This window comes from Acomys russatus, chromosome 29 (genome assembly GCF_903995435.1).
Source record: "Acomys russatus chromosome 29, mAcoRus1.1, whole genome shotgun sequence".
Taxonomy (NCBI): Eukaryota; Metazoa; Chordata; class Mammalia; order Rodentia; family Muridae; genus Acomys; species Acomys russatus.
The window spans coordinates 30,976,552-31,037,499 of NC_067165.1; the positions used below are offsets into that span (position 1 = coordinate 30,976,552).

At 53.7% G+C, this 60,948-nt stretch overlaps 1 protein-coding gene across 1 annotated transcript; it reads right to left on the reverse strand.

The window, feature by feature from the left end:
- Nucleotides 1-24,449: 24,449 nt before the first annotated feature.
- Nucleotides 24,450-49,909, reverse strand: Epha8 (EPH receptor A8). Its single transcript, XM_051171974.1, has 17 exons — nt 49,813-49,909; nt 44,836-44,900; nt 38,922-39,585; nt 34,187-34,342; nt 32,574-32,909; nt 30,441-30,565; nt 30,168-30,330; nt 29,157-29,250; nt 28,584-28,651; nt 27,685-27,849; nt 27,332-27,517; nt 27,022-27,083; nt 26,262-26,471; nt 25,832-25,981; nt 25,551-25,741; nt 25,207-25,380; nt 24,450-25,105 (listed from the first exon to the last, which is right to left on the reverse strand). Exons 1-17 carry the CDS (start codon nt 49,901-49,903, stop codon nt 24,991-24,993), a joined length of 3,015 nt encoding a protein of 1,004 aa, XP_051027931.1. The 5' UTR covers nt 49,904-49,909; the 3' UTR covers nt 24,450-24,990.
- Nucleotides 49,910-60,948: the final 11,039 nt, after the last annotated feature.

Sequence of the window (60,948 nt, forward strand, 5' to 3'; positions counted from 1 at the left end):
GAGAGAGAGAGAGAGAGAGAGAGAGAGAGAGAAAGAGAGAGAGAGAGAGAGAAAGTCTCTCTTGTGGTGTTTCCTTAACCCTGGGGTGTGTGGGGGCAGATTCACACTCACCAGCCTACTCCTCCTCCCACCAAGGCTCACTATTCCACAGCCCCAAGCCCCTGAACCTTGGTGGAGACACCTTCCCTTCTCTCACACTCCCCCCCCCCCCTTTAATCCCAGCACTTAGGAGGCAGAGGTGGCAGGTGGATCGCTGTGAGTTCAAGGCCAGCCTTTGGTCTACAGCCAGGGCTACGTAGAGAGAGAGAAAGGCACTGTCTCAAAATACAAACAAACAACAACAGTAGCAGCAACAAAATTGTTCTTTTTCTCTAGGAAGAGTGGAGAAACACAGAAAGAAATGACACTCCTGTCCCCTTCCTTGCCCCGGCTGTAGTAGGGCACCCTGGATGGTGGAAAAGCAGTGGCCAAAATCCAGGAAGGGCCAGGTAAGCCTCTTGGAGAAATCCCAGCTAGAAGTCACCCAGCTGGGCTCTGGGCAGGTGAGTTGTAAAGAGATCAGGAGGATTAGGAGAAAAGGCTTAGAGAAAAGCCTGGCAGCTGGGGAAGCCAGCTGGGAGGTGTCCCTGCGCCTTGGCCGCGGTGTAATTGGGCTGCTCGGGAGCTTGTCTGTCCTGCCAGCAGCTCCCTGTGGGCCTTTGTTCAACAGTCGCCCTGACCTCAGGTCTAATCAACTAGCTCCTTTCCCCAGAGCTGGGGACGTGCCCGGGGTGAATGGGCATTCTGGGCCAAGGCTGGGTTTTGACATTGCCCTTACCACGCAGGAAGCTTCCTCTCACTTGCGCTCTGAAATTTGGGCTAATGAACAGTTGCTTCGGCTGGTGCGCCACCTCCTCCCCCTCCACCCCACCCTCCCCCCCGCAACCCGCCCCCAGCCCTCTGCTGATTGCAAATAAACACCGGGTCGACGCGGGAGAGTAATTAACTCTCCGATGTGGGGAGAAGTAATCAGCCCGGAGTGTGCTGCAGGTGGGAAAAGTGAAGGCTTTTCCTAAGTAGTATGCAAATGAGCCGTAGTATGCAAAGGAGCCCCGGCTGCTCCCGGGAAGGGCTGTCATAGCCCGGAGCCTGGCTGGCACGGGGGTGTGGGGTGTGGTGGATAGCTCCAGGAAAGGTTTATGGGGTGAAATTCATCTCTCAGATTTAGGGTGGGGCTTGGGTAGGGTAAAGGGGGTCAGAGTAAGAGGAGCAGAGTTCGCCCTCAGGGTCCCGGGTTTACCTGCCACCCCCTCTATGAGGTACCTGGCCAGGCAGAGGAGAACGAGGTTCCTGAATTTGCCTCTCCTGTCTCCTCACTGCCTGTGACCTTGACTGTATATCCAGAGCCTTAGTTTTCTCAGCGCACTGGGAGATGCTAACACACGTGGATCAGGCTGTGTTGAGAGGCGGGGAGGGACAGTCTGAGCTTAGCAGGTGTTCAGGACACAGAAGCTTAGTAGGCAGTGTGGGGGTGCACCAAGGACTATGTGTTGCCAAGACAAGGCAGTGCCCCGCTCAGGACTGCCTTCTAGGGTGCTCCAGGGTGGTGATTTGAAAGCCTCTCCCCTCCTCACAGGGCCAAGCCTAGAGTTCACACCTACTATATGGAGGGAGGTTGTGGGTATACACAGAAGGAGGCACTGATTCTCCAGTTGGCTCAAGTGTAGAGTTACCCCTGACAGTGAGTGCACGTCTTCTTAAAATCCTGTGCCCTTATCTGTGCAGAAAGGAGAGCTATCTATAGGGGAGTTAGAAGTGACTCAGAGTTTGTTGGCTAGCCTAAGTTTTGTTCCAGCACCCCTGGAGTTCCATCCTTGTTCATGGGTGCGTAGGGCACAGGGCCAGGGCAGTTTCCTCGGGTAATGGAAATATTTGACATCCGAGATAGTGTGTCAGTCACAAGGGTGTATACATTTGTCAATGTTCATGAAGTGTGGGGCATTAAGTTACATATGCTTATAAATCTTTCTGCCATAGAACGTTTTTCAAATCAAATAAAAGTGGGGCAGGAGACATAGCAGTGTTTGCCTAATGAACACAAAGCTTTGGGTTTCGTGCTTGGCACCCATATAAACCAGAAACAGTTGGGAGGCACCTGTTGTCTCAGCACTCAGCAGGTGGGAGCTGGGGTGTCAGAGGCTCAAAGGCTCTCCTCTGCTCCAGGGTTAGAGGCCAGCCTGGAATATGTGTTTCCAGACAGAGCACTAGCTTTGTGATAATGGTGTGTCCAGCGTGGCCATCCAGCTTCTGCTTGCATGTGTGCTGTGATGGGACTCTCACCGCCTGTGGAGACCATCAATGTGTTTGACCGTGGAGCTGGGATTTGAACTTAGATCGGCTCAAGTCCAGAGTCCAAGGCCTTGACCTGTGTTCTACAGACTCTCCCAGAATTGTGTTTTCCTGGAAGTATCCATGAGTTAGAAGTGAGAGGGGCCGTGTGAAGTATTGTCAACTGTGGGCTGGAGACCTCCAGATGTCCTGCCCTGTCTTTTGTGTCTGGCAGCGTGGCAGGTTTGCATATCCTGGATCATCCCTGCATCACGGGAGCAAAGTGACGTCAAAGATACAAACTCCCCAGCATGCTCTTTATCTACTGGTGCTGCTGAGAACCCAGGATCCTGGGGACCTGGCTCGCTGCATGTGTTTTGATGACTCACTAGGACCCAGATGGGTTTTGCAGATGTGATGAAGAAATCACCATGGTTAAACCTTTGAGGTGCTGTTCTTAGCGCCTGTGACTCAGTTTACCCTGACTGATAAGGTGGTGGAGGGGTGGTGTCCTCATGATCTTAATCTCCATCCACCCTTCCATCCACCCATCCTTTTTTTTACTTTCAGGCCATATTCTCAAAGAACCTGCAGGGGGCACTGTCCCTTCCCGGTGCCTGTTGCGCTGTCCAGGGTCCTGACACGACTTACCCCATTTCCCTGCTACCTAGCTGTCTGTGCCTTACAAATTTCCAAATAAATGACTGCTACCTCTCTAAAGGGTTTAGACTCCCCTGAGAGAGTCAGAGCCGGAATGGTTATTGGAATCAGAAGACTGTGGCCACCAGTGACTCAATTGGCATCACCCTAGGCCAGGCATTTTGGGGGGCTTGCTCAGGAAGGAGGATGGAAGTCGCAGCAGAACCCCCTTCTTGCGACTCACAGATTCAGGCTTTCAGAGCTCTGCTTCTCATCCCCTTCCACGGCTGGAGAGCTTCATCAAGAGATGGCTATAGTTAGCATGTCTTAGAGAAGGGCGGGATGCAAGCTCTTCCTCCAGGACAAACCTAGCTTGTTGCTAGCCACTCCCACTAGTGCAATGTCTTAGAGGTGTGACCTGATCCCTAACCCACCCACAGACAGATTTGAATGAGTGACCACCTGAGGGGTGTCAGTGTCCCTATTATGGGAAGCACTTGCCATTTTGCCATGTTTCCAGCTTTTGAATCAATTCTCTCTCTCTCTCTCTCTCTCTCTCTCTCTCTCTCTCTCTCTCTCTCTCTCTCCCTCTCCCCCTCTCCCCCTCTCCTTCTCTCTCATCTCTCTCCCTCTCCCCCTCTCCTTCTCTCTCATCTCTCTGTGTGCGCATTAATGCAACAGCAGGCATGTGGAGGTCAGAGGACACCCTTGGGTGTCTAGTCTCACCTTCTACCTTGTTTGAGACAAGATATCTTTTTTTATTCCTTTTCTGTACATTGGTATTTTGCCTGAATTTCTGACAGATTGGATCCACTGAAACTGGGCTTACAGATAGTTGTGAGGAGCCATGTGGGCACTGGGAATTGAACTCAGGTTATCTGGTTTTCTCAAAGAACAACCAATGTTCTTAACCACTGAGCCATCTCCCCAGCCAAGACAGGGTATCTTGTTCACTGATGCTTATCCCAGGTGAGCTGGCCCTTGGCTTTTGAGGGGGTCTTCTGCATCCCATTTCTCCAAGGGAGTGCTGGATTACACACACACACACACACACACACACACACACACACACACACGCATCAGCAGCATCTAGCTTCACATGGGTTTGGAGAGTTCAAACCCAGGTCTGCAGGCTTGTACTTTATACCCCAAGCCATCATCCCAGATCAGTGACTTCAAAACAAACAAACAAATCTAGATGTTCACAGTGTCCCTGGTGTCAGGTCCAAAAGTGATGCTAACCACCCAAACCTCATCATGCACCAAGAGGCTCAGAGTAGAACTTAGACTTTAGCACATAACTGCTGTGTGGCCTTGAGCAGGTAATGTGCCTCTCTGAGAGCCTTGGCTTCCACAGGCATAAAACAAAAAGGACAGGCTTTTCTATCTGCAGGCCCTAAGCAAAGTCATATACTTCATGGAGGCTCCAACAGGAGTTGACAGATGTGCTGGGTCCCCATGGTGATCTCTAGCAAAAGGGCTGGCTGCTCTCTCCATGGAGTCTTTGTGGCTCGGTGGATGTGGACACAACTAGGTCTTCAAGAAGCCTCCAGCCTCAGGGAGATATCCACCTGTCATATTTCGGCTGCCCCCCACCCCGCCCCTTATTCTGATGTGCCGGTTCTGAGGTTGCTGTGACCCTTAGACTTCCCCAGCCAAATCCCAGGGCTGGGTGTGGGCTGGGCAAGATCTTCCTTAGCGATGAGGGGGATATGACTTCCTGCTTCTGTTGGGGGGGGCACTAACTCAGGGTGCTACCACAGAGTGGGCCCCTTTGCATCTCAGCAGTTGGGGTGAGCAGGTTACAGCAGCGATGAGAGTTTAATACATTGAAAGGCACGGCTCTCACTCTACGGTAATTAGCCGCAGCGGCCGTGCTCCCCCTAATTGTCTCTCTCACTCCAGACGGGAGGAGATCAATAAGAAGCCGCTGCTGTGCGCTGAAAGTCACAATTAATTAATTGTCGGGCATGTGTGTGTCTCCATCTCTGTCACATCAAAGGGCCTGGGCAGCAGCTGCCCACCTCTCTACAGTGTGGGGCCAGCCCAGCCCCCAGCCCCCACATGTACGTGACTACCTGCCACGGGCTTGCTGTTTTCCTCCCACAACTGCAGGCTCCAGGGAAGGGATCCCCTGAGACCCCAGGCTCAGAGGCCTCCTCTGACAGCCAGCATCACCCAGCACTCCCAACTCAGGCCATCTACACCTTGCCTGTCTCCCCTCCCCCACATGATCCAGACACCCCCCTGCAGCTCCAGCAGCATGGTGGGCTTTTCCAGCTGTTGGTGAAGTACTGACTGGGAAAGAAATGCTAGGAACGCTGGGAATGCTTCATGTGGGTGGTGGGCTCTTGTCTGGGGCTGTGTAAAAAGCCATTCGTCTGTACCTTTGAGATGAGGAAAAATTGTAGAACACACACATGCACACAGCACAGGAGTGGTGAGTGCCAAGTCCACCCACCTTGCTTACACAGGTGCGTTCGAGGTACATGGCACCATCTGTGCCACACAGATGGGAAAGCAAAGGCACAGGGACTTAACCCACCAAGGGAGAAGGCTGGAGGGTGGAGAGTATATGTTAGGGCTTGTATGCCAGGCTGGGCAGACCCATCTTCCTCCCACTAGGGAGGCCAGGAAGGAGGCTGGCATTTCCCAGTAGAGGCTAGGAGAGAGCAGTTCTTGTCTGAGGACTCCTGGCACATAGGGCGAGAGATCAGTGGATCAGAATCCATGCGATCTTGTTCCATCTTCCCACAGAGGGAAGGGAGAGAAACAGGAGAGGGATGAGGGAGACAGATCAGGGAACCCAGGAATCTTCCCAGCCAAGTGTGAGCATAGAAGAGGTATCCAGAAAGACCCAGGCATGTCATGTGACGCATGCTCACACACACATCTGTACACACATTGGTGCACATAGACAAATGTATGCACATGCACATACATATATGCACACATACTCTCTCTCTCTCTCTCTCTCTCTCTCTCTCTCTCTCTCTCTCTCTCTCTCACACACACACACACACATATACTCACACACACACACACATTAGCACTATCACCCACCCCATTCTTTTGGAGGGAAGGCTTCTGTAGCTGCCCTGGGGCCAGGTGTCTAGCTTTTCCATCTGAATGAGAGAAGACCATCCATTCTAAGCTGTGTTGTGCTCACCCATGCCTGGCACACCTTGGGGCTCAGTGAGCCGGCTGGGTCTTGCTGTGCCCCATCACAATGTGTAGGGCCACTTAGACTCCTGGCACCCAGCTGTGGCCAGGGTCTGCTGCCTTGCCAGAGCTGCTTGGCTGGCTATGGGAAGGGCTGTTCTGCCCCCTAGCTTCTCTGCATTCCCCTCACCTCATAGCAGGCACGTCAAGCCCCGCAGTGCTTGCCAGTTGACAAATATTATCCCAGCCTCCGCTGAGGAGGAGGCATCCTTGTCCTTCTATCTACCTCTAGCCTCGTCTTGGTGAGAACAGAGCCGCAGTTCAACCTCCTATTCTCAGCTGGCCATCAGGGGAGACCACTTCCACGCTCCCATCACCGCTGCCTCCTGTCACTGAGCCTTTGAAGTGTCGCCTGATTTTCCAGTCTGTCTGAAGTCCCTCACTGTTTATGCAGCAGCTGGTCCAGCGAGGCCCTCCCGCAGGGCCTTTCCATGATAGGGGACAGGCGTTGGGGACACGGGGAGACATCCGCGTTTTTCTCTCAGGGGCTGTGAGAGAAAGCCGTGATGACATCCTAGTCTTCAGGGTCTCCGAGACGGGGGTTTGCTTTTTTTTTATTTGTTTAAAAAAGACAAAAAGGGAGTTTCTGAGAACCCCGATGTGCTAATTCACTTCAAAGAAAAAGGAACAAAGAAAGAGAAACCCGAAACAAGGGGCAAAGGTGAAGCTCTGAAATTTTTTTGAAAAAAAGAAAAAAAAAATTTTTTTTTCTGCTGTGGCAGCTGCATAGCGAAAGACACTAGACAGGGACACTCCCGGGCTGGACAACCTTGGCAAGCAACCTCTAGTCACCTGATCCCCTGTCCAGGATGAGAGTTCCCCACCATTCTCCCTTTTCTGCCCACCCCCACCCGGCCCCGGCCCAGACTAGTTCCCTTTTTTCCAACACTACAGCCCAGGATGCTCCTTTAAGGCCTGGAGGATGGATCCCCATGCTAAGACGGCCACAGCTCAGGACCAGATAGATTAAGCAACTGGCCCAAGGTCACACAGTGAAGAAATCCATGATCAAAACAGGGTCATTATTGAGTCTGTGTTGTAACTGATAGGCGGGGGGCACCTCCCCTGCTTCTCCTGTCTCAGAAGCAAGTACTTAGAAAGAAAGGGAGTCTCCTCCTCTTTAATATATATTTTTTTCCTTACACCTTTCTTTCTCTCTATGTGGCTATATGTGAGGTCAGAGCAGGACGTCGGATGTCTTTCTCCATGACTTTCACCTCATTGCCTTGAGACAGGGTCTCTCCCGGATCAGGAACGTCATATTTCAGCTAGCATGACTGACCCTTGAGCTCTCAGGAATCCCCATCTCTGTCCCCACAATGTTGAGGTTACAAGCATGCGCCCTTGTGTTGAGCTTCTTTCTTGTTCTAAAATGTATTTGATTCATGTGTCTATGCATATGTCACTGTGAAAAGTCGGCCGTGTGTACATGTGCCTGAGGAAGCCAGGAGAGGGCAGCAGATCCCCTGAAGCTATAAGTTAAAGAGTGTGCCGTGTTGGTTCTGAGAACTGAACTCTAGTTTTCTGTAAAAGCAATACATGCTCTCAACCACTGAGTCATCTTCCCAGCCTCTCTCCTTACCTCTTTCAACAGAGGCTTCTTGTGTTTTCTTTTGCTGATTATTTATGATGTATACAGTGTTTTGCCTGCATGTATGCCTTCACTCCAGATGAGCATTTCAGACATTATAGATGGTTGTGAACCACCATGTAGTTGCTGGGAATTGAACTCAGGACCTTTAGAAGGGCAGCCAGTGCTCTTACTCTCTGAGCTACCTCTCCAGCCTCAAGAGAGGCTTCTCAGAAGGTACTTCAAGGTTGAAGGCTCCAGGGTCAAACAGAACCCTGTTCTATATCTGCCCCTTAGTTCATGCCTCCAGTCTCAGTTACCCTGACTGTACAACAGATACCCCCAAGGCCTAGCTCCTGCACAGCTGTGAAGGGTAGAGAGCGTCATGGGTATGAATCCCGGCACGGTGAGTCTCTGAGGATGCTGGTCGCTGCTGGCTGGTCATTGCCTGTCAGCATCTTCCATATAGGCTGGTGCCTTCTGCTTTGTCCGTTTCCCTTTTCCTGGCTGCTCTCGAAGGCCTGGCTGTCACATCCTTCTCCCATCACAGCCCCTCCCACCAGAGCCCCTTTCTGGGAGAGCCCACAGTGCCTGCCAGGCTGTGTGCAAAGTGTCAACCTCATGTCACTCAGAGGCCTCTGCCAAACTGATGAGCCCCTGGTGGCAGTCGGCCAGGGCCTGGCCTCCTTCCCCCTGGGCTGGGCCTTCCTCCTTCTCACTGTCACAGCTTTGACTGCAGCCCCTGGGAGGTGATCCTGCTGGTTGGTTGGGTCACTTGCCTGGGGCTTGGGACCTGTCAGTGTGGGCCCGGTCTTCAGGAAGCTGGAAGGCTGTGGAAGGGAGGCTCAGCCTCAGCGGGGTGCTTGGGCAGGGAGCCTGTGGAGGGCACAGGTGCAGAACAGGCAAGGCAGAATCTGAGTCCACCCCTCACTCACCTGTCACAGGTGATATTGCCCCTGTAGAGGAGGGATCCCCCACCTGGGGGAAGGAGGAGGGGCACAGGGCTGGATGGTAAACTCTCCACGGGGCTCTAGGGACACCTAGAGTGGCACTCACACCACTATGACACAGGTGATGGGAACTGGCCAAGTGGAAGATGGTTACCTTCTTGCTCTCTTGGGTAGGCACAAGACTCACTCCTTTCTTTCATTATTGTTTGCTTGTTTTGTTTCCTTCCTGGGAATTGAACCTGGGGCCTCATGTATGCGGGGCAAGTGCTCGACCACTGAGCCATGTCCCCAGACATTTTATTCACTTTTTAATTTTGAGACAAAAGGTAACAAGGTTGCCCAGACTGGCCTTGGACTCCCTCTGCTGTCCAGGTAGGCCTAGAACTTCCAACCTCCCCCTCACCTGACACCCCCTCCACCTCACACCCCCTTACTCCCCCCTCCCCCGCCCGCCTCTGCTCAGCTCACTCATTCTCTTATGTAAGAAAGAGCAGTTGCTCACTGTTGAGGTCCCCAGTTCCAGGGACTTGGAAGTTCACTGTGAGTAGAGAGACAAAATCCCTCAGGGAACTGACATTCTGGTGGCAGTAGTGGCCCCAAGGGGTCAGACACAGAAGGCCTGTCTTCTGAGTCTGTCTTGACCAGTAACTTGCTGTGTGGCCATGAGCAAGAGGCTTCCCTCTCTGGGCTTTAGTTTCAACATTTTCAAAGTGGGACTAGTCATCCCCCGCCCCTGCCCCCCACCTCCCTGCGCCCCCCCCCGTCTTGTCTGGCTCCCTTCCCTTAGAGACTGGGGCTAGATAAGCAACAGAGGGCATGGCATGTTGGAAGCCACACGCAGCACCTCCACTCAGCATGGAGGCCCAGCCCTGAAAGCCTAGAAGCTGTGATCCCAGAAATGACTCCTTTACATTTTGAAGTCTCCAACCCTAGGATGTCCAGACTAGGTTTCTCTACCTGTCCGGGCAGCCTGCCTTGCAGATGAGGTAGACTAGCCGCACTCTTTCATTCCCTCCTTCTTGTCAAGCAACAAGCACTCGTCTAGCATTTACCATGTGGCTAGGGTACAAAGCTTTCATGGGGGTGTGTCACCGGGTGTGTGTAGAGGTCAAGGGGCACTGCGGGGGGGGGCGGCGGGGGAGTGTCAGCTCTCTTCTTCCACAAAACTCAGGTCATCAGACTTGGTGACAAAGTGCCTTTACTAGGTGAGCGATCTCAGGGACCCAGGGGTGTCAGTTTCTTCAGGATCTTTGTTCCAGGCTCCATGTGTCTCTGTGCTAGCACTGAGAACACCAATTAACTGAATTGTTCTACACTTAGCTCTCCCACGGCCTCTATGCCGAGTGTGGAAGACTGAGACCCCCCCACGCCCCTGTGCCAGGCCCTGTGCTGAGAGCAGAGAGCAGGAACTGGTGGTTCCATGCACACCCAACTCCAAGCTTGGATAACTGCAGCCTGATGTTTTATATTCAGCCATGAAACCTGGTGTCTCCCTGTGGCTAATGAATCATCCGGGCTTCACAAGAGAAGCCAACAGACCCCCTTGTCCATGAATTTGCTAATTGAGCTCCTCAAACTCAGACATTAACCTGCATTACCATAAAAGACTGCGGAGGATGGCTGTGCTCACTCCCCGTTCTGAGCTAATGGAGAAAATTGGCTGAGGAATAAAACTGAAATGGAATCATAAAACCTTATTTTCACCATTAATTTGAACCTCATCTTCCCCAAATAGATTTAGCTAAACCTTTCTCTCACACTATGGGGCTGGAATAGGGAACCTGGGGCTGACAGAGGGCAGAGGCTGGGCTGAGGGCGGGGACTCACTCACTGGTTCATGGCCTTGAGAGATGGCCTTAAGGGGTGACCATACGACCACCTCCATGTGAAGAAAGAAATGAAAAGAGAGCAGAGAAAGAGCAGGGGGCTGAAGAAGAGACACACAGGATGGTAAGGCTGCCTGCTTGCCAGGTAGACACAGAGAGACAGATCAGGTGAAAGACAGATAGGCAGCCAGAGCAATCAGGAGTGGTACCCAATGCCCCAACCTCACAGATATTAGGATGCACTACAGATGGACTGGAGGTGGCTCTGAGAGGACAGACCGACTTGATGTATAGAGAGGAAGGCCAGCAGACAGAATGGCTGACAGACAGATGGACAGCTGGGCTGGCTCACCGCAGATGGAGTGGTGTTGCCTTGAAGGAGTTCAGGTTGGGGTGGCCAGTCTGTCTGCTGAGAAACTGCATGGATGCACCAATTGATAGGCAGTGTGGGGTGGAGGTTTCAGCTGAGGGGTAGAGACTAGGCTGCTGGGTGCTCGCCCCCCCCCCCACGTGCTCTCAGCAGGAGGGGGAGACTGGGCAGCTGCCTTCACATTGCGTGCCAAGCCCCTTGCGTGAGGGAGCATGACGTGCAGGGTGCTCCCCTGAGCCTGAGGCCTCTGGCCTCATTCCCTCCCCTCCTCCCCCTCAGAGCACCATGGCACGCAAGGCGGGGAGTCTGGAATGCCCTGAGGTGGGTGTGGGGCACTGCCTGCATACTCTGTGGTTACTGGGGTCCAGCTGTCATCAGAGGTTCAGACCTAGTTCTCAGTCCCTGCCCTTATCCAGAAGGAGCAGGCTGGATCATAGCCACACCCCTCTGCCACCTTCCCACCTTCTATCCCAACCCACAACTCTGTGTGTAAGAACCTGGTATGGACCTCACTTAGCAGAGCTCAGAAACAGGAGGCAGGGGAGGGGAGACATCATCTCCCGCCTGTGCTCTGGAGATGCGGCTCCCAGCTCAGTGCTCCTTGGCTGAGCTTAGTCAGCAGCGTTCCCCGTTCACTGCAGGAAATCCAGTGGCCTTCAGGGCTGAGCTGTGTCACACAGTGCTCTAGGCTTTCCATCTGACTTCCAGAGGATGACGAAGTTGGGGGCAAGACTTGACCATCCCATAGCAGCTATGAATACTCAGGTCTCCCCAACATGATGGCTCAGTAATGGGGATCTTGTCTAAGGAGTGAGTAGGGTCTCCCTTCCAGATGCCTTGATTTGTTGTTGTTGTTTTGGTGCTAAGAACTGAACCTAGGGACTCATGCATACTAGGCAAGCATTCTACCCACTGAGCTACATTCCAGACCCCCCCCCCCAGCACACACACACACTTTTTAAGCGGTAAAGTCTCACTGTGGCCCAGGCTGGCCTGGCACTTACTATGTAGCCCAGTCTGGTTTTGAATTCACAACTCTCCTGCCTCTTCCCTTCTAAGTGTTGGGATTACAAGTAGGAGCCCCACCCCCCAGCATTCTCATTTCTTTGTGGCAATGAGTCTCCCTGCAAGGGAGGAAGAGTTGTCCCATTTCTGGTGGGGACAGCAGCAGAGGTGGTGGCCAGTTGTGGAGTGATGGCTGAGAGGTGGGCCAACTCTCAGGACCTCCACGCTGAGTTTTCACTGAAGAGGCTGGCACTGTCCCATTCCTAGAGCTGGCCACCCTGAAGTAGCTTTGCAACTCATAGCAGGCAGCAGAGCTGGCATACACACTGGACTGGGTTCCTTTTATGATCTTGGAGATGGGAGCAAGGAAGGAGGGGATGTGGTGGCAGATGGTGACACACACAGGAGAGCCCACAGGGCCAGCAGGCAGGTGGCCTGAGTGACTTACAGGCAGTGGCTTCCTGGAGCTGCCACAGGTGAGGAGCACTGTCCCAATTCTCATGAAAGAAACATCAATTCTAATCTCCTTTGGCCTCTACACCCTGAGCCCCCCGCTCATCCATTTTTTATTCATTTCTTCTTTAAAAATCAACCCTAGGAGGGAAGAAAGGAGGGAGCTAGAGAAAGCTGGGGAGCTGGGTTGTGGCTGAGGTGTCTGTCCCTGGGCTGGGCTGGGAAGTCTTCACAGCACTGAGCCAACAGCATGGGTTTGGAGTCAGATATAAGCGTGTGTGGTTCCAGGGCCTGTGGCTTTCTGGCCATGCGACCCTGACCAAGTAGTTTCCCCCTCAGAACTTAGTTTACTTATCAGTCACACGGAGGAGTCATGGATACACATTGCCTGTGGACTGTGGCCAGCACATAATAAATGTTTAGTAAGTTAGTAGGCATGGTGCTTAGGGACTGATCTGCTACCACAAGGCCACTTTTCTTTCAAGAAGCCTGCCTATTCCTGGCTGAGACAAGACAGTTGCTTACTGAGGAGCCCTGACTGTAAGAAGAGTTTCCTAATTGAAATCTGTCTTCCTGGGGCCTCCACCATCTGTCTCTGGGAAGATCCTCCTCTCCTGTGACATCCTCGTGGGCATACCCACCCTTCTCTCTCAGCTGCATCTGACTCCCTGATGCTCCAAAGGAGGTGTTCAGCCAACAGTGAAGTGAGCTCCAGGCATGCCAGACCCATATGTAACATGGTGGAAGATTTCCCTTTCCCTAATTGCAGCTCTCTGCTCCTAATAATATGACCCCCTCGCAAGACCCATAGTCATTCTCAGATCAGGGTTCACAGCTTCTCAAAGTCACATGGGGTCCCAGCCCAGGCTCCAGGAGATGCCTGCAGGAGCAGGTTCAGCACCAAGAACAGCTCCTGTAAGCTAAGGGTTCCCCTCCCCCTGCTCCTCTCCCCTTCCTGGGCTTCATGCTGAACTGTGAATGTTAAGGAAAATTGTGGAACAAAAAGCCTAGAGTAGTAGGTGTTATGGGGGTGCAGGACGGTCAATTGAAGTTGGAAGCAAGAGTATGGGTTCCTTCAGCGGTGCTGTGGGAAGAAGGAATTCCACTAAATTTGTTACATTAAAGGTATGACGCATAACCCTTCTGAGACTTGGTCCCTTCTGAGCTTGGAGTGAGAGCTGTGCCTGGCCTGGGAAGGATGCTGGAACGCACAGCCAAGAGGCCAAATGCCCCTGTTAATAGATTCAATACCAAGGATGGATCCTTAGTGTTGAAGAGATGGAGGGCCTGGATACCAGCACACCCTTCCAGTGTGACATGTGTGCACTCACACACACCCAACACACACAAACACACCGAGTACATACCTAGTCTCATATAAGCTCAATAACAGTTATGGAGGCATTAATAACCCCTCTGACACACATAGACAGGTGCACACACAATCTCAAACACACACACACACACACGTACAAAATCACATCGCAGTGCTATGCAGTAGTCACGCACACATTTATACTCTCGTGTTACTTAGCTTCAGCTTCCTTTAGTCATGGCTCTGGTTCTGCTCACTTGCACACACACACACACACACACACACACACACACACACACAGAGGCACACACACAGGTGTGAACACTCTCTTGGAAATAATACTACGCATGCCTTTTTGTACCGTGGCATACTAACCACAACATGCACTCCTATACAGACACCACCCTCTCATGCTTCAGCTAAGACCATAGCAGTGGCTCTGCCTCTTTGGCTGGCAGGTCCCAGATGCTTTCGGAGGCAGGTTCAGCTGTGATTTACTGGCTGGCAAGGTGAGGCCTGAGCCAGGCTGACCTGTGTTATGGCTGAGACATGAACTGCCGTCCGCAGGCTCCTGTGTTTGAGCGTGAAGCCTCCAGTTGATAACTCTGTTTTGGGAGGTTGTGGAACTCTGTGGGAACGGGGCCTCACTGGCCAGTTGGTCATTACGGAACAGGCCTTGAGAGGCCATTATCGCAATGCAGTTCTGTCTGGAGTTCTCTGCTTCCTGGTCTGCTAAGATGGGGAACAAGCTCAGCTTCTGCTCCTATAGCCATAGATAGAAGAGCTCTCCACCATTGATGGAGCCCTTCTACAGTTATGGATGAGACCCTCCTGTATCCATGGATGAAAGATCTCCTATAACCATGAATGGAGCCATTCTCCCATTATAGAGGGAACCCCTATACCATGAATGGAGCCCTTCTCCCCTATAGATGGAACCCCTATAACCATGAACGGAGCCTTCCTCCAGCAATGGACAGAACCGTCCTACAGCCATGGATAGAACCTCTCTTATTGCCGTGCCCTCCTCCCATGATGGACTACATCCCCTTGTGGTGGTTTGAAAGAGACAGAGAATGACTCCTATTGGCTCCTATGTTTAAATGTTTGATCTCCAGTTGATGGTTATCTGGTGGAGGATCAGGAGGCGTGGCCTTGTTGGAAAAAGTATGTTACTTGGGGTGAGCTTTGAGAAGACTCACATCATTCACAGGAGACGCCCCCCCTACACACCTGCAACCCCTTCCCTCTGAGTGCAAGTTTGGGTATGGGGATCATTGCTGTCAGCATCAGGCAGATGCAGTCCAGGAAGGTAGGAAGCCCACCCCTGGGCTCCTTGTCCTCAGCTCTAGGGGCACCTTGGCTATGTCTAGTCTTGAATTTTCCTGCTACACCAGCTTCCTCCTCCGTTGCTGAGTCTGCACTAGCCATCCATGCTCCTCCTCCCCTTCTCCCTCCCACACTGAGGTCCCCAAGCCCCCTCTTTTTCCCTCGGGCTTCTACCACCTCAAAGCAGGAAGGTGGCTCTCTGGTTTATTTTGCATTTTTGGTATTCAGAGAGAAGCTCTCTCGATAATCTCCCCACTCTTAATGCTCGTCACATCCTTCTTAAAGCCACGGGAGCTCCCCCTCCCATCTTTTATTCATCACCTCCCATCAGCCCCAACACAAGAGACATAGAAAAGCACGCCCTCCGAGGACTGCGGATCACATGCCGGCATTGACCCATCCTCTGCCACCCTGCCTAGGGAGGTGGGCAGATGCTTGTGAAGATGCTGAGCACTGGGGATGCACCGAGAGGATGGCGGGACACAGAAAAGGTTGCTATAGCATCTGGGGTTCCGGCTGGGTCCGCCCTTCTTCCTGCTTACAAAGCTGCACCCATCCTTGATGGCTCAGCTTTCATATCATAGCTATCTGCCAACTTCCTCGAGGTAGCAGTGACAATCAACTGTCCCTTGCACCTAAGCCCTCATTTATAGCCCGTGGGATGGATATACAAAGTGGCCACATGACAAAGATGATGAATGGAGACTCAAAGGGGGTACATTGGCATTTTCAAGTTCACAAAGATGAAGAACCTGGCCTAATGGTTGGACAGAGACCCAGAGCCCAATTAAGGCCCCTTCACCAACACACTATCCCACACTGAATTCTGCTAGAGTCAGGTCTGCGCTAGATATGCGGGTTCTCTGGCTAAACAAGGCAGTTCCTTCACTTGCCCTGGGCTAATCCTTTCTTGGCCCACAGAAGAAGTGGTGTATCTACCATGGTACAAAGTAAGTTGAGAAGCCTAGGGCCTTATGAGATTTCAGAGAAGAGGTCATATAGCTCTGAGTTAGGGGAAAGATGAAAAGGTTGAGAGCAACACTGTGTGTTAGGGGTGAGGAGGGGGGGAAGGCCTCTAGTAAAAGTCACACATGGCAGGGAGGTGGTGGCACATGCCTTTAATCCCAGCACTTGGGAGGCAGAGGCAGGTGGATTGCTGCGAGTTTGAGGCCAGCCTGGTCTACAAAGCCAAGGCTACCCAGAGAAACCCTGTCTCAAAAAAGCAAAGGAAAAAAAAAAAAAAGAGTCACACATGGCTGGCCAGGGAAGGCCTAAGTACTGGTGGCTTGCCGAGTACTGAGATGAGCAGGGCTACACAAGAAAACTGTGTCTGGGGTCCTGTATTCTTCCACTATTTCCTTTGAATCCTGGTCACATTCCTGCTGAGGTGGGAGAGTTGTGTCAGTTTTCTCTCTACTGAGGAGCCCAGGAGGCATTCTCCCAGGGCTTCTGTTTGCTCAGGGAAGTCCAAGCAGATAAAGATTGCTCAAAAGAGATGGATTTTGAGAAGGAGCATTGTGGACACTGTTTATGAAAGGGGAGGTGTCCTAGGCCCTGGATCAAATCTCTCCCTCTGTCATTATGCTGGTGGTACCTTAGAAGGGCAGGCTGCAGCCGATGGTAGGGGAGGCGAGGAGGTCTTTTTACAAATGAAAAATGGAAGGAAGATATACAGCTTGGGTTCACATGTAGACCATGCCTCTGATGCCAGGTGAGCTTAGGAGAGTCCTTGACCTTCTTGGGCAGGCTTGGAATATTTTAGTTAATAAACAAAGAGTGAGAGACGAGCCACCAGATTACTTTCAAGTCCTTTGATTCTTTAATAAGGGAGAGGGGGATTATCCCCCTTCTGAGCCTGCGATCCCACACTCTGTTCTCTCTAGCCTGTGAGCATCTTGAGGGCAAGGATTATCTTATTTATTCTGGAATCTACAGACCCAAGTGCAACGTCGGTCACAGAGCAGGTGCCGGGTAAGGATTCATTCACCAAACATGGGTTGTTACGTGCTGGGGCCAAAAGCACTGAGTAAATCACACAAGGGGCCTGAAAGAAAACAAGCTGGCAATAGCGCGAGTGAGATAAGCCTTCCAGTGGGGAGTGCAGTGAGCACAATAGCACCAGTGGATGTGACAGCCTCAGAGGAGATGCCCTCCGGTGGTCACCTGTGGCTGAGCCTTTGGGACATGGGGAAGAAGGAAGAGGAAATTCAAGGAGGCCCACAGGTCCACAGAAGAAAAGGAAGGACACTGGAGGAGGATGGTGGCATGGAGATGGGAGAGGCAGGGGAACCGAGAGCTGGGTAACAGCTTCAGATGTGAAGGAAACCTGTTTGGATGGTGGCAATTGGGGATGTAGCAGGATCTGGTTTATGGTCTTTTGAAAATTTAAAGTTTCACTTCTTTTTAAAGAATTGTTGTTGTTGTTATTGACAGTTTCTCACCGTGTATTATTATTATTATTATTATTATTATTATTATTATTATTATTATTATTATTATTATTATTATTAACAGTTTCTCACCATGTAGTCCCAGATAGCGTGAAATTCACTGTGTAGACCAAGTTGGCCTTTAACTCACAGAGGTCAGCCTGCCTCTGTCTTCTGAGTGCTAGAATTCAAATCATGGCCACCTTGCCTGGACAGAATTATTTTTAATTTTTAATTATGTGCATGTATGCATGCACATACGTGTGTCTGTGTGCACATGTGCACACATCTGAATGTCTGCAAAGGCTAAAAGCATTGGATCATCCAGAGTGAGAAGCCACCCAACATCAATATGTGTACTGTGTATATGTGTGCCAGAGCCATAGTGCATTTTTGGGGGATCAGAGGACAACACGCAGGAGAAGATTCTCTCTACCATGTAAATGTGAGAATTAAATTCCGGTCACGGCAAGCTCCTTTACCTCCTGAGCCACCTCTCTGACCCCAAATTAGTGTTTTTAAAAGTTCTATTTTGCTGGAATTAGGGAGTGAGGGGGGCAGGGAGAGTCATGAGAAAACTCCTTCAGGGACTTAAAGGACATGGAGCCCTTCTATCTGGGACTTAGACCTGCTGATATATTGCAGGGCAGCCTGAGGCCGCCACCAGAGTCCAGAACGCTGGACAGCTCTCCGCCTCCACCAGGACCTTGGACAGCGCAGCCCTCGCTGCCTCATGGCTCCAGTTCTTTCCCCCAAGGCACCCCAGAATCGTTCCTTTTGATTAAAACAGCAACAGCAGCAAAAATCTACTCTTTTTTTACATTTTCTTTTGGGGAGGAGGGAGTGTGCAAAGCATATATGCTACGTTGTTTATGTGGAGTTAGCTCTCTCCTTCCATTACCTGGGCTCTTAGGCTGTGAGGTTTAGTGGCAGACACCTTTACCCACTGAACCTCCTTGGTGGCCCACTAACAAAATCTATTTTCAAACCAGTAATCAGGCTCACAAACAAGTCGAATGGGAATGGCAGTCTGTATCTATGGGTCCTGTGTGGTTTTGTTTGTGTTTGTTTTTAAATTTTTTTTAAAAATAATTTATTTATTTTCATTTTATGTGCATCAGTGTTTTGCCTTCATGTATGTCTTTGTGAAGGTGTCAGATCTTGGAGTTATAGACAGTTGTGAGCTGCCATGTGGGTGCTGGGAATTGAACCCCGGGTCCTTTGAAAGAGCAGTCGGTGCTCTTAACCGCTGAGCCATCTCTCCAGCCCCGTTTGTTTTTAATTTTTAAGGAACCCCCAAAACTGGAGTGACGAATGTCTGTGAGCCACTGTGTGGGGGGCCGGGAATCGAACTGGGTTCCTCTGCAAGAGCTGCAAGTGTTCTACACTGCTGAGCCGTCTCTTCTGCCCTATGTTGTTTTGTGAAGGAAGGTCTTGAGATACATCTCAGGCTGGCTACCCTCCCTACTCAGTCTCCTCGGTGCTGGAGTTATAGGCAGGTGCCACCGCGTCCAATTCCTTATTGCTTTCAAATATTTTTACTTTTAAGATCTATTTTATGATTTAATGCGAGGTGCATACCATACACTTGCAGGTTCCCACAGAGAATACAAGAGGGCATCAGAGTCTCTGGAGTAACGGGGGATTGTGAGCTGCCCAATGTAGGTTTTGGAACTGAACTCCTGTCCTCTGCAAAAGTTACCAGCGCTCTTAATCACTGAGTTACCTCTCCAGCCTCCAAACATTTTGTTTTTAATCATAGACTATTTTTACACACAGGAGAGGGAAAAACCTGGAAAACAATTAGCAGCCACATAGGTATCCATCATCAAGATTAAGCACTTCCCCCACCCCCACCCCATATTAGTTTCAGTTCAAAAAAAATTTTTGAGACAGGGTTTCCCTGTGTAGCCTTGGCTGTCCTGGACTCACTTTGTAGACCAGGCTTGGCCTCAAACTCACAGCCATCCGCCTGCCTCTGCCTCCTGAGTGCTGGGATTAAAGGCGTGTGCCACCACCGCCTCGGCTCAATTCAGCCTTTTAAAGAAGAGAATCAATGAAACATGACAAGTAGACTGGAGCCAAAGCCAGGGTTTATCTGTCCCACATGTTCTGTGCTGTCATTACCCAGTTATTTATTCAAAACCTCGGCATCCCGTGGCGATGTGTACTTCTGAGGTTTACATAAATGAGATGACACTGTGCATGCTTCCCTGTCATTCATCCCTCTCTCCGTGTGACGTTTGGAGGATCCATCCACGCTGACTCGCGTTGATCTGGTTACTTGTGTTAAATGAGGTAGATTATTTCATTGTACTTGTTTAAGCTGTTTGTTTTCCTGAGCCCCAGCTGAGAGGCAGCCTGCTTCTCTTTGCTTTTCTGTGACATGTTAGACTGGGATGGATACCCTTGGACACGCACGCTCTTGTGCTGGTGGGGATGGGAGTGTAGTTTAGCTGTAGATAGCTGGCCTCGCATTCTTGGGGGAGCAGATTAATCCAAGGTACTCTCTCCCAAACAAAAGTCACAGTTGACACCCCACTCGGTGTTTTTTTTTTTTTTTTTTTTTTTTATCCCTAAGGTGGCTTTGTCCCTCAGCTATTGTGTCGGATGGTAAGGGATTACAGCTGCCCCTCCTAGGCAGACTATGGATTTTTGGGTGGCCCACAGCCTGTGACTAACATCAAGGTACAACAAGGTCAGCTACAGGGTCGCTGATTCTCCAGTGCCTCATGAAATCATATTAATGCTAATGTTTCAAGGAGAACACTGTCCTGTCCTGCTGGTCCCCCAATGAATCACCCGTGCAGGAATCTTCATCCGGGTTCTGTTGAAGGCACCAGAAGCTGTTACAGCACACATTCATAGTGGTGCTGGCCAAGTCACCTTAGCTTACTAGACATTTGAACTGAGTGTGGTGGTCCACATCTGTATCTTAGCATGTCCAAGGTAGAGGTAAGAGCATCAAAAGTTCAAGGTCATCCTCTATACATAGGGAGTTCAAGGCCAGCTTGGGATACAGGAGCCCTTATTTTAAGACAAACAACAACAACATTTTCCTAAGTATTTTCAAATGCCTCTCCAGAGTAGCATGCCAATTTGCATCCCCCCATAGCGTGCCAATTTACATTCCCCCGGCAGTCTATAAACAGAGCTGTTTCCCCCATCCCATCCGTAGCTATTATTAAGCGGATGCTACACTCAGATTGATGTAGTCTGTGGCCCCATTACCGCTCTACTTTGCATTTCTGTGTTTATTGGTTGAGAATCTTTGTAATATCTTTATTGACTATTCAAATTCCTTCCCCTGCTATCTATCTACCTCTGCCCCACATTCCTGTTTCTTTGGGGGAGGGAGTTGGTAAAATGATTCCAAGGTTTTGTTATTGTTATTATTGTTATTTTTCTTTCCCTGGTACTAGAGATGGGGCCCAAGGCCTCATGCCTGTTAGCCAAGCACTACCATTGAGCTATATCCCAAGCCCTTTGGACTTTAAAAGGGTTTCCTTTTGCCGCCCGTGTGTGTGTGTGTGTGTGTGTGTGTGTGTGTGTGTGTGTGTGTGTGAGAGAGAGAGAGAGAGAGAGAGAGAGAGAGAGAGATGTGTAAAAGTCAAAGAAAAACTTCTTTCAGGAGTCACATTTCTCTCCTACCATGTGCGCCCTGGGGATCAAACTCAGGTTGGCAGGTTGGGTGGCAGCTTTCAGAACCCACTGAACCATCTCACTGGCCTCTGGGTTAAAAAAAAAAAAACCAAAACATATAATTTGGAAACAAATCCTGTCTTGGTTACACAGACTGCAGATATTTCCTCACTCTGTGATTTGAAAAAAAAAAAAAAAAAAAAAAAAAAAAAAAAAAAAACCTGTTCTTACTGGGTTTGGAATGTAGCTCAGTGATAGGGAGTTTGCCTAGCATTGTGCCCAAGGCTCTGGGTTCAATTCCTACTAACACACACACACACACACAGATACACACACACACCGACACACACACACATACAACGTTGTTTTTGTTAGTCTCTTGAGACAAATTCTTGTTGGGCAGTTCAAACTGGCCTTTAACTAATGAGGTAGCCCAGGCTGGCTTTGTGTTTGAGATCCTCCTGGTTGTGCTTTCCTAGGACTGGGGCTACAGGCATGCATTACCCTATCTATCTATCTATCTATCTATCTATCTATCTATCTATCTATCATGTTATCTATGTATCTGTCATCTATTATCTATTATCTATCATTTATCTATATCTATGTATCTGTCATCTATCTATCTATCTATCTATCTATCTATCTATCTATCTATCTATCTATCTATCTATCTATCTATCGTCCAGGAGAAGGTCTTGGATTTGGTGATTAAGCCTCATCATGTTTTCCTTCCTCATTTAGGTTTTTCATGCCTTGTCTGTACGTTCTCTTCTCTGTCTTCTTTTGAAATTTTTATTAGCTTTCTTTATACATTCAAGACTAGAGTCACACCCTGAAATTTATTTCATGAGTAGTGTGAGCTGGGTCCCCATCCTGCCTTTTTTTTTTTTTTTTTTTTTGCAGTGGTTTGGTTGTCCTGACGTCATCCTTAAATGGAACCTGGCTATATTCTTGCCAGGGTCAAACTCTCCTGTGTACCAACCTCTGCTCCGAGACCCATTCTCTATTCTTTTCGTATGTTGCTCTCTGGCTGGGATTAGATCAAACTCTCCCATGCACACTTCAAGATGCACTGCTGGGGTGATTTTACTTGCCTTTCCTCCTTGTTCCTTTACAAAATCACTTTGGTTTTTACTCCACACACATCTTGGGCTGATTCTGTCCTGTTGCAGGGGAGACACTGGTGTGCCTTCTATTCAAATTGCAAGGTGCAGCATAAAGTGGAGGGACACAACCAACTCTGCCTCTGCAAGCTCCTCCCCCCAACCCCCCCGCACCCATCCTGCTTCTTTTCTTCTTTGTATTCCATGCTTTCTTCCGCTGGTTCCCTAGAAAATCAACCACCCAGCCCTTTCATCATTTAATGCCAATGGAATGCTTCTTTCTGCAGGAAAGCCTTGGCGAGAGCCTCAGGCATCCTGGCCTCCTCTAACTCTTTTGTGCCCATTTCTGGGATGCTCAGCATGGTGGATAGTCTTTGAAACTCCAGATTGTGGTCCATACAGGCTCAGTATCACTTGGTGATTGGTGTGTGAGGATGGAGTCTGTCTGGGCCTTTTCCTTCCAGAGAACAGCAGGGGCCACAGGGAAGGGGCTGGGGCTGGGTTTGGCAGGGCACAGTCCCCCTCCCCCTAGCACGGTTGCTCACTACTGACTCCTCTGTGCCCACTTTCTCTATCAGAGGGAGCTAAAGAGTGAGGACGGCCCCCTCCTCCGTTGGACAACCTTTACTCTTTCATGTCTATGACCATGGAGGCATCTCCCCGACACGCCCAGGCCATTGGCTCTTTCCCACTCTTTCCATGTCCTGCTCTGTCCAGGCATTGATGCCTGCTCACCCACGTTGGCTCCTGCTGCTAGAGCCTCGGTTTCCTGAGGTGACTAGAAGAGACGATTTCCCAGTCTTCTTGCCTTAAGAGTCCCTGCAAGTTGTTCCCATGAACCTCTCCTTCCTCTCATTGTTCTCCGCTAGGGGATGTGTTTCTTACCTACAGGAGTCAGGCAAAGGCATCAAATAGCTGTGAGAACCGGCGGCGCTGGGGGTATGAACCTGGCCTAGGGGAGGTGTGCGTTTCCCAGTGTGTGGGCTTCAGTTTCTCAGCACCCCAGAATAGCACATGGGCAGGTCATTCTCTCCGAGGCCAGCCTCCCCTGGAACAGAGGGGCTGGGAGGCATCTTGGTGTGATATGCAAATTTCTGGTGCCTAGTGAAAGCAAGAACGGATAAAATAGGATGCACAGGCAAAGATGAGACGGAATTTATTCCCATCACAGATAACTTCCAGACTCGGGATGGGAGCCACAGAGAGCCCCCAGGAGGATCCACCCCAGGGTCCTTGCCTGAGGATCCTAAGCCCAGACACTGGGTGAGTGGGGTGGGGTGGAAGACAGGGTGTCCCCACCCCTTGTGTCCTGACCATGTTTCCCACTTCCATAGGAAGGAAGGGCAGCTCGGCTACATAGTACTATAATATATAAAAGCGCAGGAGCTGGCCGCACGCGGCACCTGGGCGGGGCTGAGGCCCCCGAATTATTGCAGAAGGGAGGGAGCTCAGTGCTGGTGTCTCGCGGGGTGCTGTGCTGGCTGTGGGCAGGGCTGGGGAGGGGGAGGGGACCACCCTTTTCCTCTGGGCTGGGGCTCCTTGGGCCCTGCCTCCCCCAGGATGGGGCTTTCTCACCCGGGGTGCTTTGTATGTGCTTTGAAGACCATTTTTGCATTGTCAGGAGTGAGGAAAAAAAATATTCTGACATGGTAGAAAAAAAGATTATTTACATACCCTGGTGGGCCGTAAGGGGTGTGTGTGTGTGTGTGTGTGTGTGTGTGTGTGTGTGTGTGTGTGTGTGTGAGCCTGTGGGCGGTGAGCTTTCCAGGCCCCTCCCCTCTTAGCTGTCTGGGAAGAGTGTGGGAAGAACAGACCGTGGCTGGGAGGAAGAAGGCCCCAATTCTGAAATTTGGTTGTCATGTGACCTCAGACAAGGCATTCCCTTCTCTGAGCATCCCTAGCTGGTATAGGAAGGGGTCGGTTAGGGGCGTAGAGTCCGCCTCATGTTCCTGTTCCCAGTAGGGGCAGGGGTGGCAGGGAATGGGCAGTGAGAAGTTGGAAAGAGGCATCACAGCCATGAGAGAAGAGGGCCACATCCAAGCGAGAGCATCTCACACTCTGTTGTGACCTTCTATGGAAGGTGGCCAGAGGAACTGGCCAGGGACCCTGTTTTCCTGTTGAGCAGAGGGAGGAGCCAGGCAGAGGCTGCAGGTGGCCCCCTTGAGTAAGGAGGAAGCCTGGACCTGAGATACAGCCATGGTGGGCTCACGCAGGCTGGATGGTGGGGCCTGGTGCTGGTGTGATTCAGAAGCAGCCTGGGCTCCAGCCTCCAGGCACTGGGGAGGGGGGGGGGGGGTGATGGGGTGGGGTGGGGAGCAGATGTGAGCCTCTGTCTGATCCGTACAGGTACTGGGAACTGGACAGCATCAGCTCAGATTCCCTGCTCACACTCTGTCATGCCTCCTCATTCATGATGCATTATCTGTGGTCACACACACGTGGCTCCTCCCCTAGTAGATAAGCACACACGTGGTAACCTGCACACATCTGTGCTGGGGCCTGAAGGGGAACAGAGACATTTGCACACATTGTTTCTACCAGCTGCCAGGACCTTGCGGAGCACACCCTTACCATCACCTACACGCATGCATGCACACACAGCTAGGTGAATGATGTCACTGTTGGCTTCTGATGTCAGAGGCCCCGGGCTCTGGAAGACACAAGGTCCTATGCCTTCAGAAGGCAGGTGTCCTCTCCACCTGGAGCACCAAGGACCTTGTCCTAGTAACTCTAGAACCTGTGGCAGATCTTTGGGAGCTACCCTGACTGCTGACGGGTCCCACAGAACCCATGACAGCTGCTATGACCAGGACCAAGTGGCAATGAGTTAGAGGTGCCGGCGTGGCCCTTGAGTGCTGCTCAGCTGGGCCCTCATGGTCTGGATGCTTCCAAGGATCTTCTTCTGATGGCCCATGAGGGTGATGCCGAGGGCACGCACATCCCTGTGAAGGAAGCGAGGCCCACCAGTTCAGCCTTAGGAGTCTGGGAGCTGAATACACTCCCTGAACATCCTTGAACCCCTCTTACCCGCCCTGTCACTCACTGGGCATTCATACGAAGCACCATGCCAAGGGAGGAGTACCCGCCGGCTGCGAAGTGGTCCCGGTACCGGCCCATTCGGATGGAGTCCAGCCAATCCCCGACAGTGAGGTCCCCATTGCCACTTCCGCCCCCTCGGAGGTCAAAGCAGCTCCTGGCAAAGGCAGGGGGTGGACACCTGGGAGCAGACAGTTCGGTGAGTATCCTTTCAGGGCTCTAGCCTTTGCTAAGGACATGGGCATGGTCCTTTTTTCTCTCCCCCTGGTTGCAGCCTACATAAGGTGGAGGATCTGCAAAGGTAGACTCGCAGGAGAATAAAGCAGTAGGGCTGGTGCAGCGCTCAGGTACCTGCTAACTGTGGCTGTGGCCCTGAGGCTCTCAGGGCTGTGGATCAGGGCATCCAGAACGCTCACGACATGAGAGAAGCGAGGCCGCTGGGCGCGGTCCTTGTGCCAGCAGTCCAGCATGAGTTGGTGCAGGGCGCGTGGGCAGCCCATGGGTGCTGGAAGCCTATAACCTTCCTCCACCGAGCTGATGACCTGGGGGTCAGGGCACAGTGCTGAGCTCAGGCTGGGCTTTCTGTTGACGACCACCCACAGCTGTACCCCAACCCTGGGCCCCAGACTCACATCCTGGTTGGTCATGTTCCAGTAAGGCCGTTCGCCATAGGCCAGCACCTCCCACATGACCACACCAAAGCTCCACACATCGCTGGCTGAGGAGAAAGTGCGGAAGGCAATGGCCTCGGGCGCAGTCCATCGAATAGGAATCTTCCCTCCCTGGGATGGATATTAAAATGTTGAGGGGCTGGCTGGACTTGTCCCATGGCCCCCAGGTAGAGTCCTTCTTCCTGGCTCACCATCCAAGAACACGTATTTTAGGGGATCCCACCCCTCTGAGCCACTAGAAAAATAAGACAGGCAAGCGTGAAGAACCCCGAGAGTACATGGTGTGTTCCACGGAACACCTTAGAACGTGGCTGGGTGCCCACTGAGCTTTAGAGATAACTGTAAAGCCTTGCCTATACCCGCTGCTCATGAGAGCGTGTTGGCAACGCACCGCGGTGGTGTAGGCCGCTTCAGGGTCGTCTTCCAGAGCCCTTGAGAGCCCAAAGTCTGACACCTTGCACACCAGACGGCCATCTACCAGGACGTTGCGGGCGGCCAGGTCACGGTGAATGTAGCCCAGGTCTGAGAGGTAGCGCATGCCGGCGCCCACCCCTCTGAGCATGCCCACCAGCTGCATGATGGTGAACTGGCCATCGTGGGTCTGCAAGGGGACACAGAGTGGTGTGGGCTTTGGGGACAGGCTGGGAAATTTGCCACGATTCCCTAGAGACCAGAGGTGACTCTGCAGTGGGCAAAGTGGAGTGACTAGCTGCTTAGACGGGGCGGAGGGGGGGGGGCTCCTCTTCCTGGAAGTATTTCCTCCGGGGAAATGGCGGCTCAGAAAGGTTAAGCTCCAGGTCTGACAGTCCCCAGCGAATACCTAGAAGTGGGAGCTGGAAATGCAGCCACTTCTTCCCAGTTGGTAGTGCGGGTGGCTTGCCATCCCTTAGCTTGGGTAGGGCAGTAGGGGGCCCTTGCAGCAGTGAGGTCTTCATGGCGGGGGACAGGAAGCAGTTCGATCACCTGGCCCTTAAAACTCCCCTCATACCTGCCTCTTCCTCACACACATGAGGTGCGAGCTTGAGTGGGATGAGGGGTGCTGCCTATGCACTCTCGACAGACTGAACCCCCATGTGTGAGCAGCAAATGAACACACCCCAGCTGTGTGGGTGGTAGTGATGGACATGCGCCCTAAGTGGGGACAGACATACCCTGAGGAAGGCATCCAGGGAGCCGTTTTCCATGTACTCAGTCACAATCATTGCAAGGCGGCCTGTCCAGGGAAGGAGGGAGATGGAGGTCTGGCATGTGAGTGGTCAGGGCTACCGATCAGAGACCCCCCAAGACCAGATGCCCGCTTGGGGGTCAGGTCAGTTTTTAGGGTCCCACTGGGGTCCTGGGCTCTGAGGACTCCAGGGTCATCTAGTGATAGGGTCAGGTTGGCCCAGGGGATAGACCTGATCCCTGTCTGAATAGGAGTGTCCCATAAGGGGAAGCTGCCCTTCTTTGTCTGGCACTTACCACGGGTGACAACACCCTCAAGGCGGATGATGTTAGGGTGATCAAATTGGCCCATGATGGCTGCCTCACTTAAGAAGTCTTGTCGCTGTCTCTCCGTGTAGCCAGCTTTGAGGGCCTTGATGGCCACAGGCACGTCCCGCTGGCCTGGCACCTGCAGGCGGCCGTAGCACACTTCTCCCGACTCCCCTGTGGGGCCCAGATGGAACAAGCAGCGGTGGGACCCATCTCCCACTCGGGCCCACTCTCTCCAAGCCTTCAGCACCAGGTGCTCCAGGGTCTCCATTGCCTACCCTTCTGGTCAGGGTCCCCTCCCGGGCCACCCACCTCCCCACCTCCCAGCCTCTGGGGCTCACCCGAGCCTATGATCTTCTCGATGTGGACCCTGGATGCTTCTATCTCTCGGGTGAAGTTGCGGCCTGCCCGACCTGGCTCCTCATAGGTGTGGGGCTCTGCACAGAATTGGGTTTCTGGGAACTTCCCCGGGGGGTGGTTCAAGGGCAAGAAGACGGGTGGGGGTGCTGAGGAGTCAAGGAGAAGGCCCCTCAATAGGGACAGGAGGAAGTTCCTTTTCCCAGTGTTTCCTAGGTGGGGGGTTAGGGTGTCTCTGTGAATCCCTAGATATGGTGCCAAACAGCAGGGACTCCGCGATGCTTACCCCCGCAGGCATAAGCAGGAAGCCTATGGCATGGCTCTGGCTGGGTTCTGGGTCTCTCTGGTTAATTCTGACACGTATGTTGTTCTCTGTTACCCCTCACCCCCACCCCCACCAGAGTTTCTGTGATCTTCAAATTGCTCTTTGGGTGTTAAAAGAAAAACAGCTCACAAGTGCCCACCTTGCCTGAAGGTGGGTCACTAGAAAATAGCTATGATTCCAAGGCTGCATCGAGCCTAGAGGGAAGGAGCAGTCTTGTGGGATGTAGAAGGAGGTTCCCTGTGGTGTCGTCCCCCCCCCCCCCACTTCCTGGAGTCTTTACAGGATCCCAGAAAGCTCTCTACAGAAGGGCTATCGTCCAAGATAGCACAACCCCCACCAGAGAAATCACATATGAACTATGTATGAGTGGACATGGCTGCTGTGCCTTTCCCTGCCCAAAGAGTCTTTGTCATCCTCTAGGGGGCTGTCAGTCTGCAAGTGGGAGTGGTCTCTGTAACAGCTAGCCTCAGGCTGTGAGTCCCCGCCTGGCCCTTCCCATAGACACCTGGACCTGGCAGCCCTGCACTGAACCCTGCTGAGGCTGGGCTGCGCACTCACCCTGCCCATTCTGGTAATGCATCTTCTCTTCATCCGAGTCCTGGAAAGCCTTGCTGTAGCCGCAGTGCCTGCATGGGGGTAGGGGTGAGGCAGTTACCACCCTGCCGAGGCCAGGCTAGCCAAGACCCAGTCAAAAGGTGAATCAGGGTGCCACTCTCCCGACAGGTTGGCTCTTGTCCCTCGGTAAGTCTGCAGGGGAGGGTCCTTGTTGTTGTTGGTTTTTTTAAAAAAAGATTTATTTATTATTTATATAGTATTTAGCCTGAATGTGTGCCTGCACGCCAGAAGAGGGCACCAGGTCTCATTATAGATGGTTGTGAGCCACCATGTGGATGCTGGGAATTTAACTCAGGACCTTTGGAAGAACAGGCAGTGCTCTTAACCTCTGAGCCACCTCTCCAGCCTGGGGTCCTTGTTTTTTTAAGACTCAGAGCTCAGCCCATGGCTACAAAACAGTTACACTCTACAAAAGGTTAGGTTGGGGCGTGGCTGGCTGTGGCTGTGGCGTGGCTGTGGCGTGGCTGGCTGTGGCTGTGGCGTGGCCGGCTACGGCTGCGGCCTAGGAGCACCTACCTCTTCTTGCAGATGAGAAGCAGGAGGAGCACCACAAGGCCAGTGATGAGAGTCAGGCAGATCCAGACGATGGTCCGAGTGTCATAGCGGGGCCCTGTGGGAAGGTCTGGACCTTTGCAGCCACCAGCCAGCTCTGTTCCCACCTCACCATACTCTAGTCTCCACTTAGAGGCCCTGCAGCTAGGCTGGCTGACTGGCTGGCTGGCTGGCTTCCCACTATGGAAGCTGCTGGTTTCGTGGGACCGTGCACACTGTGCACGCTGGTGACAGTCACTTGCCCTCTTTGACCCAAACAAAGAAGAGCTGAAAGCCACCCGTGCTGCCTGTCAATCTCACAGCACCAGGAGTGTGCTGAGAGATGTGAGCGCTGACCTCAGGGGACCCTCTTTTCAGCCCGGTAAGGTAGGGCCTGGCACTATCTGCAGCCTACCAAGAGGCTCTGAGAACTCTTACTGAAGGCCACATGATAAATGGAATGGAAAGGACAGGATTGCCACCCTCGCTCTCAAGGTGACCTATAAGTACTTAGGATACACAGGTGGGAAGGGAGTGCCAGGTGGGCACTTACTCTGTCCAGCAGTGCGCGAGGCTGGCTGGCTGGCTGGAGCCAGGGGTAGGCAAATAGATCAGCCTCTAAGTTGGTATGTTCCATGCAGTCACCCTGGGGTTTGAGCAAACCTTTTAACTGCTGGGCCCTTTCTCAGGGCACTGGCCTGGGGACTAGTATTTCCAAAAAGGCCTTAGTGACGTGGACGCTGGGGGTCCCAGAAGCTGTGGAAAGCATGAGCTTCTGAGAGATAGCCCTGGGACACCCATAAAGCCACCTGGAAAAGGTCTCACTCAGGCTCAGGTGAAGCCCGCAGGTGATGGGACAGATGCAACTCCACTGGGTGTCATACTGAGAACAGGGTCCTGTGGGCCCAGCCTGGTATGACCACAGGCTCTCCCCTGCTCGCCTTCCTTCTTGTCTGACCAGTGGGGCTCCCCGGTCTTTCCCCTCTTTGTACTCACGAGGTTTCCCGGTCTCCACCTCCATGGCCTGGCTGAAACGGCCACAGCCTGCTGAAGTGCGGGCTCGGACCTGGAACACGTAGCGAGTGCCTGGTTTGAGGCCTGACACGGTGGCACGAGTGGTGACAGCCTTGAGGGTAGAGTAGCTTTGCATCTCCTTATCCTGCCCAAAGAAGGCGAGGGTAGTGAGGCCATGGGGCTCTAAGCCCTTCCTCACTGCCCGCGGCCCCCTGTTGGCTCCTCACCCGCCCACCTTCCGGAACCTTCTCAAACCTTCTCGTAGTACTTGATCTCGTACTCCAGTATGATGCCGTTGGGCTGCTCTGGCTCCTGCCACAGCAGTGACACGCTGGTCTGCCCAGCCCGCTCCTGCCGGATCACCACCACCTGGGACGGGGCTGGGATGGCAGCTACCCATCAGGCCCAGCGTGGGCCACGGCCAGGCCTCTGCCCACTCTTTCCCAGGCCCTTTCTGGGACTCCAGGTTGACCCTCCTGCTTCTACACCAGGACAATCAGCAGCCCATACCCTGGAGAGGCACTGGCTGTCCCCTGGGTCACTCCTCTGGGCCAGCTCCAGGCCTGGTTGCTCCCAGGGCCTCCACCCTGAGCAGAAATCAGGGTATAGCAGGAGCTCAGGCATGCCTCAGGAAGAACTGTGGCTGGGGCAGCTCTGGACGGTGAGGGGCAGGAGCTGAGCAGGCCCATGTGTGTGTTCAAGGGTTCTTTGGTCACCGGTGCCCTGCCTCCTCCCCCTGGCTTCATCTGCAGGTGCTTTACGCTCTCTCAAGTCTGCTCGGAGGTCAGCTCCCACCTGTAACCCCAACACTCAGGGCGGAGGCAAGAGAACCAACGTGAATTCAAGGCCAGCCTGGACTTCAGAGTAAGGTCCTGACTGGCCAGTTCTTGTTGCTCCAACAAGCCTGGGCCCTCTTTGAAGGTAGGAACTGCATATAGTTGGTGCCCAATAGATGCTGCTGCTGCTGCTGCTGCTGCTGCTGCTAGAGACTCTGACGTGCAGTCAAGAAGCCCCTGCAGGGAGAGTCGGAAGGACCTAAAATGCGGAAGCCAGGTGTGGGAGCTCATGGCTCTGCGGTGGCTTTCTCTCTTGCTAGTCAGGACCGGCTAAGTCACTTACAGCAGTCTCTGCAAGCTGTTCTAAGGAGACCAAAGCTGGCAGGAAGATGATGGGCAGGGCTACAGAACAGGGAGAGGCGCCCCGCTGCATGTGGCCGTAGTGCCAAGGTGGAAAAAACACTGGCAGGGGCAGTGGAGGTAGCTCTGCCACGAGAGCCTTGGTGGGGAGGGCTGTCTACTGGGATAGCGCATGAGACCCAGGGTGAGTAGAGTGCATGGGGCGGGGACAGGGTGGGTAATGGGGTATCTCTTTCTAATGTGGGCGCTGTCTAAAGGCTGATGGGTTCTCTGCTCTTCCCCCATCCTGGTCCAGACAGCCACATGCCTTCATGCCCCTGCAGAGCAAGACTGTGAACTCAGGCACAGCTCTGTGGCTCCTGAATACTGCTGGACAGGAGGGTGGAAAGATGGGAAGAAAGGTTGTGTGTCCTAGAGAGATGTCAATGGACCACTGGAAGGATGGGTGCTGGACTCCCCAGGAGGTGGCTCATTTGGGTCCTGCCCTCTATTCTCCACAATGGGTTTCCGAGCCATACCTATGTATGCTAGGGAGGTGATGGCGGGGGAGGAGCTGAGGGGTCCTGGGAATGTTTCAGGGTGACTAGTCACAAAAAGCTGTCCCTGGACGCTTTTGGGACCAGGCTTTCAATCAACAGGCAGGACCCCACCACCACCACCAATTTGGAAAGATAGAACCTCCAGAGGCTGAACCTATCCAAGTGACCAGAAATGGGTGAAGGGCCATGGTCCCAATATGGCCAAACCCTCCTGGCTCTGGAAATAGTCACTGAAGTGATGACATCTAGGACTGGGGACGTGGCTTAGCTGGTAGGGTGTCTGCCTGGCATTCATGAGGCACTGGGTTTGATACTCGGCCCTGCATAAGCTGGGAATGGTGGTACACATCTGCCATCTCAGTACTTGGGAGGCTAAGGCAGAAAGATTGTTGTGGGTTCAAGGCTGGCTTGGGCCAGAGTGAGACTCTGTTGAGTGCTGCTGGGCTGAGCACTCCCCATTCTCTTTAAGCCTTCACAGTACTGTAACCTCCATTGCACAAGAGAGAAAGCAGAGATATAAGCAGGGAACATTCTAGAACCCAGGCTTATAACCCGCAACTGAAGACTGCCTCTGTGCTTTCTGGGGTACCTCCCACTCACAGGCAAAAAGATCCCCTGCATAGGTCCTGGCCAGAAGGATGAGCCAAGAGAAACAGTGGCTCAGAGTTGGGGGGATTGGGAGGGGAGGGGGTCCCCGGGGCTGCTCCTCCTACCTGCCTGGTTCGTGGTGATGTTGACCACAGCAGCGCTACGGGGCTCGGGGCTCAGGTTGGACACGCCGTTGACTGCCTCAATCCAGAAGGAATAGTTCATGTGGGCCACCAGGTTGGCCACCAGCAGGCTGGCCTGCGCCAGGCTCGTCTGCTGTGGGACGAAGCGGGTTCCGCTCCCACAAGCCTCACAGTGGCTCAGGGCCCAGGGGCAGCGGCGGCACACTGCATTGTAGGTGATGTCACTGCGGCCGCCTGGATCCAGGGGAGGGGCCCACTCCAGGGTCACAGACGTTCCATTCACACTGGAGATCAGGTTCACTGGTGCTGAGGGTGGCCCTGAGGGTAGAGAGTAACAAGTTGGGGTGGAGTTAGCTCAGGATCCCCATTGTATCTGGGGCCTCTAAGATAGGGAGTCACGTCTACTCCATCCTCCGGAAGCTCCCAGGGTGAAGGCTGTGTCAGCATCTGAGACAGGAGCCTGAGTTCCCATAGGGCCTTAGTGTGTGTTCCTAGAGCTGAAGGGACGTTGCACAGTTCTGGAGTGCACACAGCACCCATGCTATGTGTAAACTGCATGATTGTGTCCACCAGCCTCCATCCTTGCATTCTTGTGTTCACAGCATGCTGTGGGATACCATGTACTCCTGCCTCACCCCTGGAACACAGGCTCAGGCTGGCCAGCACAGACTCTGGAGAGAGAGGCTGGTGGGCCCTTACTTGGGCTGATCGTGAGGGCTGAGCTGGGAGGGTGTACAGTCAGATAGAGGACCCCAAGGCTCAGAGCTCCAGGCTGGGAATCTTGGCCTTGAGAGACCAGAAGCACATATTCTCAGAACCGTTCCTAAAGGGTTCTCAGGGCTCTTGAAGTATGCACGCTTCCCAGGCCGAAGGTACCAGACACCAAAAGCCCCAGCTTATGGGCTTAGGCTAGCTGGCAGCTTTGAGCCCTGTTTCATGGGCTTGGGGAGAAGGCAGAGCCTAGCCAGATGTGGGCACATGCCTGGGATCAAGAGCTGGACTCACCTCAGCCAAGAAGAAATTCTTTCTGCCCCAGCAGGTCCTATATCAGGACAAATGCACACGTCTGGGCAAGACCCACTAAGGAAGGGTGGCTGGCATGTGTGTGTAATGCACTCATGGGTGTGAGCACGCCAAGGACTGGCCTGCCTATGCCTGGGGCTGGGTGGTGAGGAGAGGACAAGAGAGGAGGTAGCAGCTTCAGGGCAAAATCATTCAGGCCCCTTTGTAGCAGGCAGTGAGAGCAAGGATTGGTGAATGCTGAGTCCCAGGCCTGTGGAGGTTGAGGGCAAGGGCCAAGAAAGAACAGCAGTGCCAAGAGTCCCTCAGAGTCCCTTCTGGTACACAGGGCACATGCACACAGAACCACACCCTCCCCAGGCACCAGACACACCTGAAAGGCTGAGGGAAAGGTGGGAGGAGCTTCTTGGGTGTCCCTGAAGAGACGGCAGGGAGCCACGGGACACCAGGATGTCAATCTTAGTGCTGTAGTCACAGCCAGGCCCCTGCCCCGACACCAACCCACCCTTACTTCACGGACACCTAGTTCCTGAACCCCAGGGGTCCTATCGAGAAAGCCGTGAGGCAGTACTCACGGGTGCAAGCTGCTGATGGTGGGTCCAAGGCTGCACGGTAGTAGCTGAGGTCACAACGGCAGGTCTGGGCCGCAGGGGTGGCAGAATGGCTGTGGGGTGGGCATCGGGCACACAGCTGGTCCCCAGGGGCTGACTTGTAGAAGCCCAGCCCACAGGCTGTGAAGGAGAAGACAGCTACAGGCAAGCTGGGCGCCCACCAAAGAGCTTTGTGTGTGTGTGTGTGTGTGTGTGTGTGTGTGTGGTGGGGCGTCCCAGAAGGACAGAGTGTCCACTCTGTAACACAGTGCTGCTATCCTCACCAACAAATGCGGGGACCGAGTGCAGAGAGGGCATCTGACTTCCACAAGGTTGCGGGGAGCTGAGCTAAGACCTTCACATAAGCTCCAGTCCCCAAGTGGACACCCCAAAGCCTCAAGACCGAGCTCCTCAAATGACGCCCCCTCCCCCTCAGCCTCAGATTCCAGCAGGGCCCACGCAGCTGCAAATCAAAGGTAAGGTGGTTCAAGCCATCACTGTGTGACTTGAGTGGAGGGAGATGAGGAATATGAGCAAGTAAGAAAAGATCCACACAAGACCTGGTCCCAAGCCTGGACAAACAGGGACCCTCTCCCCTTAAAGCCAGGTCCCCAGCCCAACAACAAACCCCAAGGTAGCAAAGTCTATGGCTGGGATCTGGAGCTTCGTGCTTCACAAGCCCCCCCCCCGCATCCCCACCTCATTAACCTGACCCCAAGACCCACCACACTGTCGCCTCTGCTGTCAGTGGCTTGTCTCTTGCTTGACCCTTTCTCCTGCTGACCCGCCACCCCCACCTCATCCAAGGGACAGTGGTAGCCTCCAACCAGACCTCCAGTCCCACCTGCTTTCTCACAGTCAGTTGCTGGCCAAGGACCAGGCCCTTTTGAGACCCAGGGGAGCCTGCCATGAATTGAACTGCACAGCCCACCTCCCAGGGCCTCCGTGCTGGGGGAGGAGACGCAGGCAAACATGATCAAATTGTCCTCAGGCAAGAAAGAGAGGCACGGAGGGCAGTCCCGAGGATGTGGGGGTGAGAATAAGTCAGACAGGCGTTTGCACAGGCTGGGCTTTCTCCTCCCAGTGTGCTGAACTCTTCTTTCTTGATCTAGCCCAGCATCGCTGACCCACTGTGCCTGTCCCTGTGCCCAGTCAGTCTCTCCTCCTGGATTGATTGGTCTGTTCCGGGGCAGGTGCTGCGTGACCCCTCTGGAGGGTCAGGCAAACCTAAGTGGCACCCGGCCTGACTGCTTACAGCTCTGCCATAGCTGAAAGTCCTGGGCCACCAGGATAGCTGCACACTCCCTGGATTCTCTCCACACTAAATATCATTCTGGAAAAACCAGTCCCCCAGAGAAGTTTTATTTAAGAATGTCATTTCAGAGCACGGCGCCTGTGGATGCCAGTCAGACCTCTTTATTATACAAACTAAAGCTAAGCAAATTTCTAAAATTCTACGGACTCGTGAGAGAGTGAGCCAGGGGAAAGGACAAGCCTCAAGTGGCTTCCGCGAGCGCAGCACTGCAGCACTGGAAGGGGCTCAGCGTGGCGAAGTAAGGAGACAATATGACATTGCTTTGAAGCATCTGCCCCATTCTAAGGGGTTCTATCTGGGATCAGAGCACAGGGGCTGTCTTGGGGTACAGCTCGGACATGGGCTCCTTCTGAGGCAGCACTGTCAGCAGGCGCCTTGGCGTCCCTATGCTGGACCTGCCATTGCGCTGAGCAACAGTGCCTTTGCAGTGGTGGGCAGACCCCTGTGTACTGGCACCTCCAGACTCGAAAGAGGAAATACCCTTAGAGATTCTCAGCCCAGGGTAGGGGAGTTTGGGGGTGGGGGTGATGCAAAGCCAGTCGGGGACCTTCCAGCTGGGCCCCTATCTGGCTCTCCTCACAGCTTGGGAAGCTTAGAGGTAGCTGTGTCTTCCTGTCGCTCACCAGGCGGCGGTTCCCTCCTGCTCCACTAATACCCAATATGGGTATCACGTGTCAAGGCCGGATTAATCCACGCCTCAAAAATAAAATCATCTTTAATAAGAATACTAATCACCAGGCCTCAGGGAGGCTGGGCTACGAATTAGTGGCTGGGACAGATGGAAGCGCTCCGGGCTGCAGCCTGGTCCTGCCCCGTGACCCAGGGCAGGCTTCCGGAGTGGTCGAGGGGGGCTGGAGCTGCAGGCTGTGGGCCAGGAGAGGCCGCTGCCCCGCTGAGGGCACCTTGCCCAGGCTGCCTGTCAGGCCGGCAGCTGCCTGCAGCTTCGGCCACCTCTCTGCTCCCCCTGCATGGAGCCTGAGATTTGACAAATAAGGTGTCCGCCCATGGTTGGCCAAAGGAAATTAATTCTAAATCAGATTTTAAACACAGGCAGGAAGGCAAAAGAGCTCCTCGTTGTCCCTGCTCCCCTCCGAAAGAGCCTCTGATATTTATAGAAAGATGATTAGGGCCCCCCCCCAGGGTGATTTACATTCGCATCCAGGTGACAGGAAGGACAGCAACCAGGTCTGTATGGTTTCAGACTCTCCCTGCCACCCAGGGGGTGAGGATGACGCTCCAAGGCCCCTCCACTTGCTGGAGGAGTTGGGGGAGGGGAGGAGTACAGACAAGTGACTAAGGAGGTCACCGAATTACTAACTGGTAACTCCTGGGGGTAGGGGGTAGGGGGGGGGGGGTGGGGAGTGGGAGTGGGGACTCCAGACAGGAGGTCTACCTACTAGTCCTTGCTGTGTGTCCCTGGTCCAGAAAGTTTGCCTCTCTGGACCTCTTTGTTTCAGTGGTAAACTGGATCTGCTTTATACGGCTCCGACATTTCCCCCCATGACTCTCTGAAGCCCGAAGGAAACCTCACCAAGAGTCATGGCAGAGTTTACAGTCTCCAGACCAAGCCCCAGGCAAGGATGCTGGCCTAGGTTCCTCTGTGAAGGTCTCAGTTAGGAACCCACGTGTGGCTCTTTCCAGATGCGGTGACATCGATAACCACAGATGCCACCAGCAGGGCTGGGGAATGACCCTCCGTGTGGGACTCAAACCCGCAGCCCATCCCCATCTCTCTGCCTGCAGTGCAATGTGAATTGATATTTTTTTAAATAAAACCTGTAATTATCTTGCAACTAGCGCAATTATGTTGCATTATGATTTAAATGTAAAACTCAAAACACACTGCAGTTTCCTAACCCTGCCCTGAGAGTCTTTGTTATTTTTTATTAATGGGCTGGCAGCAGCAGGCAGTGGGCTTGGCCTTGGCTTCTCCCAGTCTAGGAGGAATTTTTAACCAAGAGCCCTGTCCTGCCCTGTTTTCCACCTCTGCCAAACAAGGGAACTTCCTAGTGTTTCCCTCAGGCCAGCTGTGTCCTGGTGCATGTGGGACTTAGACTGCCTTATCTGTAGAGCTGGGGCATCTAGAGCTGGGAGCCATGACAGCCCTGAGCAGGTGTCACAAGCCAGCCTGCCACTAAGGCATAGCTGTACCTATCACTAGTAGCCTAAACATGACAGGAGGGTTCTGTGCGTGGAGGGGAGTCCCCTGGTTGGGGGGGGGTGCTGGGTAGCCTAGGATCCATCCACTTTGCTACTCATGCCATAGGAGTCTGGCGTCTCCCTTAGAAGGGGGACTTCCCAGAGGCGGGGGCCTCCTGCCCTGACTGAGCACACAGGCGCTCAATGGAAGAATAGCTAGCCTAATGTGTTAAAGGTATTTGTTAAAGTCCCCAAACATGGAAAACACTGGACAAAGCTGTCACGGAGGTGTTGTGTTCTCCCGTCTTCAGGAGGTGCCAGTCTCCATGATTCCTACACAGGAAGGTCCCTCCCTGGACTCTCTGCAGCCAGAACCAACGTTCTCCGTAGCCAGGCTTGCCTATGCCCTAATGGCAGAGGGGCCATGTGTCCAGCCCCTAGGGGATCCAAGGAGGATAGAGGAAAACCAGGCCAAGCCCCGCGCCATCTGGTACCGCAGCTGGTGCCCATGGAACTCCCTGAGGCAACTTGTTCTCAGCATGCCAGGCTGCAGGACCCCACATGGGTTCATACTCCTACGTACAGCGCAGTGCCTGGGTCTCCCTTGTCAATGGTGCCTAGTCTTGGTAGACCTAGATGCTCAGCTGTCCCCAGCAGGACTTTGTAAGCTCCCCCTAACACAGGCAGCCTGGGTCTGGGACTACGTGACAAGGCCAGCCAAGCCTGTCCTCCTTGGGTGGTCCTGCCGGCATGCCCCTGCAATGTGTCTTGACCATGTGTCTTCCTATGTGTCTTGACTCAGAGGCCTGGTTCTACTTGCCTCCGCTCCACACTTTTTGAAAGGCCCGGAGCCACAGCCCAGATCCTAGCTTTGCTACTGCCCAGCTGTGTGACCTTGGGCAAGCCCCTTCCTCTCTCTGCCCATATTCAAAACCAGGACAATAACAGCCCTTGCTTCATTTGGTGGTGATGGTGACCAAGTGAGTTAATGCTTCACTCAGTGAACTATACTCACTCACGCGAAGCCCCTGAAACCACAGTGTTGTTTCCTAACCTAGAGACGTGTCTGCTAGCGTACCCAATCGCATAGGCCCCTTCGACAATGCCACAGGACAGGCCACCTGGCTGTTCCCCAGCCCCCAGATGCCCTGTGCATCTGCTAACAGGGAGCCAGATGGCTGGTGATGACGTCTTGCACTCCCTCAGCCCTGCCCATACGGAGCCACCTGCAGCCTACCCAGCCGGCCAGCCTTGAGTTCCACTCACCCATACAGGCATCGCGCCGCTCCTCGTAGCCGGCGCTGCATACGCACTTGCCGATGGGCACCAGCCACTCGCCCTCGGCACTGCAGTACATCTTGGGTGTGTCACGCTCCTCCGAGTGCCGCACACACTGGCCTCGCACTTCTACCAGCGAGGAAGAGTCGGCCCCGGTCACTGCCTCCGAGAAGGCCGCCAGGTTGCGCACCATGGCTGGGCACTTCTTGTAGTAGATTCGGAGTGAGAGGATGGCGAGGCAGGCGCCTATGTCCTGGAAGGCCAGGTAGAAGCCGCGCTTGCTGAGTGGGCCCACGCCACGCACCTCCGTGTTCAGCTTGAGCCTCCGCACGCCCAGGTCTGCACCTGTGAAGCTCTCATCAGCTGCGATGGTGTCAATCTTGAGGAACTGGCTCTCTTGTGTGCTGGCGCCCAGGTCCCGGTCAGACTCCAGGTAGTGGAGGTTGAAGGTCTCCTTGCAGGTGCCCAGCACACCGGGAATGCTATTGCAGTCACGGAGAGTGAATTTGATCTCGGCATAGACACGCCGGGCGCCATCACGGGGCACCCAGCTCGTGCGCAGCCAGTTGTTCTGGTTGGGACTCATGACGTTGCACACTTGGTACGTGTGGATGGGCTGGAAGGACTCGTCCACTTCATTGATGGAGTCCCACTGTGGCAAAGAGAACACAGTTTGCTAAGGAGGAGGCTATGCTGAGTCCTGTCCTGTTAGCCTCTGCATAGGTGCCAGGAAAAACACAGGAGAGGGCGTCCCTCCGGGCAGGCATCACCACTACCCAATACCAGGCCAGGCGTCTGCAAAGAAACTTCAAGTTATGCCCTTGGAAGTGTTATTGGCTTACAGATGTGAGGTGGAGCCAGATGTGCCACCAAGGGGTAAGGCTAGCCGGAGCCAGAGCCCATAAAGTAACAGGCTGTCTGCCACCCAGGCTCTGACTGCTGTTTCGCCATGGCTTTTCTCATCATTTACAGAGTGAGGAATCTCGCTTGGAGAAGAGGTGAATCCAGTTTCCCATTAAGCTACTAAAGGGTCCCCTCTAGCATAAGAAGTGGTGGCCCTAGGTTGTACCAGACCTCAAATCCCTCTCCAGCTCCCCTGCCTTTGTGGCTGCTTGCTGACTGACTGGCTGGCTATTCACCCTACCCTGTTGCAGTTTGGTTTATTGTTTGTTTGAGAAAGGGTCTCTCGTAGCTCAGGCAGGTCTCGATCTCACAGTGAAGTTAAAACCAACCTTGAACTTCTGCTTCTCCCATGCTGGGGATGGAACTCGGGGCTTTGTGTGTGTCCGATGGACACTCTACTGAATGCTCTTGGCTTGGGAGCCCAGGGTTGCCTGGGTCCCCTCAGGGCCAGAACAAGGCTGTGGGAAAGTTACGCATTACTATTTCCATCTGGCCCTAGCCGGGTGAGGGAAACAAGGATAAACCCCACAGAGCTAAAAGAAAAGCAGCCGGGAAGCAGGGGAAATCTGCCAACCATATATCAGACAAGACATTAATATCCATAACAAATAAAAGAAATACAGCTCAACAACGGAAAACTAACAGTCCAATTAAAAAAGGAGCAAAGGACTTGAAAAGACATCTTTTTTTTTCTAAAGAAGATACACAGATGGGCCAAAACAGCACAAGAAAAGACACTCGACATCGCTATCCACTTGGGAAACATAAATCAAACCCACAGTGAGAGCCCACTACACATCCGTTAGATATTTAAACAGAAAAGAGCCGATGAGGGCATGAAGAACGCAGGAGCCTGGTACATCGCTGGGGGGCATGAGAACCGTGCAGCCTCTGTAGCAAACACTGTAGTGAGGGCCTCAAAACAAAACAAAACAAAACAAAAACAGAATTACACGAGGCAGCAGTTCTACGTGTATATCATCTTGATGAGATGGTGCCCGTGTAGCCATGCTGTTGACCGGCAGCCGGTGTGGTACAGTGCTTGCCCGGCATGCAGCATCCCCTAGGTCTGATCCCCAACACTGAAAACACGCAAAAACCTCAAGTAGCTGGGGTGTGGGGGAGGGGGGCAACCCACCAACAGACAAATGACAAATGGAAATAGCACATACAGACAGTGGAATATTATTTGGCCTTAAAAGGGAACGGGAGTCTGGTACCATGCTAGGACATGGGTAAACATGTGTGTGCCCATGCACACGTGTGTGTGTGTGGGGGGGTGCATACCTATGAATGTGGGTGTGGTGTGATCACCCATGTGCACAGAGGAAGATCAGACTACGCCAAGTGTCATCTGCTTTCACTGTCTACCACATTCCCTTAAGGCAGGGCCTCTCACTGAAATTGGACCTCATTGCTTTTTCAGATGGTGGTCCACGGGTCCAGCAATCCTTCTGTCCTTCTCTGCCCGTCACCACCACCACCACAGTGCTGGAGTTTCAGGTGTGCACCTAGCCATGCCTGGCTTTTTCTGTATGTGCTGGGGAATTCTAATTCAGGCCTTCATGCTTACACAAGAAGGACTTTTACACACGGAGCCATCTCTCCAGCCCCACAGGTGAGTCCTTAACCAAAGAAGCCACAAATAAAGGGACCAGTGCTGCCTCATCCTGTGCCACCTGCACCAGGCACTTAGATTAGTCCCTTCCATAGAGATGGGAAACAAGGACACTTTCCAGGGGCTGTGGGAAGGGAGCTTGCTCTGGCTTGCAAAGATAAAAGGTGTCCTGGGGATGGGTGGGCTGCAAAGGTGCGATGTGACAATCACATAGCAACGTGAATGTGTTTCACGCCGCCATTGAACTACATGGCAAAACTGGTTATGCTAGTAAAATTTATGTTATGTTTGTCTTACCACAATAAGAAGAAGGGGGGGTGTATAGCTCAATGGTAGAGCATTTTCCCCACATTTGAGGGTCTGGGTTCAATCCCTAATTCCTAGTACCATGGCCACCACGACCCTGCCCACAAGTGGATTCCTGACCCCCAAGCAAAGCAGTGGAGAGTGACAGCTCAAGGGACCTGGAATTCAAGCAGGGACTTTATGTGGGTGCAGAGACAGAAGAGTCCTGGCTCCTTTATCCACACCACTACCTAGCCCCAGCCAGGGGCGGGCACAGGGCTGAGTCCTGAGCACCTCGAGGAATTGCTGGGCCTGAGGACAGATGGCCTTGTCCAGACTTGTGAGTTTCTGCTCTGCTCTGCAGGAACTAAGGATCTTGCTACTTCATTACTGGGGCTGGGGGAGGGGCTAGAGGACCCCCTCTCCTCCTGATACTCCACTAATCTGTGGGTCAAGCTTGCTTTATGTGTGGTACAGCGGGGGTCCTGAGTGTCCTAACCCCTTCCCCGCCTGTCACAAATCCTTCCATCTGGCCTCATTTCTGCAGGCCATGGTCTCCACTCGAGCACCCCCGGCCGTGCCTAACTCTGCTAGGCTGGGAGGGCGCCAAGAGAAAATGCTTGCAGAGTGCTGAGCTCAGGCCTGGCACAGGAAGGCACTCACTGAGTAGGGCCCGAGTGCACTGCTGCCCTGCCAGCGCACCCCCTGGTCAGCCTGCATGCCTGCAGGACCATCAGAGCGAGGCTTCTGAGGGGTTCAGCCTAACTTGTAAGAGCTTATGCTTGCTGCCCCATGCCCCCACGCTGCAGCCCCAGCCGCAGGCAGCAGTGTCACATCTGGGGCTAAAGTCATTGTCACAATTAATGGAACACCAAAGAACCTGCCAGATGCTCCCTGTCTGTTTCCTGCCAGGGGCCCAGATAAATTAACCAGCTTGATCAGAGTCCACTCCAGCTGTCCCCACTGGTGCCAATGGCCTGGCCCAGCCCTGCCAACCCCACACAGTGAGGGCAGACGCCTGGAGTGGCCGGGTTCCTGGAAATAGATGCAAGGGCAGAGCCAGCCTGGTCTCTACTCAGGGACACTCCTGCCTAAGTTGCTTCTGCAGCTGACCCCTCGTGCTGCCCATCACCTTCTTCTCTTCCTGAAATAGAACAGGCCAAACAGCTGTGCAGCCCTGGCCATGTTACACTCCTTCTCTGGGCACTGGGTGACTCGTCTATGAATGCCTGCTCCTCCCAGCTACTCCAGGGCACGATGAGGGTCAAGGGAAATACAGACAGTAACATGTCCCCTCCCCTAGGGCAGTGTGTGCTCCAGCTGTTCATTGCCAGGCAAGATACAGGATACCCCAGTGCGGCCAGAAGGAAGATGCAGCCTGGTTATAGGCATAGTGTCCTGGGCCTAAGCAGAGTAGCCTAACCTCTCAGAAAGGCCAAATGCTCTGTCTGCGCATCACCCTATGCAACCACACAGAGCATGCTACTGTTATAAACGGTTCTTGTTATAAAACGAAGAGGTGAATGGCCTGTGCGATCCCACGGGTCAGAGAAGGCAGAGCTCCCCCATCTTTGGGCCTGGCACCCCTGCCTTCAACTATGTTCTGCCCAAGCCAGATAGCTGCCCCTCTCACCCCACACCCCAATGCTAAGCACAGCCCAGAGGAACGCTGAGCAAGCTGCAAACCCAGCGAGCTGGGCAGAGCCTCATGCAGCAGCTCTGAAGGCGTTCCTCCTTGCCGGCCAGAGAACCAACAGAAGGCCCCGGATGGGAGCACATACCCACCGCACCCACCCTGCTCGACTTGCTCAGTTCTAAGATTTGGAGCCAGGTAGGGGTAGTACCCTCTCTGGGCAACTCCAGGCTCCAGTGGAGTGTGCCCGCGCCTCAGCAGACAATATGGATCCTCCTTCAACCCTAACAGCTTCAAGGTCGGACAAGCCCTCAGCACCTGGGGTGCATATGAGTCCCAGGCCTAGGAAGTCCTGGGTTCGAGTCTTGCTCACCACCACAGCACTGAGCCTCAGCAGACTCACCTGTGGAATGGGCTACCAACCTGAGGGCTTGCTCCCAGGACAATGTGAACATGAGATTTTTATCACTATTTTCTAAATCTCAGAAGAAGTGAGAAAGAAGATGCTCTGCCTGCCTGGCATGCCATGAACAGCAGAGCCTTCTGTCATCAGGTGTGAGCCTCCTCAACCTAAATCCAGGTTCTCATTAACCTAACAGCCAACTCCCTGGATCTGGGGCAACAGAGACAGCCAGAGCCCACCTGGGGTCAAGGCTGCCCCTTCCCAGCAGTTAAGAAGCAGAGGAAATGCCAGCTCACCTAGCAGAAGGGCACTCTTGGGCCTGACTTAAGACTGGAGTCTCCTATGGGCAGGCCCATCACAGGGCTGCGCCCTTCCCAAGGACAGCCACACTGAGCAGCACTTTTCAGGTACCCAGCCTCTCTGCCCTCAGAAGCAGCAGGTGTACAAGTTATAGCTCTGGGCTTGGAGAAGGGGCTGAGAGAGAGAGAGAGAGAGAGAGAGAGAGAGAGAGAGAGAGAGAGAGAGAGAGAGAGACAGACAGACAGACAGACAGACAGACAGACAGACAGACAGACAGACAGACAGACAGACACAGAGAGCAGACACCCCAAGGGGAGTCCCTTCCCAGACCTGAACTCCTGGTGCCACTGTCATCACTGGGACAAGCTAGGCCCTGTCCTCAGCGCCATGGAAGCCTGGCTGGACTTTGCTGCCCATTTCTCTGTTGCCATGGTTCCAGCTACCCTGGACGTACCCCTGACAGGCCATGAATATGCAGGCCCAGGACAGAGATATAAAGATCCGTAAACTAAGAGTAGAGAGGAATCAGGGGATGGGGTGTGGGGGGGGAGGGAGGGAGGTGGGCCATGTCAGTGCTGGCTCTGTGATCCCAAGGGTCCCAATGAGCTAAACTGCTAAGAACTATCGGTGCTGTCTTCCGCTTCTGTGTGTCCTTGAATGAATGAATTCATTTCTCGGAGGCTTTGCTTCCATTGAGATGTGTGATGCTGAGACTCTGAATCGCAGCCTCTCAGAATGGCAACACTACCCCATCACTCACCCCATGAGCGGGATACGTGAGCCAGCCCCAGTCTCCGTGGATGGTCGATGTGTCCAGCAAGTTCACTGTAAAACAGAAGACAAGAGGGCATTAGGACCCTATGACCTTTTTCCCAGCCAGAGCCAGCCACGCTGGTCACTCTTAGCAGCCCCTTCCCAGGAGCTCCCAGTTCCCAGACCAGGACTCTTGTCCTTGCTAGCTAGGCCTGAAGTCGAAGTCCGCCTCTTTCTTGATGGTGCCCTTCATCCCCTCAGCTAACAGCCGTGTAACTACGGAACACATTCTGTTTAAACCCTGGGCTTCCTGGAATGGCCAGGTGTACAGATCTGGGTCTGGGTTCCTGCAGGCTTAAGCTGGCATCCTGGCTCTATGTTTTCACCTCTCTAAGAACCAGCTTCCTCCTCTGTGAAATGGGGGGGGGGGGATGGTGTTCGGCCCTAGTGCCCTCTGAGGAGGTGATGGCATTCCCATTTACACCATCAAGTCCCACCTTTTACCTGAGGACAGGTACGGTCTTAAGGTCCTCAGTGTTCCCAGGATGGAGCCTGGCACCGCTGGACCACTGAAGTCAGTGATGGGAGGGCTGTGGATGGGTGAAAGCTGCTTCCTGATGCCACCTACTGTGTGCTGAACTCTGCCAGGGGGAGCCTTAGATGCCTCCTGGCCTATGATAGTGCTTCATGGCAGTCTAGAGAAGTGGTTGTATTAATTCCATTTTAGGGATGAAAGATGTGCCCTGGAAAGGTTCTAGAAGCTGATTGAAGCCCAGGTTTGGCTAGCAGGGCCAGCACAGAGAGAACCACCACTCCGCAGAGCAGCAGGTTCTCTGGGTGGTGCCTGGGGGAGGGCAAAGGAGTTCTGACTCAAATGTCAGCCTGTTCAAATTCAGGCCCAGGGTCTACGGGGGGGGGGGGTGTGACCCTGCAGAATTGCAAGGTAGTGTCCACCTTTCGGGGGTCAGGCATTCCTGGGCCGTTGTCATATCTCAGTCCCTCATTAGCAGGTAGCCTCTACTTTGAATCTCAATTTCTTCATCTTTAAAATGAATCAGTAAGACCTAGGTGTTAAAAAAAAAAAAAAAAGACTTGGGTGTTCAGTGTTCAGATGGGGGCAAGGAAGCCATGTGTAAAGCATGGGACCAGTGCTGGTCCAAAGCCAGTCCCTGTTGACACACCCTACAGTGAGTATCTATGCATATTCACTCGCTCAATCCAGTAGAGGTACTATCCTGCTCAGAAAACAGGGCTCCAGTCCCAACTATCTGTACCTGCTGTGTGTCCTAAGGTAAGTTCCTTCCTGTCTCTGGGCCCTGCTATTTTATGTCTGTGGTCATGGCTGTGCCAGAGGTCTTTGGCACAGAGCCCTGTAGTCTTCCGTGTGTGTGTGTGTGTGTGTGTGTGTGTGTGTGTGTGTGTGTGTGTGTGTGTGTGTGTGTGTGTGTATTCTTCTTCCATGGGTCTCCTTCCCCAGCCAATCACCATAGGCTTCCATCTACCAGGGTGGAATTTGACTTGGCCAGGACACAGATGGTTAAAGCTGGGCCTCTTGGAACTTTCCCACAGGGAGGTGGGGTAGCCTTCTGCTTGAGATTTACATAGCTCCAACTTGTCCCTCAAAGGTTGAGACAAGTGTCATCAGGAACTGTGGAGTGAGGATGCTCTTACAGACTCGTTTTTTTCTTCTTCTTCCTTCCACCCTCCCACTCCAGTGTTGGGAGACTGGCTGAGGCAGGGAAGGCGCCTCTACTCTCCCTAGGGACTGGGTGGGATCAGAACCGGAACAAATGTCCACCGAGGGATGTCCCCCTCTCCTGAGCCAGCCCTATGCCGGGGGCACAGGCAGAGAGAAGGCTTCCCGTCTCCCTCCCTCCTTTGCTCTCAGGCAACAGAGAGAAAAGTGGGTCATGCAAGCGCTTTCCTCCTGCTGGCTGGGGGGGGAGGGAAGGGGGCCGTACTGCAGATCCCCCCCAAGACCAGTGGAGCTAGGAGAGAGGGTGGGGAAAGGGTTCCCAGGGGTGTCTCCATATGAGCCAGTATCCCACATGTGGGTCTCGGGCCTGAGGTCTTTTCTCTGGGAATGGAACAGCCCAGTTCAGACATGTCCCTGCATGGAAGGACCCTGAATAAATATCCCCTGCCATGGAGGTTTCCCATGGACATCCTGACTTCAGGGCCACCTTCGGAGGCTGTCTGTCCCCGGAAGTCCCACCACATCATCTAGTCCTCAGATAATCCACAGATAAGTCAAAAGTCAACTCTGTTAGATTCACAACAGGCTACAGGAGGCCAGGGCTGTTTGTCCCTAGTCCTTCTAGATCCTTCTCTGTCCCTCCCGTCCTGTCCCTTCCCTCTGGACCATCACCACCTTCTATGTCTCACATCTCCATCCAAGGCAGCGTGGATGGGAGTGGGGGTGAGTCTCAAGGGACAACCCACCCCAACAGAAGGTTTGACGGGGACTGGGTGGCATTCCAGTACAGGACCTGCCCGGTGCGGTCTGGGGCCCCTTGGAAATCTGGACGTGGTGACGCAGCAGCAGCAGGCTGATTTGCTGTCCTGCCAGACCATGAGTCCTATTTCCCCGTCTGGACTCATCCTCTATTGGAAAATGGGAGGCTGAGACTCCAAGGCTTCTCACTGAATCCCTCGGCTCTCAGTTTCCTCATCTAGAAACGCCCACAGGCCGTCCTCCTGGGGGTTCCCCATGCGGGTCATTCTGGGGACCACACAGGCCTTGAGGTGCCAAACCACACAGACAATTCCTCGGCGGCTCCGGCCTGACCGTGGAAGGCATTATGCGATTCTCTTTCTCTCCAGTACTGTCACCTTCCCCCATTCCATCTCGCTGAGACTAATACTTAAATTGATTCACATTCCCCCGAGGACACAGTGCCTGATGGGGAGGCCAGAGAATCGGGGTGGCCTAGGGACATCAGGCAGGACATGCACACTGCCTCAGAGACCACCCTGAAGTAGAGGGTGATCCACCCCCAGGGAGTGACAAGGGGGGCCCCGTGACTCATGTGGCTCAAGCTATCTCTGCAGGTGCATGCCTGCCCAGCAGCCGCTGTGAGCAATAGGCAGATAGCCAAGCTTGGCACCGTCGCCTCTGCTGGACCCCAACCGGGAAGACTGCCTCTTCCACGAGTCCGGGGGGGGGGGGCAGTCTCCCTAGCAGGTTCTGGCTCTGTACCACTGCAAGGCCCATGTCACAAAGGATTCCTGGGTATTCCACATGCACACCTGGCCCAGGTCTCCATCATGTGGTGCCCTGAGCGGTGTGGCTCAAGTCCTGCTTGTCGGGGCACTCTGGAAGTTATCAGACAGCTGTGGTAACCTTACTCGGCCATACCCCTCACTGCAGGCTCCAGGCCTGCCTTTTCTCCAGCTGTGGTTGCTCTGTTGCACACATCGCTCTCTTAGATCTGTCTGCAGCACGGGAGCCTGGGAAAAGTCACTCTAGCAATGGGGGTGGGGGCTCTGCAACCTACAGCCTGTGGCTCTGGAAGGTACTGGCTCCTCCACAGAACAGTTGAGGCAAGGACTTGGGGTGCAGAGCTGACTCCCAGAGCTTTGTTGAGGACCTACTTTAAAATTTCTGGGCTAGGAACACCACCTCCACCCCCACCCTTACCCACCCCAGGCCACCTGGCCTAGCTCTAGGAGAACTGTTCTCTCGGGCCACCATTCTACTGAGCCCTGCCTCTTCCCTCCTCCCCACTCACTCAGAATACCACTCCCAAACATGTCTCATAACTAGATAGCTAGCCAGCTCTCCCTGCCCACCTGTCCCTTAGCCACCATGCCACACACCCCCGCCGCCACCACCCCGGAGGGCTCTGCTTTCCTTGGGAATAGTATTTTATCTGTGTGAGAGCACACGTGTTCCACTGGGCATGAATGCAAGTCTGAGGGTCTCTTTCTGTGTGTGCTGCAGCACCTACCTGCATACGTGGATGTCACACACACACATATTTCCATGTGCATATATATCTGTGCCTGTGTGTGTGCAATGGCTTGCGTGGCTGTATACACGATGTCCATGTATTTGAGGTTCTGCTAGCCTGGGTCTGTGTGGATGAATCTGTGGGCTGGGCGGGACCCCTGAGCTAAGTGTTGGGATTCCAGGGGCTCTCAGAGCAAACAGTTCAGCTTGCTTGGGAGCAGTGGACACTCTAAGTCCAGCCTGCTTGGTGACACTGGCTTTAGTCCTGGACTGTGGGCCGCAGTCTCTTCGGCAGAGCATCCTAAGAAGAGTCTGCAGGAGCTGGGGTGTGTGGAGCAGAACCCCTTAGTCTGATTGCAATGTCCAGTGGGACTAAGAAAGGGTGTGGGTGAGCAGCCTTGGAGCCAGTCTCAGCTCTGGAGTCCCTTCCCCTACCAGAAGTCATTTCCCAGAGAGACCCTTTTGGTCCTGACGACTCAGTGCCCCTCCCACCTTCCTGGGACCCAAGTGAAGGGGCCACCTGGCTTTGACCCACACAAGACCCTGTTGTCTGAGGCAGCATGTCTGTCTCTTCCAGTCCTCACTGCATCTCCTGTCACAGGGTGCCTTTCCAATGCACCCTTTTCTTCTGGCCAGCCTATGCCCCCACCCCACTCTCAAGAGACCAATCTCCGTGTTCCCTAACCCCCTGTTCTCTGTCTGGTCCCTGTCAATTCTTGGCCTTATGTTCAATGCCATGTTCGGACCACCTTTCCTTCAGTCCTCTGTACCTTGTCCCCGATTCTTGGATTCTTGCGTCTCCCTGTCCGCCCCAGTGCCTGCCAGTCCGTTCGGTCCTCTGTCCCCTCTCTCCTCCATACCTCTTCTGTCTTCTGTCCAGTCCTGTCCCCTTGTCCCCGGCGTCCGATTCTCAGTTCCCTGTGCATCCTCCCTCCGCCCGTGTCCGTGCCATCCCGCGCCCAGGCCGGCTGGGGTCGACGCGGGGAAGTTGCGCCCCGGGCAGCGCCGCCCCCGCCCCGCCGTGTCGCTCACCTTCGCCGCGCCCCGCGGACACGCAGGTGGCCGCCGCCGCGGCCGTGACGACCCAGAGAGCGGGGGACAGGCGGGCCCGGGCGGGGGCCATGGCCGGGCGGCGCCGCGCTCCTCGGGCTCGGCCCGGCGGCCGCGCGTGGCGCGCTCCTGCCTCTCCCGCACCCCGGCCGGCGCACACGCGGCTCAGCCGCACGCGGGCACCCGCGCCCGCCGCCGCCCCGGGCGGGGCCGCCCCCGCGCGCAGCCAATCAGCGCCCGGGCGGGCGGGACGCCGAGCCCGCACCGCGGCCACCGGCGGACAGCACGTGCACACGCCCGCCCGGGCCGGCTCGCGCCTGGGGGCGTTGGCCCCGCGCCACGCGTGGACCGCACCGCAAGCACGCGACCTCTAGACCTAGACCTGGGGATGTCCCAGCTGACGCACCTCGGGCTCTCTCACTCCTGCCCACCCTATACCTCGTGGGGGACAGCGAGTGCATGTTTCTAGTTCATGGGCCCATAGACAACTCAGCCGCACTTACAGTTTACACATCTCTCTGCCTTCCCCACCTCCAGGACTTGGAGGCCACGGAGGTTCAAAGAGGCCACACAGATCTGTGCTCCAGAGAGCTCCGCGAGCTGGCCATCCTAGCTGTGTGGCCTCAGGCAAGTTTCTTACCCTCCCTGAGCAAATCAGGGATCACTGTGCTTGTGTTCAGGGCTATGACAGAGTTAAGTGGAAAGGCCCAGATAAGCTCTCAGCATCCTTTAAGGACACACAGCCAAGCTTCTTTCTTACTGGATTCCCCTAACGTCCATTCATCCTGGGAGGGCTGCCGGCTGGAGGTGTCAGGTGGTGCAATGACGCCTGGGAAGGACCCACAGGAGTTTAGCCCACCGAGAGAGCGGCCTCTGGAAGCCATCCCCAAGTGTGGGTACCAGTGAGGACGAGTCCCATCAGTTCCTGATTGACAAAGACCACTTGGGGAAGACATGCATGCCCTATTCTCTTAAGCCCCTTCCTTCAGGCCATTATAAATGCACCTGCTCTAGTTTAAGCCCCACACAGCCAGCCGGGCAGGGAGCACCAAGGAAGGAATCCAACGCCAGAAAGACCATCATGAGCCTTATGTCCCCCAGCTAGATGCTAGAGAGGGATCCAGACCATTTGGTTCTGAAGCTCATTTCTTGGCATCTTTATTACGGAGGGGGCGGGGCAGTTCCGTTTTCAGAACTCTTTCTAGCCGATTGAACTGACTCCCTCTACGATGTAGTGAGCCTCCGGTTACCCGAAATTACCCGAGACATTTGGGCAGATCCTAAGCTAGAGATTGTCAGTGAGGTGGGGGTGGGGTAGAAGAGACTAGACCTAGGGCAGCGAACTCAAGTACCCATGTAAGACCAGCAGGCAGGCATCCTTGTGGTCCTAGCTGGCTGAGTAGTGACTGGCTCCAACTGCAGTGTCAATGGCCACATGAGCCTCTGTAAAAGCAGGTGTATATTGGAATTAGTTTCCTGACTCTGAAAGCCAGAAGTTAGGGTGCTACTGTAAAACCCACGGGTGAGCAATCTTGTGAGCAGGGAGACAGCCTTAGCCCACAAGACTTAGGACCACTCCTCTGGTGGAAGAGCCACAGCTAGGAAGTTGCCTTCGGGGTGGAAAGTCTATACAGGTCTCAGTCACAGCTTCTGGGGGGACACCCTTTACCCTAGCCCCAGCTGCAGGAAACCCCTGCTGGTGTGGAGGCATTGCTAGTGTCTGGTTTGCATCCCCAGGTGGCCATGAGGCTATGCAAACAAGGGACTGGGCACAGCTGGGGACCCTTGAGGAACTAGGAGGGTGCCAAGGCCATTCATAGTTATGATCTGCTTCATGTCCTGAGTCTTCCTTAGCCCTCCTCCCCCCTCCCCGAGGAGTATGCAACCCACTGTCCCCAGCCCTCCCTAGGACACTAGCTCCTGCCTCTGAGAAGTACTCAGGTGTGCCCTCTCCTAGGAGTGTCCTCCCTGGCATCTGTTATTCTGGGTGTCCAAAGGTTGTAAAGGGAAGGAGATGTCATTAAATGTGCTCTTGCAGGGCCCTGGGCAAATGACACCCCTGGTACCCCGGGAGGTCCACAGATGGGCTGGGGGTGGGGTCCCCCAGTCATTGAGCACACTCAGGCTGTGCCCTACACTCTTCTCACTGAACCCCTGCAGCCAGGCTCTTAGCCTGATGCCAACAAGGACAGTAGCAGCAGTCTGGAGAGGACCAGTAACTGAAGAGGAATCTTGAAGCTCTGAGAAAGAGGCGTGTGATCTGGCATATGTGTGCTCTGACAGCTGAGGCCCTGTCTCCTCTCTCTCTCTGATGTTTGCTGATCTACGGAAGGGTGGGGTCTGCATAGGGTTTTCCTGATACACCACAGATGCACAGGGATAGTTGCTGAATTGACTAAGTGCAGTTTCCAGAACCCTCGGAGAAGAGCCAAGTACTCACTCTCTTACCAGCACAGTGAAACTTTGATTTGCAGAGCAAGCAGGTCAAGGTGGGGAGGACAGAAGCCTGGCTGAACTGGGACAAGCTCTGGGCCAGTCCCATCCCCTGGCCACCCACCCCCCCACCACCGCCCCGCTGCTCCGGGCAGGGCTGGAGGGGTGGGCGGGCGTTCCGTTATTTGCATGCCAATCTCCTCCTTCATGCCTGAGATCTAGAAAGAGCTTGTATTCCCAATGTGAGGCCACACACAGTTTCTTCAGGCCTCAGTTACCATTTTGTGACAGCCTCCCAGGTTGTTTTTAGAGTTGCAAAGGGCATGAGGGAGCCTGGAACTGGCCTCCCTCTGGGAAGGTGCTTTGCTCCCCAAAATAAAATGTGACCTTGCCCTTGAAGAATACAAAGTTAAAGGGGAGGCAACTCACTAAAACTAAAGTCCGACAGTCGACCGCTGCCTACTCTACAGGAGACTCCAGCTTTAAGCTCTACATGCTAAAGGCACCGTAGGCTACATATATGATTCAAACGTTTTCCCAATATCACATTTAAAAAGCAAAACGAAATAGTGAAATATGATGTAAAAATATGCATGTAGGCTGGATGGTGCCTGGTATGGAGTCTAATGAATCAGCTTACTAAGCCAGGCAGGCAGGTACATGCCTGTGATCCCAATCTCTGGGCAGTGATGGCAAGAGAATCAGGAGTTCAAGGCTATCCTGAGCTCTACAGTGAATTTGAGGCCAGCCTGGGCTACATGAGACCATGTTTCAAAACAGAAACAAAAAAACCAAACCAAGTCAAATCGTGAATTCAGTGGTTGTCTTCGGGCCCTTCTGTGAGGTGACGCCAGGTCTGGCCTAAGGTGACGGGCTACCCAGACCCAGGTTCTGTTCTCTCTGACATGTAGTGTGACCATGGAATGGATAAAGAGACAAAGCACCACACACCCTCCCACATAAGGGCATTGCAGAAGCTGTAGGCACCAAAACTTAAAGCCAAATTTACAATGTAAAAATATGTATCTTTAAGAGTCCCTTTTAAGCATAAATGTCTCGTGTAATTCAGTCCTTTTTTTTTTTTTTTTTTTTTTTTTTTGGTGGCTCAGAGTCACCCTGTGAACAAAGAATCCTTGGCTTTATGTGGAAGCCGATCCAGAGATAAGCTAGTCTGAGCCCCTGCATTGGGGGGTGGGAGCAGGGCAGCCTGACAGGTGCCCTTGGGGACACTGAAGTAAGCAGACTGACTTGTCCTCCAGGTAGGTGTCCCCTAGGTGGCTCTGCTCTCTCCCCCCTCACAGGCTGGCAGTTGCCAGCTCTCTCTGCCGCCGCAAAATCTCCTCCTAAATTGTGGTTTCTGGTTTATTGAAGGCTTTAGTGACCATCACTGTTGTTAGAATCACATGTAAATCAGGAGCCGGTGGGCTGCAAGCAAGGGACTTGTGGGTAGTGGAGCTGCGGAGCCCAGGCTGCTTGCCACCGGCTCCTCTTCTTATCCCAGGCTCTTGCAAAGATGTTTGTTCTAAGGATATTGGTCTTTAGGTTGGAGGGTAAGAGAGGTGTCGTTATAAATACATAAGAGGTTTATTAATGGCCGGGCATGCACAGACTAATTGCCTCTTCCTGTTTATGCACAATCAATCACGTCTATGGTGGGAACTACTGGCAAGCGCAGAGTGGATCAGGAAGATGTCCAGATGGGGAATGGCCTCAGCTGCTCCATCCTTCAAGTTCAAGACTTTCATGTCAAAACGAAACAACAGCAGCAAGAAAAGCCAACCAAAACGAAAACGTGCTCCACCCCTTTCCCTGTCCCACCGCCTTCTCCCTCTCCTCCCTCCCAGCAAGTGTGGACGGGAGGACCATTCCCACTGTGCCCAGCTCTCATCCTGGCTCCTTCTTCCCCTCTGTTCAACTTTCCTCTCCTTGGGATCTGGTACAGCCTCCTGCATCCTCGGTGTCACAAGCTACGGCTGATACCCCTGGTCCTCTCCAAGCTACACAAGCCAGGAGCCCTGAACACGGTCTCTCGCCATACCATGACCTGTGATGAGAGCGCCACACGAGTCTGGACCACGAGTCTGGACCACGAGTCTGCTGCCTCTAGCCCCCATTAATAAGTTGTTTCTATGTTGTACCAACAGATCTGGGCACACTCTCTGGGTCCCTCTGACGACTATACACTGCCCAAGATCATATCCAGATTCATGCCCTCATCTTCTCATTATCTCCCTTCCAGAGTCAGCTGCTCTGTCTGTGCAGACAGAGGTCCATCCCTGGGTCCTGCAGGCCAGTCCAGGGGCTTTGTGCCAGCTCCTGCCTTCTCTTCTTGCAGCCTTTCTGCAACTTCAGGCCACACGGCTCACCCCTGGTGGTCTGGTCTTAGCCATTTCCATTGGTCCTAAGCTCCCACTGGGAGTTTTGACTGTGTAAAGCAACTCCTCCTGGGTTGCCATGGCCTCTCCCTTCTGTTCTGGCTGGACCTCAAGACAGACAGAACTTCTATCATTAATGCGTTGTGCTGTTTGGCCATGACTCCCTTTGAGACTTGAGACAGACCTGCCACGGAAGCTCAGCCACCAGGTGACCCTGTAACTTCAGGCAAATCAGTGAACTTCCTCCCTGGGGCTCTGTGCAGCCAGGAGGTAGGGGGAGCTACGGAGGACTTTCCACATCTGGAATCACGTGACAGCTCATGCACTGTTCTTATTAATCTTAATAGCAGCCCTTTGAAGTGAGTTCTATTCTTAACTGCATTATCTCTATAGAAATGAGAACCGGGTGGGGAGGGGGGGTGACATAACTTGTCCAAGATGTCACAGCTGTTAAGTGGCAGGCTCAGATCTGCCTGGTTCCACAGTGGGAGCACATAGCCATGAGGTCTCTGGGAGGGGTAGAGAGAGGAGCTGGAGCACGCGAGAGTGGAGAAATCATGGATACGGGTCATGCAGGCCCGGGAGAGAGCTGAAGCCATGCTGGTCCAGGCTATTGATTTATGGACTACGGGGCCTGCTGGCTGTCCCCTCACCCCTAGTCGGCTTGGGAGAAGTAGAACAGCTCATAGCTGGAGGAGAGGCCCATGCCGGGAAACCACAAGGAAGGGGTAGGGTGATGCTGCGTCCAGAGACCACAGCTGGGCCTGACCTCCTTGCAGGCATGGAACAGAGCCTGCCTGGAGCAGAGCCAAGGGATGGGACCCCTGGGCAGCAGCTGGAGAGGTCAAGATTTGTTGGCAGGATGAAAAGAGCATGCACTCTGGCCTTAGACCTGGCTCCAACTCCAGGCCTAACCTTTGCTGTGTAGTTTGGGGAGGGCACCTCACCTCTCTGAGCTTTTGCCCTGGTTTGTAAAATGAAGACACGACTACCCAGCCTTTAAGCTTATGGAGACTAAAAGGGCACCCAGCACAAAGTAGGCCCACGTGTCTCACCGTCCTGTGCTCGCCTCTCCCTGCCCATCTCAAGACCTTCCTTGGGGATCGGGAGGGAGCAGGCCAGGGCTCATCAGCAGAAAGAGATGTATTCGTATCTCTGATATTAAAAGATAACCTTTCTGTCACCCTGCCTTGTTGGGAGAGGAGCCCGCATGGCGTTCTGACAGCTGGGAGCAGCTCACTGTGTGTTGTGAAGGCTTCCACAGACAGACAATGACAAGGGGGCAAAGCCAGCAGGCCAGTACCTGGTGACAGGACCTTGTTGGAGGTGAGTGGGAGGAACAGGTGAGTGGCATCTCTCTAGACCAAGGGCTAGCTGAGTAGGGGCCCAAGGAGGTAGGATCCAGACTCAGATGCTAAGCAATCTGATGACCTGAAACCTGCTTTTCATTCTGAATGTCAGACAGCATCCTGTCACTTCTGGAGGGTCTAATGCCAGGGTCATAGCCAGGTCCATGTGGTACCAGCTACCCTGCCAGCTACTCCCATCCAGGCCCCTCACCTCAGCAGCTGTTTGGAGGAAGTTCTGCCCTCACTGGCCGTGTGGTGCTGGTGGCCATCGCCAGTCACCAGTCACCAGTCACGAGTCACTCTGCTGCCCAGGGACCCTTGTGGGCAGCTTCCCCTCCCCCACCTCAGGCACTCATCTGTCACATGGGCAAAGACCGCCCCCCCAACTCATCTACTTTCCATTTCTTCTCCTGTGTTCTGTGGGGCATGACAGCCTGGGGCTACTGGAAAGCACACAGACTCCCTTTGGGGTACTGCTAGTGTGATGGCAACAAGGCTGAGCAGACCAAGCCATCTAGTCACCAGTTCATGGCAGCAAGACAGGAACACAACAGCTACCGGATGGATGGTCAGTTCAAAGGAAAGACAGCGCAGGGGTGATGTGCACATGGGGGCAGAGGCAGTGACCACAGGACCAGAGAGAGGAGATGGCTTCTCTGATGCCACTCAGCTGATCTCCCCGCCCCTCACTCAGGGCTCTAGCCCCTCCAGGAAACTATCTCACTATGGAGCCACTGCAAAGAGAGGAAGCCATGCTGGGGGTCTGTGCCCATGCCAGACCCATAAGTAGGAGGACTGGAGTGTGGCATTGTGAACCCGCACCGGGACAGCAGGACACACAGCCGGAAGGAGCTGCCGTTGGTGAGGTGCCCACAGTGACTGGGTGTTTTGCAACACCCCTGTGCCCTGGCCTTGCCCCAAGCCTGCAAAGGTCCCAGAGCATTTGCATTAGGCTCTGTGGAGATTCATGGTGACCAAGTGACCTGCTGGGGATCAGGAAGTAGGTGGGCTGAGATGCTAGCCCTGAGTGTTCCCCAGCAGCCCAAGGACTCCTTGAGATGGATTTCTAGGAGTAACTAAGAAGCTAGACACCCCTTAATGTTCTTGAGGTGCTATTTTAATTTGGAATTGTCCCAAATGCAGACATGCAGACATATACCCTGGGAGGTGATGGAGAATCAGGGCCCAGGGCTTCCAAGGGCCCAGCCAGAGGTCCCTGTGTCCAGGGTGGCTGAACACCGACTAAGCTAAGCTGCAGTTCAAGGTCATCTTTGCGGGAAGGGAGGCAGTTCCTGCCCACCCTTGTGGACCACTGGAGCTGGGGCTCAGATAGGGATGACAGACATCTCTCAGTGAGAGTCTGGGAAGGGGCTGGCTGGGGAGAGATAGTGATGGGTCCACGGTGACACGACGTGTCCACGGTGAGTGTGACAGCTGTGGGAGAGTATGAAATGGATACAAATCAGCCCTCATGTTTCTTTGCGGCTTCCTGAGCAAAGGTTCAGCACAGGGTCCCCTCCCGAGAAGTCCTGGGACTTACCTGTTTCCCAAGAGCAGTGATGACATCCGAGTCTGTTTAGCTCTGCTGCATCTTCTCTCTTGGCCATAGCTTCCGGAGGGCCATTCTGCCTCCATCTCTGACCAGGGTGCCTCCCTAAAGCAGGGAATCCCCATGTTTCTCAGCTGCAGCAAAGCTCCTGACCCAGGAAGGGGCCCTCTGTGTCCGTGGTGTGGCTTCTCTCTGGTGTTCATCCCATATCTCTGGGCCATACATGTGTGGCTCACTGTACCTCCCATGGACCTATGCAGGTGTCAGCCTGGACATCACCTCCTCCTTGAAGCCTCCCCTGGACCAAAGCCCCAGTGTTGCACAGAGTAAACCTGCCCCCATCACAAACCTTAGACCGGTGGTTCTCAACCTTCCTAACACTGCAACCCTTTAATACAGTTCTTCATGGTGTTGTGACCCCCCCCCCAAACCATAGAGCTGCTTTGTTGCTACTTCATAACTGTAATTTGCTACTGTTATGAATCATAACGTAAATATCTGATATGTGACCCCTCTGGGGGGTCACGGCCCACAGGTTGAGAACTGCTGCCTAAGACTCTCTGTCATTACAGCAGGGTGCTGTCAACACTAGTTGGCTGAGCTGCTTTCTGTGATGCTAAATTGCACCCCGGCACCAAGCGTCGCGGTACTTGCTCATTCGTTTACACACCCAAACCAGAGGCCATAGACCTGCCCTTGACAATGGGGCAGGGGTGATGTGCCCACATAAGGGAGAATCCCCTTGCCACATATCACCCTCTGGGGGGCGTTCCTGGCTCGGTTGGATGCTAACTCCAGTGAGTTGGGAGATCCTGCCGGCAACACCAACTCTTCTCTCTGCCACTCCCGAGTCAATCCTGGATTCCAGCCTGCCTCTAGAAGTGTCCCCCTTCCCCATCCATGAAATCCCAGCTTCCAGGTCTCACTTCCTATTCGTCTCAGATCTTCCTAGCCTCACTTCACGTGTGGCCCCTTGGCCCACCATGTCTGCTGCTGGCTAGCTCTGTGCCACGCAGTCTGGGAAGTGACCCTAATCCTGGAGTGTGAGGCTGAGGAGTCTCAGCCACAACCAGGGCTGCTGGCCTGGAGCAAGAGTAAGGTTGAGGTATGTCCAAACCCTGAAAAAAAAAAAATCTCATCATGAGACTAGTTGGAGAAGGACCGTTCTCTCCCTGCCCTGGGCCTGTATGTCCCGCTGCATGTAGCCTTAGGACCCCATCACCTCTGCCACCCTTGAGGTGGTCATGTAGCCTGGCAGCCAGGCTACAGGTTAAACTTTCTCTCTCCTTATAAGGTCATGTCCAGCAAACACCTGGAATTACTCTTCATGCAAATAAGGCATTCCCGGCACCTTGGCCCCGACCAATGATACCCACCCTCCCCAAAAGCCTCTACCCACTCCCTTTTGTTTCCCCTAATTAAATGAGTCTGTCCTCAAAGGCTCATCACCTCCATTCTCACCTTGAGTTCCCTCTCAGGACACCAGTCTGATCATGGGCGATCATGCCACTGAAGGGGAGTGTTGTGGGAAAGATTCTGGAGCCCACCAAGACCCTGTACTGGCTCTGGGCTTACAGAACAGCTTGTAAACCCCATCAGGGCTTAGCCCAGGCCCTGCCTAATTCCCCACGAGGGGAAGGGGCTGGGGGCTGGGCATGATGAAGTCGTCAGAAAAGGACAACGCTAAAGATGTAAACGAACCCATGAAATCCCGGTTGACAGCCGTGACCGCTGTAGCTCCAGCCATTAAGCACGGAGCTTTAAGCGGCCCTGAAATACACCTGGGGCGCTTGTAGCTGTGCCTGCTCCACGCACAGGCACACATAGCTGTGCGTGCGCACACACTTCTGCAGCTCAGGGGGAGATGAACAGAAGGGTAGTAGGAAGGCGAGCAGCCCCCTTTTGGGGGGAGGAGAGACCCTGGGCCTCAAGTCCACACCACCTTCTAGTCCGCATCCTCTTCAGGCTACATTTGATACAGGTATGCAGCACTCTCTCTCATCCTCTGTGCTCCTTCTAAAAAGGCCAGTGGTATACATTCTACATAATTAACATCCCACCTCCTTGTTCCTCAGCCCACCTTCCAAATGTGCAGCCTAGTGCCAGGCCCTGGAAGAGATGAGCTCAGTGCCCGGCCATCAAGGAATGGTCTGGAGAAACTCAAGTTTGTCAGTGCTACTGATGGAGCTGCAAGGCCTGGATGGGGACGCTGGGTTTCAACTTTGGTTCTGACTCCTCTTCGCTATGGGGAAATGTTCTCTCCTGCCCTGTTTCAGGGCGCTCTGTGGGTCTGTTTGAAATCAAGTACTGGTTGTCAGTGGGGCAGTGGCCGCTTTAGCCTGCCAGTGGGCTCAGCACTGGCTTGGCAACTTTGCATGGTCATCTCAGACTATCATTTCTGTTCACCTGGTACTAGACATGAGGCTCATGGAGGTATCAGGGGAATGTTGCCTGAGGCATGCGGGGTGCGGGTGGGGCGGGGGGGGGGAGGTCCGACAGGATAGGATTTGCAGGAAGGGTTCGAGTGCCCCTTCAACTGTACTGTTCTCCAACCAGGACTGTTCTGAACTCTGGCATGTTTTCTCTCTGGCTGCTAGTTTCGACACTCCTGTGCCTTTGAGGGCCAAGCTGAACTTCCCTGTCTTCTGTGGCCTTTCTCTAAGCTGCTGTGTTTTCTCTTTCTCCCATCCCGCCCTGCCTTCCTTTATTCATTGAACTCAGCTTCAAAACACTCAAGCTTTAAGTGTCCAAAAGACTCCCTGAGGAGGGCATTGGTGCCAGGGTACTGTAATCCTATCACTTAGGAGGTGGAGACAGGGCCAGCCTGGGCTGCACAGTGTAGGCCTGTCCCCCAAATCCAAAGCCTCCTATACCTCCCCACTCAGGTCAGGTGTGTCCTCAGGTTTTCCCCAGCCTCTGGAATGTCCCATCTTCTCAGACTGATCATGGTGGTATGGCCATTCAGCCTTTCTCTAGAGTGCTGTGGGGAGGTTCGGTAGTGACGTCAGGGGTCCTTTGTTCCCTCCTGGACAACTTTTCTAAACCCGGTGTCTTTTCTCTTGTTCCTAAAGGCCTTGGAAACTCATCTTTCTACTTCAGGCAAGCGACTTCTTTCCTTTCCAGGGGTCATGTGTCACAGATGACAGGAAGAGTGTGTCAAGGGTTTTTATTTTGAAGATCACAGCAGAAAACTGGCCCTCCATCTGGGCCTGATGGTGGTTGGTAATAAAACCCAGAGGGCTTTTCCCAGCAGAAAGATCTGTCTGGCCAAGGCCAGGCAATGGCGGAAGGGCAGTCTGGTCTGGCAGGGACAGATTCCAGCTGCCTCCAAGTAGGAAACCACCCTGTCAGGAGGGCCTGGCAGCAGGCTTTGTAACCTTTAAAGGGGCAGATAGACATTTGCAGGGGACAC

Bases quoted from the DNA above. Each gene is read 5' to 3' on its own strand.
- Epha8 (XM_051171974.1), bottom strand. From the start codon at position 49,903: ATGGCCCCCGCCCGGGCCCGCCTGTCCCCCGCTCTCTGGGTCGTCACG. The intron at 27,850-28,583 runs GTGAGTGCGCAG...TTGACTCCTCAG, and splicing joins GCATTACCAGAATGGGCAGG to CACCCCCACCCGTCTTCTTG. The intron at 25,982-26,261 runs GTGCGTTGCCAA...TATCCATCCCAG, and splicing joins AAGCGGCCTACACCACCGCG to GGAGGGAAGATTCCTATTCG.